Below are 72089 nucleotides of genomic sequence, written 5' to 3'. Positions count from 1 at the left end.
ATGATTTCAACTTCACCATTTAAAATTCTTGGTTTAATAGCTTCCCTTTAGCAAGACAATCATGATAGAAAAAGCAAGCACGGCTTATCGTATAAACTAGGATATATATATATATCCCGTCTGCAGGTGCTGCTGGGATGTTGCTACTTAGAAATAGAAATTCACAGTTGGAAAGCTGAAGTCATCTTTGTTGTCGTTAAGTTTTGGTTTCAATTGAGCCACATTGTCAATTTCTAGATGTATGTCAAGATATGATGCCGACTTAACTGTATCTGTTTTATCTTTTATCTCTAGTTCGATGAGATGAATGTGTGTAACATAGTTACCAACTTTTGAACTGTTTAGTGAAAAAACATCATCAATGTAGCTGAAAGTCGCGTTAAGGGATATTGCTAACTTCTTATCTTTCTTGTCTTTCTTCCTAAGAAGTTTTTGTATGAAGTCAGCCTCATTATAAAAAAGATAAAAGTTGGCAAGAAGAAGGACACAGTTGGTTTCCATTGAAATGCCGTCAGTCTGCTGAAAAACATGTCCTCCAAACGTAACAAATCTGTTGTCAATCAGGAAAACATGCATCTTGATTATGTCAGCTTCAGGGAATGTTTTGTTTGAATTATAGTGATCCTTTACATAGTTGGATTACTCCCTCCATAAGACATGATACCTGTAACAATTTCATGCCTGGTACCTTTGATAAATGTAAACATGGCTGCACATTTTCGTGAATCTTGTCCTAACGGAATACACGGAGATTACTGACTCAAAATTTATTTCAAGTCACAGTAACAAACGTTTTTAAACATGTACAAAGTTGGTGATGTGTGCATATATGTATAGGATAGTGTGATATGAGTGACAAATATATGACACCACGTTAACTCCATTAACAAATAGTATTCATATAAATCTATAGTAGGTGTGATGATATATAATGCAGGACGGTGCATGTCTTGTTGCATTTTTGATACAACACTTGCACTAAGACTTTGTTCAGGTAAATATATCTTCACACTAAATTTGAATTCTCTGCATGGCATGACTCATTACAAAATGTACTTAGATAATTTTATAAGAAGGGTAATTATAGCATGGTAATTGATGCCATTCCTAACAATTTACCGTCCTTCGTTATCTTAAATACCGAGATAAATATTCAGCTGGTTTGACTTATTTCTATCTGAAGAATTTAAAATTAAACCCAGTCAATACAAATGCTACGTCTTTAGATTTCTATATTTGGTCATGTGTACTATAACTTGTCTGTTTGTCGTTTTCATTCTTAGCCGTGACATTATAGAATTATTTTAGATCAATGAGTTTGACTGTCCCTTCTGGTATCTTCCAGATATTAGACATGTTTGGCTTTCTAACTGTTTTTATTTGAGCGTCACTGATGAGTTTCATGTTGACGAAACGCACGTCTGATGTATCAATTTATACGACTGGTACCTTTGATAACTATTTCAATCAATATTTGCTGATATGACAACTTTACTGTATGTGCTTTGCTCATTTTTGAAGTCCATGCGATGACCTGTAGTTGTAAATGTCTGAGGCATTTTGGTCACTTGTGGACAGCTGTCTCATTGACAATCATATCACATCTTCTTTTTTATATTTACAGATATAAAATTAAAATATAAATTGAAAAAAAACCAAATACATAAATAAAGGCAACAGTAGTATACCGCTGTTCAAAACTCATAAATCCATGGACAAAAAACAAAATCGGGGTAACAAACCAAAACCGAGCGAAACGCATTAAATATAAGAGGAGAACAACGACACAACACCGAAACGCAACACACACAGAAACAGACCAATCATCAGACAAAACACCACAAGAATAACAAATGTAACATGAAAACCAAATACATGAATTTGAGATAGACAAGTACCGTGCCGAAAAATTGGAAAACTGTTTTAGACAATTATCCAGAGAAAGCTAATGAGTATACAACACTAAATAAAGCTGATTTTGTTTAATTGATAGCATTGTATGTCCAGTGACAGATATGTCATGCATAAATAAGACTAGATGCAAAGTTGAACCACCTGAGGTTAATGATTACAATTTTTGAGGGACAATTTATTAAAATATAGCGTTGGCTAGACGAATGCCCTACTAGAAACTATATCAATTCGCACGTTACACAACATGTATAATGTCCCTTTTATATTTCTACTCTAAACGAATGTCAATACAAAAACGACACTGTTTAACAATCAATAACGTCCACTATAAGTAAATCAGATAATACATGTATGGACCTTTTTTGTAACCAATTTTTCTCGTTTTCGAACATGTTTGTTTTACAACTCACATGACTCATGCCTGCTTGTTGACCAGATATATAAACAAGAGGCTGTCACAACGACAGCAAACCGGATTTATTAACATTTATTTGTGTCCTGGCAATATCACAAGAACCATTACTGATGAATGGTGAAAGTGAAAATCGTCAATATCAAATTTGTCCTCCATTTTGTCATAAGTATCAACATATTAGAATTTAAAAAGCTTAGATTGAATGGTTCATGAGTAAATTCAACAACGTGAATGGAAACGTCATTTTGCGATCTTTCAAGAACCATAACTCCTGAACGGTAAAAGTCAAAATCGTCATTATTGAACTTGACCTCCATTTTGTCATCAGTAACAACATATTATAATTTGGGAAGCTTTGGTTGAACGGTTCATGAGTTAATGCACGGACACCATTTGTTTGGGATGAAAATTTCAGGAACTCAATTTTCGGCTCTCCCTTGACACCATTCGCGAGTATGGTCTTGAGGAAACGATGATAGTCCGTCGGAAGGGGACGATAAAAGGTTGACCCGTGTTAAGAGAGAGTCATATCTCTTGCACGTTAAAGACACCCTTGTAGATTTCGAAAAAGAGTAGGCTAATGCCGCTACAAGGCTGCACTCGCACCTGCAAAGTGGAAAGGAATTTATATAAGTTGCAAAACTTGTTTCCCAATCCACTATAAATAAATATGTTTAAACTAACATTTGATTGCCACTGCCCGTCCGCCGTACATCCCCAAATCAATAACCGTCATTTTTGTCACAAAAATCCGGTTAAAAATCAAAAGCACTGTGGTTTTCTGAAATTGTAACGTATGGTATGTTGCTTGCTGTTATTTCGCCGACCTTATTTCAAACCCCTGGATTCTAAGAGGGCTTATCTAATTAGTCACGATTAACTTTGAGTAGATTAGACCTCAACGGCAAGAATTACACCGGGTTAAAAGATTTCTCGAGGTACACCCTTAACAAAATATATTCTTTTCAAAGTTAGAACGTCCCAGGTATCTTAGATAAATATTTTGACTTGAAAAACAATGCACATGTTACGAACAGGTTTGTAATTTGAAATAACGGAATGATTGACATTACAATATTGTATTGGTCAGTCTGTTACATTCGGTAAATGGAAATGTTTTAGCATGTTAGCTATAATAATATGTTGACCATAAACACATCACACTGAATCTCTATATTGATGATATTATAACGGGGCTTTCTTTTGTGTGTTTGTGTGTTTTTGGAACTACATGTCATCATTTCGGGATCATGTATCAGGGATCGATAACTCCATCTTGCCTGTTATATATAAATATAGGGAACTAGCACTCGCATATTTGTCACCATAAAGTCACTGTTAGAATTGCATGTTTAACGAAGTCTACTTAATGTTCACATGTTAAATTGTATAAAAGTACATGTATATATATAAATAATATATTTTGAAGGTTCACAACGATATCTTCCAATACAAAACGTTACTAAATCCCAGCTCTATAAAACACGTTACTTCAAGCTACTACTCCAATATAACTGACCAATACATAAAGTTTCTCGCAAGATCGTACTACAAACAGCTGTTCTTAAATTACATAAAACATTGCTTAATGGTATCGGATAATTTGGATAAACATTTAAATGCTATTTCAGTTCAACTGTGCAACTAATGTATTGTATAAAGTGTCACATAAATCAAAATGAAAGAGCATTAACCTGATTAGGAACTGACCATCACATCTTAAATGTAATTGGCCACGCCACAATAACCTGCATACATTAGTCATCAATGACACTGTTTAAACTAATGGTATGTGTTTTTGTGGTCTGTCACACAGAAACTGATTCAGTGGATTGGTTTTGCTTGTGTTGAAGATCATAGTTACCTTTATTTTACTAAGACGTATGTTTATAGGAGGATTCAGGGATCGAAACGAACTTAATAACTCCAAATGTTAGAAATATTTCTTAAAGAAATGAGTTCAGTTGTGTTGACATCTGTATTACAAAACAACATTTCCAATCGACGCATTTAATCCCCATCCCTTTTGTTGTTAAGAAAAGATCTGAAATTGATTGTAAAATATGTTCTTCTGTCTAAATGACATAAAGTTTATGTTATCTTTTTTCTGTAGGTTGTTTGTCTTTTTAGCAATCACACAACATCATCTTATTTTTATTTTGATAAAAATATAAAATAAACTAAAAGAAGTAAACACAAACTAACACTGAATAATTTTATTCTGATTATTTTTTAGATATGATTTTTATCAACACATAACATTTTTTATTACAATATCTACAATAAGTTTATCATAACAATCAACAAAAGTAACAATGATATAGGTATTTACTTAAATTTATAATTACATAGCTCCTTATTACGTAAAAGTTTCAGATTCCAGTGCATTTTTATATATATTAATGGAATGATTGCTTGGTAAATTCTTCTTGATTGAGGAAAGTGTACACTTTTGTACGGTTTTGTTTCTAAAGATCAGAACTTTGTGATCATTGACCTGAAGTAATATTTTGTATATCATCGATATAATAGATAAAAGCGGATATATCTCAACAAAAACTGTACTAAAACATTAAAGAATATACACGACTGGATTAGAGCATTACTTTTATAAAAATGAATTGTATTTTAATATGAACACAATTGCTGATTTATGAATAGGATATGTTTTGTCCTTTAGCATCTTTTGGGCATGTAAAGGCACACTGATTTACTTTGGACATTGTTAAAGGTTTGACAGACAAAGAAACCCCTAACATTTAAGGATAGCAATATCAAATGTAAGTTAAAGTTCTCGCCACGTCATTCAATGTCTTTCATTATTGATCAAATCATTAATTTATCTATTTTCTCAGTACATTAATGGAACAAGGTTTTTGACTACCACATGTTCATCTGTTTATTGTCCCAAATGTGTGATGTGTTTACATGTTATTCGTTCTTTTTATTTATGACTTTGTGTACATTGTATATCTGGTCACCTTACATATATATTGACGTTGGTTAATAAAAAAATGTCAATTTTAGTACCCTCAGTTCTCTTTAAACAGATGTTGATTTTTATGTCCACAGAGTTTAGATATTTTGTTACTTCTTTCATCTAACGCACAGTTCGGATACCCTTTGTCATTTTGACTATGGTTACTCATTGGGATCATTCCACAGACATTGAATATGGTTAACTCTTGTTTCCTCACACATATATTGATTGTTGAAAGAACTTTCCACTTTACAAAGATATTGGCGTTGGTTTGTTATGTATACCTGACACATTGTCTTGTATGGATATTTTTAATACTGTTTTTCTCCTTACAAACACATTAAATGTTGTGACCTCTGATCATCTTTCTTACACAAATCATGACTTTGAGAATATTTATGTCGTCTTTTACATATATTGACAATGACTATTCATGTTTACCATAGACATATAATTGACTTGACGGAAATTTACTTTGGGTACCTCTGGTCACCTTCCACCAATATTGTTCTTTGTTACCGCTGGTTTCCATCCAAATAAGTTGACTTTGATTTCGTTGTTAACCACATACGTGTACAAGCTTAGGTTTCGCCTAGAAGCGTTACACATATAAACCTGCTGGTGTGAAGTTACAAGGAGTAACGGATGTTCCTAGATAAGTAATCAAAGTCAATATCTCTTAATGTTTTACCACTGTCCCAGGTTAAGGGGATGGTTGGATTCCCGCTAACATGTTTAACCCCACCACATTATTTATGTATGTGCCTGTCTCAAGTCAAGAGCCTGTAATTCAGTGGTTGTCGTTTGTTTATTTGTTACATATTTGTTTTTCGTTCACATAAGTTCGTTAGTTTTCTCGATTGAATTGTTTTACATTGTCTTATCGGGGCCTTTTTATAGCTGACTATGCGGTATGGGCTTCATTGTTGAAGGCCGTACGGTGACCTATATCTGTTAATGTTTGTGTCATTTTGGTCTTTTGTGGATAGTTGTCTCAATGGCAATCATACCACATCTTATTTTGTATATGTAATCAAATTTTAAAACGTTATACCACTATAACTGAGAAAATGAAAACATGACGTTTTCTTGTTATTCTTCAAAATGTGAAATATTGATTCCTTAAGTCATAATTTGCTCATAAACGCGCGTCTGGCATATAACAGATGGACAGTCAAACTCATTAATCGAAAATAAATTGACCACGCCATGGCTAAAAATGAAAAAGACAAACAGACAAACAATGGTACACATGACACAACATGGAAATATAAAAAAAAAAAGCAACACGAACCCAATCCATGCTAACTAGGGGTGATCGCAGGTGCCCCGGAAGGGTAAACAGATCATGCGCCACATTTACAATCCGTGGCGTAGCTCATGTGACACATAGTCTTATTCGGTAGTTCACATGCATAAAAGGGCAGATAATTGTAGTTATGACGTAAGTAACATATCAGATATCATTTGTGAAACGGTTATTGCATAACGGTCAACCAACTCGTGATGGCGTCCGTAAAATTTACGAAGGGATGATTTCAACTTCACCATTTAAAATTCTTGGTTTAATAGCTTCCCTTTAGCAAGACAATCATGATAGAAAAAGCAAGCACGGCTTATCGTATAAACTAGGATATATATATATATCCCGTCTGCAGGTGCTGCTGGGATGTTGCTACTTAGAAATAGAAATTCACAGTTGGAAAGCTGAAGTCATCTTTGTTGTCGTTAAGTTTTGGTTTCAATTGAGCCACATTGTCAATTTCTAGATGTATGTCAAGATATGATGCCGACTTAACTGTATCTGTTTTATCTTTTATCTCTAGTTCGATGAGATGAATGTGTGTAACATAGTTACCAACTTTTGAACTGTTTAGTGAAAAAACATCATCAATGTAGCTGAAAGTCGCGTTAAGGGATATTGCTAACTTCTTATCTTTCTTGTCTTTCTTCCTAAGAAGTTTTTGTATGAAGTCAGCCTCATTATAAAAAAGATAAAAGTTGGCAAGAAGAAGGACACAGTTGGTTTCCATTGAAATGCCGTCAGTCTGCTGAAAAACATGTCCTCCAAACGTAACAAATCTGTTGTCAATCAGGAAAACATGCATCTTGATTATGTCAGCTTCAGGGAATGTTTTGTTTGAATTATAGTGATCCTTTACATAGTTGGATTACTCCCTCCATAAGACATGATACCTGTAACAATTTCATGCCTGGTACCTTTGATAAATGTAAACATGGCTGCACATTTTCGTGAATCTTGTCCTAACGGAATACACGGAGATTACTGACTCAAAATTTATTTCAAGTCACAGTAACAAACGTTTTTAAACATGTACAAAGTTGGTGATGTGTGCATATATGTATAGGATAGTGTGATATGAGTGACAAATATATGACACCACGTTAACTCCATTAACAAATAGTATTCATATAAATCTATAGTAGGTGTGATGATATATAATGCAGGACGGTGCATGTCTTGTTGCATTTTTGATACAACACTTGCACTAAGACTTTGTTCAGGTAAATATATCTTCACACTAAATTTGAATTCTCTGCATGGCATGACTCATTACAAAATGTACTTAGATAATTTTATAAGAAGGGTAATTATAGCATGGTAATTGATGCCATTCCTAACAATTTACCGTCCTTCGTTATCTTAAATACCGAGATAAATATTCAGCTGGTTTGACTTATTTCTATCTGAAGAATTTAAAATTAAACCCAGTCAATACAAATGCTACGTCTTTAGATTTCTATATTTGGTCATGTGTACTATAACTTGTCTGTTTGTCGTTTTCATTCTTAGCCGTGACATTATAGAATTATTTTAGATCAATGAGTTTGACTGTCCCTTCTGGTATCTTCCAGATATTAGACATGTTTGGCTTTCTAACTGTTTTTATTTGAGCGTCACTGATGAGTTTCATGTTGACGAAACGCACGTCTGATGTATCAATTTATACGACTGGTACCTTTGATAACTATTTCAATCAATATTTGCTGATATGACAACTTTACTGTATGTGCTTTGCTCATTTTTGAAGTCCATGCGATGACCTGTAGTTGTAAATGTCTGAGGCATTTTGGTCACTTGTGGACAGCTGTCTCATTGACAATCATATCACATCTTCTTTTTTATATTTACAGATATAAAATTAAAATATAAATTGAAAAAAAACCAAATACATAAATAAAGGCAACAGTAGTATACCGCTGTTCAAAACTCATAAATCCATGGACAAAAAACAAAATCGGGGTAACAAACCAAAACCGAGCGAAACGCATTAAATATAAGAGGAGAACAACGACACAACACCGAAACGCAACACACACAGAAACAGACCAATCATCAGACAAAACACCACAAGAATAACAAATGTAACATGAAAACCAAATACATGAATTTGAGATAGACAAGTACCGTGCCGAAAAATTGGAAAACTGTTTTAGACAATTATCCAGAGAAAGCTAATGAGTATACAACACTAAATAAAGCTGATTTTGTTTAATTGATAGCATTGTATGTCCAGTGACAGATATGTCATGCATAAATAAGACTAGATGCAAAGTTGAACCACCTGAGGTTAATGATTACAATTTTTGAGGGACAATTTATTAAAATATAGCGTTGGCTAGACGAATGCCCTACTAGAAACTATATCAATTCGCACGTTACACAACATGTATAATGTCCCTTTTATATTTCTACTCTAAACGAATGTCAATACAAAAACGACACTGTTTAACAATCAATAACGTCCACTATAAGTAAATCAGATAATACATGTATGGACCTTTTTTGTAACCAATTTTTCTCGTTTTCGAACATGTTTGTTTTACAACTCACATGACTCATGCCTGCTTGTTGACCAGATATATAAACAAGAGGCTGTCACAACGACAGCAAACCGGATTTATTAACATTTATTTGTGTCCTGGCAATATCACAAGAACCATTACTGATGAATGGTGAAAGTGAAAATCGTCAATATCAAATTTGTCCTCCATTTTGTCATAAGTATCAACATATTAGAATTTAAAAAGCTTAGATTGAATGGTTCATGAGTAAATTCAACAACGTGAATGGAAACGTCATTTTGCGATCTTTCAAGAACCATAACTCCTGAACGGTAAAAGTCAAAATCGTCATTATTGAACTTGACCTCCATTTTGTCATCAGTAACAACATATTATAATTTGGGAAGCTTTGGTTGAACGGTTCATGAGTTAATGCACGGACACCATTTGTTTGGGATGAAAATTTCAGGAACTCAATTTTCGGCTCTCCCTTGACACCATTCGCGAGTATGGTCTTGAGGAAACGATGATAGTCCGTCGGAAGGGGACGATAAAAGGTTGACCCGTGTTAAGAGAGAGTCATATCTCTTGCACGTTAAAGACACCCTTGTAGATTTCGAAAAAGAGTAGGCTAATGCCGCTACAAGGCTGCACTCGCACCTGCAAAGTGGAAAGGAATTTATATAAGTTGCAAAACTTGTTTCCCAATCCACTATAAATAAATATGTTTAAACTAACATTTGATTGCCACTGCCCGTCCGCCGTACATCCCCAAATCAATAACCGTCATTTTTGTCACAAAAATCCGGTTAAAAATCAAAAGCACTGTGGTTTTCTGAAATTGTAACGTATGGTATGTTGCTTGCTGTTATTTCGCCGACCTTATTTCAAACCCCTGGATTCTAAGAGGGCTTATCTAATTAGTCACGATTAACTTTGAGTAGATTAGACCTCAACGGCAAGAATTACACCGGGTTAAAAGATTTCTCGAGGTACACCCTTAACAAAATATATTCTTTTCAAAGTTAGAACGTCCCAGGTATCTTAGATAAATATTTTGACTTGAAAAACAATGCACATGTTACGAACAGGTTTGTAATTTGAAATAACGGAATGATTGACATTACAATATTGTATTGGTCAGTCTGTTACATTCGGTAAATGGAAATGTTTTAGCATGTTAGCTATAATAATATGTTGACCATAAACACATCACACTGAATCTCTATATTGATGATATTATAACGGGGCTTTCTTTTGTGTGTTTGTGTGTTTTTGGAACTACATGTCATCATTTCGGGATCATGTATCAGGGATCGATAACTCCATCTTGCCTGTTATATATAAATATAGGGAACTAGCACTCGCATATTTGTCACCATAAAGTCACTGTTAGAATTGCATGTTTAACGAAGTCTACTTAATGTTCACATGTTAAATTGTATAAAAGTACATGTATATATATAAATAATATATTTTGAAGGTTCACAACGATATCTTCCAATACAAAACGTTACTAAATCCCAGCTCTATAAAACACGTTACTTCAAGCTACTACTCCAATATAACTGACCAATACATAAAGTTTCTCGCAAGATCGTACTACAAACAGCTGTTCTTAAATTACATAAAACATTGCTTAATGGTATCGGATAATTTGGATAAACATTTAAATGCTATTTCAGTTCAACTGTGCAACTAATGTATTGTATAAAGTGTCACATAAATCAAAATGAAAGAGCATTAACCTGATTAGGAACTGACCATCACATCTTAAATGTAATTGGCCACGCCACAATAACCTGCATACATTAGTCATCAATGACACTGTTTAAACTAATGGTATGTGTTTTTGTGGTCTGTCACACAGAAACTGATTCAGTGGATTGGTTTTGCTTGTGTTGAAGATCATAGTTACCTTTATTTTACTAAGACGTATGTTTATAGGAGGATTCAGGGATCGAAACGAACTTAATAACTCCAAATGTTAGAAATATTTCTTAAAGAAATGAGTTCAGTTGTGTTGACATCTGTATTACAAAACAACATTTCCAATCGACGCATTTAATCCCCATCCCTTTTGTTGTTAAGAAAAGATCTGAAATTGATTGTAAAATATGTTCTTCTGTCTAAATGACATAAAGTTTATGTTATCTTTTTTCTGTAGGTTGTTTGTCTTTTTAGCAATCACACAACATCATCTTATTTTTATTTTGATAAAAATATAAAATAAACTAAAAGAAGTAAACACAAACTAACACTGAATAATTTTATTCTGATTATTTTTTAGATATGATTTTTATCAACACATAACATTTTTTATTACAATATCTACAATAAGTTTATCATAACAATCAACAAAAGTAACAATGATATAGGTATTTACTTAAATTTATAATTACATAGCTCCTTATTACGTAAAAGTTTCAGATTCCAGTGCATTTTTATATATATTAATGGAATGATTGCTTGGTAAATTCTTCCAAATTTAATTATAGGTCCAAAAGTCTAAACCAATTTCGCAACTCTGTATACTAATTAGAACACATGTTACATGAATACGGGGGGAAATGTATCAATGAAAAGGAATGACACTTCTTGAAAATTGTCTCAATATGTTTAAAAATTACCTTACAGAAGAATATGAGGGTATTTCTTTGGAAAAATTATAATGTCTTATGAATTGCGTAATATTTTAGATCCAGTTATAAAAAGAAGCATAGGTTTGAATAGAAGTCAGAACTTTTTAAATGAATATTATGTATTAATGTGTAAATACATATTTTGCACACCTTTTTAGATCTCTTATGTTAGTATGTGGTTGTCACACAGGTGTTTGGTTGCGTGTAAACATTGATCCACTCGCTATATAATTTGAGATACATTAAGTTAAACTAGTTTACTTTCTTTCCAACATCTTTACTGTAATATAAAGTCTAAAAAATCATTTATTATAAAACAAACCACACACATATGATAAACAGTAATCAACCTACAAAACAATTAAAATAGCATAACAATAAACGTAAACTAGTTGCTGTTCCTTGTTTACAGTGTAATCACGTCTACATAAATTCAGTAAAACATGGAATAAACAGGATGAAAATCATAATAAGAAAAAAAAATCAGTTGTTTGACAGTCGTATCAAATTCAACTATATTGTAATAACGTTAGAGTAAAACTACAGATAAACGAACTCAATTGTCAAAAATAGGAGAACAGCAGTCAACATCGTGTTTTAATCGTAATCACTACAAAAACAAACAGACATGTCAACAAGAAAAACAGAATTGCATTTAGACAAAGCGCATTTATAAGTTTAAGCGAAACACAAGAATATATAAAAAGAATATTTAACATAAAAATAATAACTGTATGGAAGAATTTACATGATAATCATAAAAACACAAAAGTTGTTAAATACGGAAGGTACAGTATTAATACAGAGTACAATACAAACTGGAAAATATGAATGATACAGCATGACAATCATGATAAGACAAAACATGAACAACATGGAAAATATACTATACAAATCATGATAAGACAAAATTAAAAAACAATACGGACGATACAGCATTTAAAACATGATAAGACGATTGAGACAATAGATAGAAGCAATGTGATGAATAACAGTAGATATCTAACACAGCAATAAGTAATCAAATGAATAACAGTAGATATCTAACACAGCCATAAGTAATCAAATGAATAACAGTAGATATCTAATACAGCCATAAGTAATCAAATGAATAACAGTAGATATCTAATACAGCCATAAGTAATCAAATGAATAACAGTAGATATCTAACACAGCCATAAGTAATCAAATGAATAACAGTAGATATCTAACACAGCAATAAGTAATCAAATGAATAACAGTAGATATCTAACACAGCCATAAGTAATCAAATGAATAACAGTAGATATCTAACACAGCCATAAGTAATCAAATGAATAACATTAGATATATAATACAGCCATAAGTAATCAAATGAATAACATTAGATATCTAACACAGCCATAAGTAATCAAATGAATAACAGTAGATATCTAACACAGCAATAAGTAATCAAATGAATAACAGTAGATATCTAACACAGCAATAAGTAATCAAATGAATAACATTAGATATCTAATACAGCCATAAGTAATCAAATGAATAACAGTAGATATCTAACAGAGCCATAAGTAATCAAATGCATAACAGTAGATATCTAACAGAGCCATAAGTAATCAAATGCATAACAGTAGATATCTAACAGAGCCATAAGTAATCAAATGCATAACAGTAGATATCTAACAGAGATAGAAGTAATATGCATTAAAGAAGTGTACATAAATCAAAAACAAAAGAAATGGAGTTAATAAATATCAACAACACAAAAATCAAGAAACAATAAAGAAGACAGTGGTTTTCAAATCTTTTTGCCGTTTTGTTAATGTCACGAGAAACCACTATCAAAGAGCAATACTACTTAAAGAAGTGGTTTTGTCTTATGCATGTGTTCTTTTACAATCACTACTACACATTTATGTTTATTTTCTGTTGCAATGCCTAAAGGTGTTATATCATCTATTCTACATATTTGTGTGTCTGCTCCTTTATCTAACAATAAAAGTACAATATCCTTATGTCCTACTTCACATGCATAAAATAATGGTGTTGTTCCATCTTCTTTATTCATATTTATGTTAGATTTATAGTCTACAAGGGAACGGACTATATCTGTCCTACCCATAAAACAGGCTATGTGTAATGGAGAGGAACCAGCTACTACATCAAATGCATAATCTACTGACTTCTTACTGACGTATTCTGTTACACGTGGTGATGTACTCTTTACAAGGGTATCGAATAAGTTTTGTTCTAATTTTTCTAAAGTTCCAGTTGGATGATTTTTCATCATTTCTGCTATATACTGTTTACTATAGATACAGATATTAGAGTCAGCATTCTTCTCTAAGAGTAACTGTGTTATCTCAATGTGTTCAAACAGTGCACTGAAATATAAAGCATTACCTCCAACATATGTCTGGGCATTAATGTCTGGTTTATGTTTCATTATTGGCTGGACAAGACTAGGACTGTTACTGATACTGATGTTATTATAAACATATGACGTACTCAGTGGTGTATTGTCACATGGAACATGATTCCTCTCTAGTAGTAATCTAACTATGTCAGTATGTCCACATATACTTGCCTTTATCAGAGGACTGAAGCCATCCTTGTTACATAGATTAACATCAGGATTCCTCTCTAACAGTAACTTTACTATAACGGTATGTCCGTTTTGACTAGCCTGTACCAGAGGACTCGTGCCATCCTTGTTACATAGATTAACATTAGGATTCATCTCTAACAGTAACTTTACTATATCAGTATGTCCTCCATCACTTGCATGTAACAGAGGACTCCAGCCATCCTTGTTACATAGATTAACATCAGCATTTCTTTCTAACAGTAACTTTACTATATCAGTATGTCCTCCATCACTTGCATGTATCAGAGGACTAAAGCTATTCTTGTTACATAGATTAACATCAGCATTCCTCTCTAGTAGTAACTTTACTATGTCAGTATGTCCACACGCACTTGCCGTTATCAGAGGACTCAATCCATCCTTGTTACATAGATTAACATCAGAATTCCTCTCTAATAGTAACTTTACTATGTCAGTATGTCCACACGCACTTGCCTGTATCAGTGGATTCCGGCCATCATTGTCACATAGATTAACATCAGGATTTCTCTCTAACAGTAACTGTACTATATCAGTATGTCCTTCATAACTAGCCTGTATCAGAGGACTGTAGCCATCCTTCTTACATAGATTAACATCAGGATTTCTCTCTAACAGTAACTTTACTATATAAGTATATCCTTGCTGACTTGCCATCATCAGTCCACTTACCCCATCATCTCTACACTGATCCACATTCACATCATTACATAACAACCACTGTACCATATCAGTATAACCATCATAACAAATCAATATCAGTGGAGTAGAACCTGAAGCAGGGCTCTTCTTTGGTCTCACTGTATCCTTGGTATTAGCTAATTTAACCTGCTGCTGATCAAGTTGTTGCAAGTACTGTATTAACCGTTGTCTAAATGATGACACTTTCATGTTATTGTTATTGAACACAACTGCAACCTTTCCTGCTGACCAGTCCTTGATAAACCTTTGGAAATACGATTCTAAATAATCATCTGGTATTTCAATTATGAAATCTATGTTACTTGTCTTGTCATCTGGTGATTTCTTCCAACTAAAACGTTCATGTACTAATCTACTATCACCATGGTCTATTAAACATTCTATCATTTTCTGACCAAAGTAATGGACAAGGAAGTCAAACAATTTATCATGTACAGTGCTATAGCTACCGTTAAGTTTACAAATATATGTACCAACTAGACTATCAAGTTCTTTCTTTAATTTTGTCTTGGATGTACTTCTGTTGATTCCACAAGCCTCACAAGCGTCTTCTATGATATGTCGTTGTGTATCTTTCACTTTATTCTGGAACCATATTTCTGGTAGACGATTATTAAAGAGAACACATAAAGCAAGACTACACGTTTTATAGTTCCCGTCATCACCATGCTCACACAATATGTCTAGCTCACTTTTATAGACATCAAAAGGATTTTTGAAGTATTCTTTAACATCTCCGTATTTTTCTTCATTATATAAGGAACATAAGAGTGGAAAGAAATCACAGTTGTAAGAAACATCATCAATATATTTTATATTAGTACCAATATAGGTTTTTGCTATCTTTGTTTTTTCCACAGACGTAAGACCTAACTCATCTGATACTAAATTACATTCACAGGATTTAAAAGGTGATAATATATTAAACTTATCATCTTGATAGACTTGTAACCTACATGATGCAATAATCTTACAACATGTGTCTGTAATTATTGTGTTAATCACAGGTAACAATTGTTTCCAGGTATCAATCTGTTGTTGACTGGCCGTAAAATTTCCACACATATCATCAACAATGAAAACTGTCTGTTTACCGGGTTGATAATAAGTCTTTATGTCTGTTGGTACCTCCACTGGTATAATAGTATATCCTTTCTTCTCTAAATCAAGCGCTATATGTCTACAGATAAAAGATTTCCCAACTCCGGATGGGGCAGTTAATGTTACACAACTGTTTTTCTGTAAACATTCTATGACATAATCACTTGCTTTTGTATCAACAAACATCTTATCTTTTCTGCGCCAGTCTTTAATTGTATTTTGTGTCTGTTCTAAAAATGAAGTGAAGTGAAACATTATGTTTCTTTGATACATATATGATGTGACAACGTACTCATACTCATAATACATTGTGTTATTGTACAATAGTAAAATTTTGTATTCCTGTCTTTATTTTTTGCTTAAACGCATGGTCTAAATACAATGTTCTGCTTCTTTGTTAAGCATTGGATTGTTTCAATTGTGATATAAATTCTTAAACAATAATAACCACTGTACCCCTATGTTTGATATTTTTACATATTGTGTCTCTGTTTGTTTTGTTCACACACCATTGTTAATATATAATTGATTTTTTTCATACAAGTGAGACGTTAAGCTAGCTTTAAAAACAGTTTTTATTTATCATTTTCTACATAAAAAATAATATTGCCATGTCAAGAATACTTGTTTTTAGGGGCCAGCTGAAGGACACCTACGGGTGCGAGAATTCTCACTACATTGAAGACCAATTGGTTGCCTTCGGCTGTTGTCTGCTCTATGGTCGGGTGGTTGTCGCTTTGACATATTCACCATTTCCTTTCTCAATTTTATGATATATTTGCGATTGTAATTTTGCCATTTGATTAGGGACTTTCCTTTTTGAATTTTTTCGGTGTTCAGGTTTTGTTTGTGTGATTTTATGTATTACTATAACAATGTTATCATTCAAATGATATAGTGGGAAATAACGTTAGATTACTAAATAGAAGATATAAAATTGTAAAAAAATAAAATATGCACGAGCGGTGTCTAGAAAAGACACGTTGTCCTTTGTTATCTGATAAATTTACCTCAACATTTAAAACAAAAGATGTGGTATGATTGCAAATGATACAACTTTCCACAAGAGACCAACATGACACAGACTTTAACAACTACATGTATATGCCAGATTGTTAAAAATCACAGAAATGATGATGTACTACTGTCACAATTGGTTCCTCCTGTTTCTTCCTCAATTCAATTGATGCAATCATTATTTGTTTTGTTTGGTCTTGTCCAAATCGTTACACAATAATGCCACTACAGGAGGAGAAAATGAGTAGGAGGCCAGTCTTGATACTCAAAGATTGACTTTTAAAATAATTTGAGTTCGTTTTTTTGTTTCTTTAATAAGATCAAACATTCCTTAAGGCGTATGGTACGCGAAAAGTAATAACAGTTACAGTTTTCAACAACAAGAAAAATATATATAATGTATGCATGATATAGAAGTATCAAGGAATTCAGAAAAATGGTTTTGTACCTAGATGGTCTGATAATTTCTAAAATTAACCGGCCATCCAGTTGATGAGTGAAGTCCAATTTGTAGCATCAGTTTTCAATGTTAGTATATAGATAGTCTCATCATAAAAGCTATAATGAAATTGATAATATTTGTGGAAGGCCAGTTAATTTTTGAGAAATTGTTAGTTTAACGGTAAATGGATTGTTATGGCGATAATCGTGTGCGCATTTCTAACTGATTCAAGTCATAACTGTTTCGTGTTTGTACGATGTATGGCTATCTTGGGAATGTGATATTTCTGTAGATCTCTTTTTTGTTTTATAAAGGAGATTACCTCGGCTGTCCAATATGTTTGAATATTCCTATTATATACCATAGAAAGTTTTTAAAAACATGATAGCTTACCTCTTATGTTCATTGGGATAATTTCTTGCTGCGCATCTTGTACAAGTGTTTCCAGTAACTGTTGTGTACAATCTAAATTAGTAGCTCTTTCTGAAAAAAAGTACATAAATGTGTTCATACCGTAAGAGACAATTGTTAACAATTTGTTTCACAACATATATCTGATACTGGTTGCATTTAAAATTATATATCCAAAACAAATTACATTGACATGAACTATCTGATATTGAGAACACGTAGAAACTTTTTTTCAAATTTCCATATCTGATGGCAATTATATTGTACATCAGTTATCTAAATTTATATTATACTTCACATCAGATATCAATAACTATTTCAACAACGAAAATAAGAAAAGGGCACATAGATAAAACAAAACATCAGCAAAAATGAAAGACAAGAATTCCAAATTAACCATATCACACCAACACAATAGCAGAATGTACAAGTACAGAATTACGACATGAGTTCAATCAACGATAGACTAAACAGTTGAGGGTAATACATATATACAAGGACAAAAAAGAGGACTTTAGCGTTTAGTTAAGATGACCAAAAAACGAGCTGCAAACTCTTGACTATCAAATGGTTTAAGCAATGTATATTCCATATGCAGTAACGTTGGTATATTGATAATAAATAGGGGAATTTACCTTGTCTTTTGTTTCTTTTTTTCCAGCAGTAAATAGAAACTGCAACAACCATCATCACTATAGTAGTTCCAGTTATAATAGAAGCTCTGAAATTTATTTACATAAACATATACGACATTATATTATTTAAGTTATTTTTTCAAATGTTCACATAACCTGTATTAATAACATAATCTAACCAGATGCTCCGCAGGGCGTAGCTTTATACGACCGCAGAGGTTGAACCCTGAACGGTTGGGGCAAGTATGGACACAACATTCAAGCTGGATTCCGCTCTAAATTTGGATTGTGATTAAATAGTTGACACAGCATAGGTGTCTGACACAGAATGAATGTATTCAAATGAACTTAAAATTTTTGTTTTCTCTTAGAGCAATTCACTATGCTGCTGAATATTAATCCTCTCAAAAAAATGTTTGAAGAAATTTTCTTTTTATTTATGAAATTTCAAATGAGAAAAATTTAACCCAATTTTTTATTCACATCCCCCTTTCCCTTATTCCAAAACTAATTTCAATTAAAATATTCTAATGGAGTTTGCAACAATTACTACTCATTTAAATACATGATGTAAAAAAACTGCTTGTTATCACTGAATGGTAAAGATTATTTAAATTTATCAGTTGGTAGTAAAAAGTGAATATACATTGTATATTGTATATAACAAAGATTTAAGTTGATTCTGGACAAAGAAAGATAACTCCAATTAAAAAAAATTCTTGCAGATATTTCTTGCTTACTATACTGGACAAAGAAAGATAACTCTTAATTAAAAAAAAAATTTGCTATTTCACAATATTGTGAAATTAGATATTTCTTGCCATTGCACAATACTGTGCAATTGAAAAGACTTGCTATTGCACAATACTTAATCTAATAATTTTAGATCCTGATTAGGACCAACTTGAAAACTGGGCCCATAATCAAAAATCTAAGTACATGTTTAGATTCAGCATATCAAAGAGGCCCAAGAATTGAATTTTTGTTAAAATCAAACTTAGTTTAATTTTGGACCCTTTGCACTTTAATTTAGACCAATTTTAAAACTGGACCAAAAATTAAGAATCTACTTACACAGTTAGATTTGGCATATCAAAGAACCCCAATTATTCAATTTTTGATGAAATCAAACAATGTTTAATTTTGGACCCCAATTTGGGCCAACTTGAAAACTGGGCCAATAATCAAAAATCTAAGTACATTTTTAGATTCAGCATATCAAAGAACCCCAAGGTTTCAATTTTTGTTAAAATCAAACTAAGTTTAATTTTGGACCCTTTGGACCTTAATGTAGACCAATTTGAAAACGGGACCAAAAATTAAGAATCTACATACACAGTTAGATTCGGCATATTAAAGAACCCCAATTATTCAATTTTGATGAAATCAAACAAAGTTTAATTTTGGACCCTTTGGGCCCCTTTTTCCTTAACTGTTGGGACCAAAACTTCCAAAATCAATACCAACCTTCCTTTTATAGTCATAAACCTTGTGTTTAAATTTCATAGATTTCTATTTACTTATACTAACGCTATGGTGCGAAAACCAAGAAAAATGCTTATTTGGGTCCCTTTTTGGCCCCTAATTCCTAAACTGTTTGGACCGAAACTCCCAAAATCAATACCAACCTTCCTTTTGTGGTCATAAACATTGTGTTTAAATTTTATTGATTTCTATTTACTTTAACTAAAGTTATTGTGCGAAAACCAAGAATAATGCTTATTTGGGCCCTTTTTTGGCCCCTTATTCCTAAACTGTTGAAAATAAAAATCCCAAAATCAATCCCAACCTTTATTTTGTGGTTATAAACCTTGTGTCAAAATTTCATAGATTTCTATTAACTTAAACTAAAGTTATAGTGCGAAAACCAAGAAAATGCTTATTTGGGCCCTTTTTGGCCCCTAATTCCTAAAATGTTGGGACCAAAACTCCCAAAATCAATACCAGCCTTCCTTTTATGGTCATAAACCTTGTGTTAAAATTTCATAGATTTCTATTCACTTTTACTAAAGTTAGAGTGCGAAAACTAAAAGTATTCGGACGACGACGACGACGACGACGACGCCAACGTGATAGCAATATACGACGAAATTTTTTTCAAAATTTGCGGTCGTATAAAAAATGAAACAGAAATGTGGAATGATTGCCATTAAAACAAGTTACCATCTGCGAAGTAATGTCATCGAAGTCAATAAATGTAGGTCACTGTACAGCCTTCAACAATATTGAAATCTCACACATCAAATTATTTTTGTTACTGAATAGCTAGCCATATATTTCTGCACTAACCTTAGACAAGCACATTTATTCAAAAGCTACATTGTTTTCTCATAAAAGATTTGTTTATCTTTCATTCGGTTCATTTCAGTAACAAATATGATACATCCTATCCCTGCTTTTGTGTTGCAGGTACTTGAATAGGAATGTGCTGTTTACCTTTTTAAACATTTTATCCATTTAATGTGTTTCACACTTATTCACAGGGTTGAACAGGGTATAGGGTACAACAGGACACTTATTAAAGTGTTGACAATCATTTAGTAGAAATAAAATATAATGAAAATCATCTCGAAATGTATTCGATAAATTTTGTAAAAAAGATACCTAATGATAACATTTAAATTTGATGTTTTTCTTGTGTAACAAAATAAACTTAAGCTGAGTAAACAAACTGAGTTGTGATCTCATAGACATGTTTAACCCCACCGCATTTTTCCGCATGTCCTAAGTCAGGAGCCTATGGCCTTTGTTAGTCTTGTATTTTTGAATTTTCGTTTCTTGTGTACAATTTGGAAATTAGTATGGCGTTTATTATCACTGAACTAGTATATATTTGTTTAGGAGCCATCTGAATAACGCCTTCGGGTGCGGGAATTTCTCAATTCATTGAAGACCTGTTGGTGACCTTCTGCTGTTGTTTTTTTTCTATGGTCGGGTTGTTGTCTTTTTGAAACATTTCCCATTTCCGTTCTCAATTTTATTTTTTATTGTTTGTAGAATAATTAAGTGAAATGTTTATGGTGATCTGTTATCAACACCAATTAACACCTTTGTTGTTCGTTGAAGGAAAACATTAGTATATTGAAAATATTTTCAACTGACATAAAAATGAAAAGAATTTGAAATAACCAAGCCGAGATTAAATGAATCGTTTGAGTTAAATTCAATGATTAAATGAACAATACATGAAAGCCAATTTCGATAAATACATAAACACTTAATGTAAAAGAGTGACAAAATATACCAAAGGGACAGTCAAACTCACAAACTGACAACACCATGGCTAAAAATGAAGAAAAAAAAACAGACAAAAGATCGTACACATGACACAACATAGCAAAGTAAAGAATAAACAACACGAACTCCACCAAAAACTAGGGGTGATCTCATGTGGTCCGGAAGGGAACGCATGTGACACCCGTGATGTGATAATGTGATAATAAAATCCGGAAAACAGTCTAATTCGGTAGGTGACATTCATGAAAGGGAAGGGGATAGTAGTTACGACTTAAGGATCATATCCGATATCATTTCTAAAAATGTTATTTCAATACGGTCAACCAACTCATGATGGCGTCCGTAAAATTTACGAAGGGATGATCTCAACTTCACCATTTGGAACTCTTGATTGAATAGTTTCCTTGCTAGCATTAACCCTCTATCAAAAAATTCATAATATAATAATTATGCAAACACTGGAATATCGTATCAATTGAGAGATATATACCCCGTATGCAAGTGCTGCTTGAATGTTAATACTCAAAAATGAAAAAGGAGACTTAAACTCGAGACTTAAACTCAAAACAGAATCATATAGTAAACAAATATATCCTGTGTTATTTAAGCGTAGACCCATCTTTAGCTTCCTCTCTTTTCCTCATTTAAAGTTTAGTTTGGAAAACAATTATATCTTTATATAAAACATGTTTTTCAAAGGTCAAATAAAGGCAACAGTAGTATACCGCTGTTCAAAACTCATAAATCTATGGACAAAAAACAAAATCGGGGTAACAAACTAAAACCGAGGGAAACGCATTAAATATAAGAGGAGAACAACGACACAACACTGAAATGTAACACACACAGAAACGGACCAAGCATCAGACAACGTATAGGACTATGCGGCATATTTGTAACCTTTTTGCCCCGAACTTTTAACACTTACACTAACATTAAATTTCTTAACTACCCCTACCTTTAATTTAGAATTATCACATACTTTAATATGACCAATATGAATATGTAAAGTTACTGGTAACCTTCCTAAGTTATGTATCTATGAAATAAAACATAGATATCATAACTTGGAACCAGTATGTACAAAAAAATATTCATCTATGAATACTATATTCTCTTAAAAAAGGCATGGTTTGAAAAAACAGCAGTATTTATAAAGTGTAACTTATACAAACATTTATTCATATATAAAACTCTCGAAAACACCTTTTCTCAAATTAATACTTATTTATCAGAATTTTAGCCTTGAACAAATCTGCAAATACTTATAGTTTTTATTTACTGTATATTTACAAAAGAGATGATTTTAGCTTCTTAATTGAGGATTTTCTATTTCTATGTAGCAACATTTCTGCAACTCATACGATATTGCAGGGCTTGTGTTTACTATCATGATTTAGTTAATGGAGGTTTGCTGCTAACAAGGAAGCTTTTAAACCAAGAGTTTCAAATGGTGTAGTAGAAATCATTCCTTCGAAATTTTACGGGCGCCATAACAACTAGATTAACCGTTATGGAATAACCGTTTTACAGATTTTATCGGATATGTTCCTATGTCTATATAAAGCCACTTCCTTTTTTCAAAAATGTGACCTACAGAAATATACTATTTACCGGATTTGTTATAACTTGAGCAACTCGACGGGTGTCAACTTTTTAGCACGATCTGTTTACCCTTCTGTAGCACCTTCGATCACCCCGAATTTTTGTTGGGCTTTGTGTTGCTTAGTTTATTTTGTTTTTTTTGTACTGTTATTTTGTCTGTTTGTCTTCTTTTTTTTGGGGGGGGGGGGGCATCGAGTTGTCAGTTTAATTTCTATTTATAAGCTTGACCGTCCGATTTGTATCAATCGTCCCTATTTTAATTCTCTTCCCTGCTACAGTTGTTTGAAAAATTTGAGAACAAGATTTAAGATATAGTCAGCATACTGTATGTGAAAACAAAACTGTACGACAAAAGTGATGATTGCAGTTTTCCAATTGTGAAGTTTCCATTTCTAAGTAGCAACCTTGCAGTAGCACCTGCATACGAGGTATATATCTCCCCACTGATACGATATTCCCGTGCTTGCATATTCCTATCATGATTTTCTTGATAGAGGGTTGCTGCTCACAAGGAAGCTATTATTAAACCAAGAGTTCCAAATGGTGAAGTTGAAATCATCCCTTCGTAAATTTTACGGACGCCATCACGAGTTGGTTGACCGTTATGGAATAACCGTTTCACGAATGATATCCCTTCCCTTTCATGAATGTGACCTACCGAATTAGAATATTAACCGGATTTATAATCACATAACCAACACGACGGGTGCCACATGTGGAGCAGGATATGCTTACCCTTCCGGAGCACATGATATCACCTCTAGTTTGTGATGGGGTTCGTGTTGTTTATTCCTTATTTTTCTATGTTGTGTCATGTGTACTATTGTTTTTCTGTTTGTCTTATTAATTTTTAGCCATGGCGTTATCAGTTTGTTTAAGATTTATGAGTTTGACTGTCCCTTTGGTATCTTTCGTCCCTCTTTTTAGATATGAAATGTCCAGAACCAGTTTAAAACGATACACAACCATTACTTTAATAAATAAACGAAACAATAAAAGAAAATATTCTCGGTTAAGTTTTTGTTCTTTGTTTTCTTCTGCAATTCTGGCACCTTTTACAACTAACTCAATACATTTGGTTTTGCTCGTCGTTGAAGATTACATTTAAATGTACCTATTATTTTAAACATGCATTATATTGCATGGGAGACATAGGAATCGATAATAAACAGGTTGAACAAATGAACTCCAAATATTATAAATATTGCTTAGCAAAGGGTGGATATTTGTATTGACGACGGTATGAGAAAAACAACATTTCTCCATCGAAGCACGAACGCACCCTCCCTTCAGTTTTTTCATGAAAGATTTGAAATTGATTGGCTTACAGAATTTCCATTGTCAATGACCATGCATTTATGTTATTATGATTCAGTAGGTTATTTGTCTCTTTAGCGAGGTTTGTGTATCCACAACATGAGGTTAAACCTACCATGTGTTCTTTGAATGTCCTGTACCAAGTCAAAAAATGGAAATTGTTATCTTCTTAATCGTTTTTTTGTGTGAGGTTTATTCTTTGGTTGCACTTTAGTCTTACTGTTGTTTCGTTGTGTTCCTCTTTTTTAGTTGGTTACCCGGATTTACTAAAGTAGTTTATTACTTTCGAACAGTGGTATATACTAGTATACTGTTACCTGTATTTTGCAATCACACGACATCGTCTTTATTTTAAAGTAATAAAACCATGCATGAATTAAAAGAAATCAACAAAACTTAACACCAAATAATGTTATAAGGTCCTTCCACTTTTCTGTTGAAAGACCTATTGTTTTTCTTCTGATTATTTTTTTTTTTTTCTTCCGCCTAATTTTGTTCTTGCGATAAACATTTGTTTCGCAATAAGTCGCTTAGATATTTGGTATATGATATCGAACAGTTTATGCGCTTTTGAAATTTACCCTGCGTAAACGAATACTTTTCTTTGTAGGAGTTATCTCCCCAAACACTGTTTTCCTTGTTAGCGCAACTCCTTCGCAACCGTAAAATATTATGACAAATTTATTTTACAAAATTGCTCGTTGTATCCTTCGCATGATTTGTCCTATTTTGACCGAAGTGATATGAACGCTCCATATGAGAGTTATTTCCCCTTATGCATTTGATATAAGTGAATTGCATTTCTAACTGGTAATCCATGATTAATAGAGACCTAGGATCTTTTGATTTGAGGTCCTTGGTCCAAAAAATGAAAATTAGGTCAAGGTCAAAGGTCAAGGTTATATTCTAATTTTTGAATTTGGCTCATTTCCACTCGTTTCCAGAAACCGTATAAGATATCGACAAATTATTTTTTCTAAATTGTTTGTTGCCACATGTCTTAACACGTACATTTTGATTGCAAGGGTACGTTGAATGTAAAAGGGAGTTTTCTCCCCTTTGGTATTTAAAAATACGCGTATGGTAATATAACTCACTAACTAAACATAATTAAGACCTATGGTCTTTTGATTTGAGGTTCTTGGTTAATGACCTTGAAATTGATCTCAAGGTCATAGTTTAATTTGACGTTATAGATCTTGACCTTTGCTTTTACCTCATGTGTATACATGATAAAGCCATGAGACTTTTGGCAAACGGTATCAAACAATTTAACCTTGAAAAAACAACCGGAATGACCTTGTGTAAACCGGAAGTAGCTATTTATTGTACTTTATTAATATAAAAGTATATAGAACAAGATATTTTTGGAATCAGTGTCAAGTTAATAGTCAAATATGATCGGAAATAGCGTTTTTCAAACCGGAAGTAAGAAATGATCTCCCTTATCTAAATAAATATTGTTTAGAAACCATATATTTTTGGAATCAGCGTACAATTAGCTATCGTTTGAGGATTGAAATAACATTTTAAACCTATTTTTACACTTTCATAATTTAAAAAACATTGTTTTGGTGGAAAGACCTTCAATTGTTCTCTGAACAATTGGTTTTTAATTCTGATTATATTGCTTACATAAATTAGTATCACAAAACTATTCTTTGAATTACAATATATATTATATGTTAGCGGCAATAAGTGAAATTAGGCATTAAGCTTAAATCCTACACAACAAGGTTATGCCTAGGTATGAAGTTGTTGCCTGAAATTTTGCCTATAGTCAACATTTCATTCCTGTTTAGCAACAGCCCAGCGGCACCAGTATATTGATTATATGTGTCTCAATTGATACGTTACTCTAGAGCTGGCTCAAAATTCGTTGATTTAGTTGAACGAGAAATACTACTTTCTCAAAAAATGCTAAGACAGGGCAATGAATCAATCAAATTAAGATCATCACTCAAGAAATTTTACGGTTGCCATCATTAGCTAATTGGCCATTGTTTAAACATTGTTATTTGGATGGAGAGTAGTCTTATTGGCACTCACACCACATCTTCCTATATCTATTATGACAAAAATGTGTCAGAAATCATATCTGATTTTCTGCCTCAGTCATTATTATCTTCCATCATTACCGAACTGAACAAAGAAAAAACACGTCGGGTGCCGTATACGGTGCAAGAAATGCTTACTCTTTCGGAGCACCTGATTTTACTACCGGTTTTTAGTTGAGTTCGTGTTGTGTCTTATTATTATGTATAACTCCGCATAAATATCAATTCTACAAACTCAACATCAATATATCGATCCAAAAGTCAAGCATATGTATGTTCCAGCCAATTTAAACGCACCCCTTGATTCCCTGCAATCCATGTACACTCCCTAAGGATTAATGGAGATGTGTCCTTTACAATATTATCCCACCACCAGAACAATCCCCACCCTGCACCATCCAAGGGAGCGTGAATGACACCGGGAAGTCTGTTATAATGATGAAGGAAGCCGAAGTACTCGGATGGAACCACTGGGCCACTCGGTGGAAACAGACAAACCAGAGAGAGATAAGAAGATTGATCTCCAGGTCAAAGTAGGGGACAACTTTGAGCAACCGAGGCCCCCAAAGTACCCTTTCTAGTTTAAACTCCGGTCTGGGTACCAGAGTTGTGTGTGAGAGGGTGAAAATTACCCTTCAGATGTACTGATATTTTTAACATCCCGAGTGAGAATCGAACTCGGGACCTTCAGTACTGTAGCCATCGGTCTTAACTACTAGACCACGAGCTCACATATTGATAGTATCATTTCCAGTATATATTTTCGGGTAGAACCAGTGTGGTTCTTCTCAATATTTCAATGAATAGCAGATGCCGTCTAATAAATTGTTTTTTTGTTTATATTGCTATATAAGTAGCAGACTTATTTATGATGAGATTCATATTTTTTTTCATAGTATTGACCACAAAATTGTGCACCACCTTATCTTTGCAATTTACTTCAATCAATTATTCTAAGAACAACTGTTTAACTCTAACTATACGGGAATGATCTAAAATACCTTTGTAAATCTCAATATTATTTTACTGTACTTAGATACTAAGGAACTTAGGTATTTGAGAAAAACAATATGGTCCGATTCAATGTCCTGTAGCCGTGGTGTTAAGTGTAATGATGCATATCACTTCGTGTATTGCGTATGCAAACTACTAGTATTCAATAATCCGAACTTGTTACAAGAACAAAAACTAATAATGAAAACGAAAGATTTTTTTTTTTTTCAATATACATAAATTTAACAACAATATCCTGTCTACGCAACACTTAATTAAAGAACAATGCAGATAATGCTATGTTTATCACATTAAAAATATCAACTGCAATAAAAATAGAGTAAAACTCATTACTTTCAAACTCCCTCGGTAGTATCGTGTTCGCTTCGAGTGCGGAAGGACGTAGGGCTGAAAAGTGTATGTGTTGCTTCTTCGCCAAACAAGCGGGATCAGTGGGTAAGAGCAAATAATGATTGACTCGAAATGTTACATGTAAATTCAGAAATTATTGCGTTATAATAATTGATGGCTGCTTAACATCTTTTGTTTCGGGGCAATGTGTCATGTCTTCTTGCGAAATGTTACCTTAAGAGCTAGATCGTTAAAGTCCCGGTTCAGGTTCTCAATATAGTTCAAAGCTAGGTGAATATTCATATTACATAACATGTTATTGTCCTCAATATGCATATTAATTTGCCCCTGGATGATAAGCAGCCATCAATTATTATAACCATCATCCTACTTACATTTCACCTTCAGATAATTTACTGGAACCAGTTGGGACGTTGGATTGTGTAGTACCTATCGCTGAAAGCAAATAATGTATAACATGCTTACAAAAGTCAGTTAATATCGGATTCTACATAGAATTTCACCTGGAATTTTGCTTCACAAATGTCACTATATTTATAATCAAATCAACCTTAAAAGTGGAATTTACATTTTGGGAATGAGCTACCATGGGAATACATTTGGGAAACCTTGAATAAGAATTTAGCTAATAGGAAAACTAAACAACTTTAATGGAAGTTACTACATAATATAATATACACTGGAGACAAATTAAAGAAATGAATCGCTCAAACGATAAGTGTCACTTTTGCAATGAAGAAGAATCACTTTTTCATCTTTTTATTTATTGTAAACTGGTGGAAGACGTCTGGCGGGAAATTTTTGAGAAAATATGGGAATTTTGTTCACAATTAAATATCGAAAAATTACAAAAATCGGAAACAAGTACAATATTTGGGGCCATTATGCATCTTATACCCACATTTTAGATACGGTACTTCTAATCACGAAATGGGTTATCTGGAAAACTAGAAATATCGCAAAATATCAAAATAAAGGGATAAGTAAATCGTTGATTTTCAATATGATGAAACAAAAAATGCAATGTTTGCTCAATATTTTAAACCGAATACAAAAAACGAAGCCTTTTATATTATGTGTGACATTTTTTGTATATAAATATACATTTTGTGTGGTCAGGTCAGTGCAATGACCTCTTTGATACTGATTGAATAATAATATGTATACTGCTCTCAGCTCCCTACGTGTAATTTCTATTGTGTATGTAATTCAGGTTTATCATCTAATTGTAACAAGACATGTTGTATCAACAGGTTAATTTTATAAACAAATATTTACTCACCATATCTTTGAAATAAAAACTTTTTGGAAATAAAAAATCATTAAATAATCCATTTTTTTTATGAATGAACTACTGTAACACATCCCTTTAACAAATCGCACGTGGTAAATGATCACATGACCAGAATTTAAATGTAATTGAAATTAACATAACAAAACACTTGATGTACGGTAACTTTGAAACTGCTTAATAAATACAGGTAGCTTTTGTGAGAAATGAATAAAGATACAAAACATACTTTATTTAAAAAAATTATATATGGTGAGAGGTAAAGATATATAGATCGATAATGATTGCAGGTACATGTACATTTGTACAAGGACAGATAATATTTTTAAAGGTTGATGTTAATAATTTATAGTGGGAGTTTTTTTTCTGGGCAACTGAGGGTTGATGTAACAGGCGATTGTTAATAAAATATGTTTTATATTTAAAAAAAAAAAAAAAAAAAAATCAACCTTAAATAATAATCATTTTAAAATAATCCCTCCACAGTATCTATCCTTTGAAGATCTGAAATAGATATTTGTTTAAGCTCCTCATTCGGCTACATATTTCCACATCCTTTTTTGAGGTTTGAGCCGTACTGATGAAAGTTAATCCTGAAAAGTGCTTTTGATCCAAGACATACATTTTTGCGCCTGTCCCAAGTCAGGAGCCTCTGGCCTTTGTTAGTCTTGTATTATTTTAATTTTAGTTTCTTGTGTACAATTTGGAAATTAGTATGGCGTTCGTTATCACTGAACTAGTATATTTGTTTTGGGGCCAGCTGAAGGACGCCTCCGGATGCAGGAATTTCTCGGTACATTGAAGACCTGTTGGTGACCTTCTGCTGTTGTTTTTTTATTTGGTCGGGTTGTTGTCTCTTTGACACATTCCCCATTTCCATTCTCAATTTTATAAATTCTAATCTTAATTTTGTATATCTTGATACTTTCAGAAAAGATATTGAAACTTGTTAATTTTTTTAAGAATCAAAGCAGCAATGTTTGTTCTGTCAATTGCAACAAAATAGATATCATTTCAGTGTTAAGGTTTCAAATACTTCGGCTGTAACCGTTCCTAATGGAGGTAACTCGATAAAAGTGCATCGGACACATGAAATGCATAACGTTTGGTGTTCATGTTTACAGCACTGGGTCGATACCTCTCTAGTCGACAATTCGACAGTTCCCGAAGGTATCATCAAATCAGTAGTCAGTTTCCTGGTACTAGAATGATTCATAATAAACCTGTCTAAAATAGTCCGTTTACAGATTGGGAAAATGTATGAAACTTATATTTCATTTTCCATTGTTGGTCATTGTTAAGGTTATTATACATCCTTACATCCTTGTCTTTTTGATATTCGTCTCAGAACATTCATGGGGAAGTTAAATTCAGAAAGGGGCGTCGGAAGCTTGGAATTTATAATATGATATCTTTAGTTTTAGTAGAACCTTTTCACGCTTCAATGCAGCCTCTTTTATTTCACAAAGAACTTCATCGTACTCAAAGAACATTTGGTTCCCAATATAATTTTATTTATCAATTATGTTCATTAGGTTGCTCTCATTGTTTTTAATTCAGATTTTTTTCATTTAACTTTAATTGTCTTTTTTATTGTTTTAAGACGTAATTATGTTGCTGTCTCACTGACATACACTCCAAATGTGTTCAAATAAACTTTGGGTGTCTTGTTTTAGACGTCGTTGGGATGTTTCAATGACATTAATTCAACATCAAGTAATTTTGATTGTTTTTATAGGTCATTCGGTTGCTGTCTCATTGACATTATCATATTTGAATTTGATAGATAAATAATTATTTGTTATAGTGATGTTTGTCTATATTTCTTTTTTCATATAGAATTCTTTGTTCTCATAATTGTAAAAACAATATATATTGAGTGTGTGTACTTACAGGTGAAAACGTCCTCTCCAAGAAGAATCTTTCTTTCCCCTATAGTTCCACCATACACACAGGAGTACGAAACATTAAGATCATTTTTAGTCAGATTTTTTATAACTAAAGTGTATCCATCCTTTATAACCTTTCCGTCGTACTTTTTATTATTGGATGTTTTCGTTTTGACATCTATAAACAGTGTCTGTTGTACAGTAGTCCATCTATCCCAACCAGAATATTTGGGACAGCAGTGTGAAACATTGCAAAATAATGTCACATTTTGTCCATATTCTGTAATCTTTTCAACAACAGTCCATTCCAAAACACCTTAAAAAATGTAAAAAGAAAAATCACAAAAATACTGAACTTACAGGAAAATCCAATCGGAAAGTCTATAATCACATGGCAAAATCAAATGACAAAACACATCAAAAACGAATGGACAATAACTGTCATATTCCTGAATTGGTACAGGCATTTTCAAATGTAGAAAATGGTGGATTAAACCTGGTTTTAAAGCGCCAAACCTCTCACTTTGATGACAGTCTCATCAAATTCCATTATATTTACAATGATGCGTCGGAACTAAACACATTTATTCTAAAAACAGTTGTTGGCATGACACGGGTTATGTTCTTCTCATATACGTTATGATGGTATGATACTAAACCCCTAACGGGAAGGATTGTGCCTGATGTTCATATGAGAAATCATAACCTTTCAGTCAGTGTAATTGAAGTCGGGAGCTGGCATGTCAGTTAACTGCAAGTAGTCTGTTGTTATTTATGTATTATTGTCATTTTGTTTATTTTCTTTGGTGACATCTTCTGACATCAGACTCGAACTTCTCTTGAACTGAATTTTAATGTGCGTATTGTTATGCTTTTACTTTTCTACATTGGTTAGAGGTATAGGGGGAGGGTTGAGATCTCACAAACATGTTTAACCCCGCCGCATTTTGCGTTTGTCCCAAGTCAGGAGCCTCTGGCCTTTGTTAGTCTTGTATTATTTAAATTTTAGTTTCTTGTGTACAATTAAGAAATTAGAATGGCGTTCATTATCACTGAACTAGTATATATTTGTTTAGGGGCCAGCTGAAGGACGCCTCCGGGTGGGTGAATTTCTCGCTACATTGAAGACCTGTTGGTGACCTTCTGCTGTTGTTTTTTTTTTATTTGGTCGGGTTGTTGTCTCTTTGACACATTCCCCATTTCCATTCTCAATTTTAGCTATAGCAAATAAAATAGTCAAAATATAGGTACAGCCGTCATCATTGGGTTACAATTTTAAAAGAAACAATTTGAAAGAACACAAAAATATCTATCTACAAACACATTCATTGATTCGCGTGTCTGACTTTAAAAAAATTAATACGTCACACATATTTGTCGTGCAATGTATATACAAACATATTTTAAATTTCACAGAGGCAAAACTAAAATCACAGCAGTTTCGGTACTTATACATCTTTTGATTCCAATACAGACACCTTGCATTCCGTCATGATGTCTAGTTGACGTATATGAATATGTGGAAACTGAATTTCCAAAGAAAGGAATATTTATGGCGTTGTTTTCTTTTTCTCTATCTAGAGTATTTAGTTTATCTCACTTTGAACTAGTCATAATCCAATTTTTATATGTTAATATGCTTTTAAAATCAATTGTTATTTGTTACAAATTAAATAAGTTTTAATTATCAAAGTATTAGCTTTTTCTTTATTTATATCTGCACCGTTGTAGAAAATATAATATGCAATTACCATTTTAAAACTGAAAATAGCACCAATAAGAGTGATAAAAAACTAATATGAGAGCAGTGTCGATATCTTTGGATGTCAAATGTTTGGCTTTGATCGTTCCTGATGAAGGTAAATCCAGAAAAGCGCTTCGGACCCAATAAATTATTAAACGTGTTGTTTTCAATTTTTTGTAGAAAAAAATCGAGTTAATAGATATATTCTACTAACAACGTTTCCAAACAATCTTGAGAACAACGAAATACATATGAAAACATGCAGCCAACACACAATTAGCGTATGCTATAGGAACAGTCAGTAGTTTTTGAATTAATTCCCCATTAAATATACATGGTTTACGTGTACTTTACGTTACACATTAATATTGATACAAACAATAGAAAAAAAAGGAACAAATTATATGGGAACAAGTACTATATTATAATACTGACTATTGTCTTCTTGAAATGCTATTTACAAAATGTGTTTGATATCTATATGGTACAGACATTTTCTAAATTTAAGCATTTTGTAAACTAGCTGAAAACTTTAGGCATTTTCTTAAATGCCTGCAAGATTCAGTCATTATACAAAATGACTATTTTTTTTATGCATTTTACACTTTTGTCATACATCTCAATGATATTATTCTTCTACAAATTACATGAAACTGAACAGGCAATTTGTAGAATTTTATTTCAAAATTTCAGTCATTTCACAAAACGACTAGGTATTTTTAGTCATTTTGTCTGTCACGGTAAGACATTTTATAACTGGCCTGAAAATTCACTCATTTTACAAAATGCCTAAATTTAGAAACAGCCTGTAACATATATATAAACCATTGTGTATATTTGAATATATTAAAGTATAGCACTCAACAATGTCTTTAAGACATGTTAAACACTCAACCATTACAACCATTTTATTTATCAATTGAAATTGATTATCTTAGAAACAGGATTGATCAAACACAGTTTTTTAGCAAATTAAAGTATTGACCCTGTTCTAAAAAAAAACAATTGAAAACAACACGTTGAAAAATGTCTTGCGTCCGAAGCGCTTGTCTGTATTTACCTCCATCAGGAACGCTCATATAACATATTCAGGTCATACCTAACCACAAAAAAAAAACAATAGCCTTTTCTTCCAATCCTCTGTCTATATTATACACTTATATATATATTGTAATGGATTGTAGAAATTTTGGCCAAAACGTGATACAAAAATTATGTTAATTCAAGTCCACACGAAATATTAAAATATGTAATAAACTTTTACTTACCTTGTGTAAAAACACAGTTAATCAGAATCAGCAATGGCAGCAAAAACTTCATATCTCAAAGTGTCTGCACTACAAATATATTTAAGGAATAACAGTACTGTAATTGAAGAGTTGCCCCCGTCAATTGTAGATTTGACGGTGTTAAATGCAGCTTTACTGGCCACACGCGATTCTGATGCAAAGACGTTATGGGTAAACGTGACGTCATACAAATGAAAACTTACAAACTGGAGGTTATTACTTTACCTGAACGTTTCAAATTCGGATAAAATTACATTAAAACGGCAAATTCGAGGTAGGTGTTGTTTTATTTTCGATGATATGGTAGTAATCGAACATTAGTTGATTCAATCATTTCAAAATGGTTGTCCCTCCTTAATTACGCCTGGTCAACTGTGGATTTGACGACAACTTTTAGCCAATGAAAAGAATTGTTACATACAAATTGCATTAGAATTTGTTATTGACAGTAAACAGAATGACCTGTACTCCATGATTAAACAGAAGATCAGCGCACTATCATAATGGCATAAGTATTAAAAAAAATCAAAATGTACAAATAAATTTCAATCAAAATAAATAACATTTGTCTAGCAACTGCAACTAACACACTTAATCTTTGATAAATTGATCATTTTGAAAAAAAATGCCATGATCAGTCGTTGGTAACATTATTTTCATCGGTGGTTATGTGTGGTCAATTTTTAATGCATATTAAATTATAATACTGGTACCTTTTTTTAATCGTTGTAAATATGTACATCGCTGTTTCCTCGAGCTTTCATCACAGTTAACATGAAGGAAAGTTATGGTCCTGTGTTTTGACCTGATACAAAGTATCGCCAGGAAATCACAGGAAAATGCAATAAAAGTTGATAAGGTAATACGAAATGATATAAGACACGTGACTCGATCATTCAAAAAAATACTTCTTTGTTAGATGGACATTTGAATTTGTATTTTTATTTAAGAGAAGAAGTCAGAAGCCATGAAGCAATACATGGAAAGTGAAAAAAATAAATCATTATGGTTTGGGTCTTATTTCATTCATATTGGGTCAAAACAAAAAAAAATGTTTTTTATTTTTTATTTGTACTATTTTCAAGTATGAAAATTCTGTTGTCATGGAAACCATCAATTTGGTAACAAAATTATGAAAATGCTGCCATTTTTAGACCAAAATATTTAAAAAAAACAGACATTTTTAGATAAATCTGTCTCTTTTCATAAATAGTATAAGAAAACACCATTTCAGATTTATCTTACTTATTTCTTTAAAAAGCACCAAATTGGTAACCATGGCAACATGAAAATAGCATATTTTGCGTTTTTTTCTTATATTGCTAAGTTAGCAACTTTTAAAGAGCTCTAAAATCTATCTACAACCACATCCAGTCTACTGAGTTACATGTATCAATTCATATTGGACCCAATTTACCAAAAATAAAATAAAATTGGCTGGCAAATCAAAATTGAATTGAAAAAAAATTTATCAAAAGTTGACATTTTTAAAATTGTGAAAAAAAGTATGAAAAGGTAGGACAAAGCTCTATATTGGTCCGTCTTGATTTTTTTTCAACACAAACCATTTTTTATCATTTTATCCTTCTAACATACTTATTATTTCAGAAATTATAAGTTTTTTCGTGGGCATCTGTCAAAACTATGCCACTGTGATATCAAAAAGTTCGGGAAAAATTAAAAAAATAGTAAAATTTTCAAAAATGAAATTTTAATTTTGTTTTTCAAAAATTAATTAGATCCATGGTATAAAATTGATTTGAATCAAAATTATGTTGCAATAAAATATTTTCAAGGTATATTTCATAAAATCTGGGTGGTCTGTATAAATGCTCATGTAACTGTGTCATAAGGAATTCAAAATTGTTGATTTTGCCCCTTTTAAGGAAATTTTTTCATCAAATGGGTGAACTTAAAAGTTCTTTTAATCCAAACGTGTTTGTGTGTTTTATAGGAGTTTGAATCGATTGCACAAATGAGCACCCCTGTATACAGTTGGGGTATGATATTATACACTTACCTACAAATGTATTTTTTATTGATTCACAACAGCTAGTTCCATTTTTGTCTTGTAAATGTTTTTCATTCAGTGTGTTTGCACTACAATTGATTTACTATACGGTTTTGATAATTCAAATGAGGAATCAAGTTCTTTAAATATGAATCAACCTGTAATTCAGGGGTTGTGGTTTGTTTGTGTTACATATTTGGGTTTTTTTCATGAATAAGGCCTTTAGTTTTCTCGTTTGAATTGTATTACAACAAATGGAAGTTTTTAACGACCTTGACTGGCTATACAGCCCTTGCACGGTCGGCCCTGGCTTGCGCCTTTTTGGGCATTAAATAATTTATATTTTTACCTTGTGGTAATTTAAATAATAATTGTATTACATTGTCTTATCGGAGCCTTTTATAGCTAACTTTGCGGTATGGGCTTTGCTCATTGTTGAAGGCCATACGGTTACCTATAGTTGTTAATGTTTGTGTCATTTTTGATCTTTTGTGGATAGTTGTCTCATTGGCAATAATACCACATCTCCTTTTTTATAGAGTGAATGCTAGAAGAACAAAACAATAAAATAAGCAAAATAGAAATTGAACTTATTCCAGTAACTGCATGGTAAATGTTAGGTGAAATTTTTCCTTTTACAGATTAGAATATAATATGATATGATATGTCTGTATGCATTGGATTAATTTGATCTGGTGTTCTAATCAACAAATTGTTAAAAGATTTACAAGTCTTGAAGTGACTGCAATAATGACAAGATAGCGACCAGTGATGCACTTTCAGATTCTGTCTAATGAAGGAATATCTTGGCAGCTGTATCCATCCTTTTATATCTTCGAAAGTTTGCGAAGTGTACAGCTAACAATAATAGACAAAGTCATAATCAGTTAATAAATATATTTGAACATGAGAAATGAATATAAAATTCAATTACACAAGTTACAAACAAACTACACATTTAAAGAAGACTAAACTGAATTTATCCCTGCAGGCTACTAAAATACTGAGCACTGAACCCAAATCTATACTACCAAAACAGGTCAGCCAGAAAAGAACACACCTGGTATTAACCAATAAATGAAAAAAAAGATGATATCTATATCCTAGTTATGAAACAAAAATAACCTTTAAAACAATATAATTCCTTATTTTTGCTTATATTAAAAAAATATGAATAATGAAACCTTGTAAACACTCATTTGTTAGTCCTTTTTATATACACACTATGATGTGATAGATGTGATTGATAATTATGATTTTATAAAACACATTTGACATTTATTTAAGATAAATTAATATATAAACTTCGTTTTAATATTGTCAGTTTCAATCTTTTAAATCAAAATAGATATCATGCTTTAAAATTGTTTATAAAGTGCATTTTAATCTGTCTTGCAAATCTAATAATTGTAAGTTCAAAAACTTTTTTTCCAATTCTTAAAAATATCTAAATGGATAGAAATTTGATAAAACTCTAAATGGATAGAAATTTGATAAAACTATCAGTAAATTCTGAATATTTGAGAGAACAGTTTAATTGAATAAAGAAGGGAGGTAAACTCTAAAAAATATGTGACTGTTGGTTCTTGTAGGCTTTTTATTTGTAAGTATATTACAATGCAAAACATTGCACATATAAGGAATTGTCTGACTTTGAATTATTTGTAGAAATAATAATCTTAATATTTTTATTTACGAATCAAATGATGCAAACAATTTATATTGATTTTCAATTAAACATAAACAATCAATCAAAATACTCATTAATATAAAAATTTACATCATATGTAGTGTATCTTTGTCAGAAAGATTTAAACCTTCATAAAACTTGTCATTAAGCTGCTACTAAATTCAGTTCTATAAATTCTGCTTCAGCTGTTTCTGCTTGTTCATCATCTGCTGTATACAAAGGATTGTATAATTTGCGTTTATTTAATACAAGACGACTAAAGTAACTAGCTATCTGTGTTGTCGATAGGAACTCTTATTGGGAAAAACGTTTTCGTCCACTTGTTGTTCTTACCATTCTCATATCCTGGGATACTTCATCCGGATCAAACTTCTGTCCAGTTTTTTGACCTCTGTCAAACTTTTCTTGAAGATACTTCTTTTGGTCCTGGGTAAACCTTTTGACTGTTCTCCTTATCTTTAATGCCCATCCCTGTGTAAGATCACTGTTAGAATTACCAGAAGAAAAGTTATTTGAATAAACAGTTACAGTATTGACCTTTTCCATATGCCTGGAATATTCAATCTTTGATTTGTCAGAAAGTTGAAATTCTGCTTCAGCTGTTTCGGCTTGTTCATCATCTGCTGTATACAAAGGATTGTATAATTTGCGTTTATTTAATACAAGACGACTAAAGTAACTAGCTATCTGTGTTGTCGATAGGAACTCTTATTGGGAAAAACGTTTTCGTCCACTTGTTGTTCTTACCATTCTCATATCCTGGGAAACTTCATCCGGATCAAACTTCTGTCCAGTTTTTTTACCTCTGTCAAACTTTTCTTGAAGATACTTCTTTTGGTCCTGGGTAAACCTTTTGACTGTTCTCCTTATCTTTAATGCCCATCCCTGTGTAAGATCACTGTTAGAATTACCAGAAGAAAAGTTATTTGAATAAACAGTTACAGTATTGACCTTTTCCATATGCCTGGAATATTCAATCTTTGATTTGTCAGAAAGTTTCTTATTTTCCTTTTTTACACTATGCTTTCCAATATCCAGATGACGCAACAGATTACCATATTTGCTAAATGTTTTCTGTCTGTCCGACTTCTGTTTCTGTCTGTCTGACATCTGTTTCTGTCTGTTGATTTAGATAAGTTTCAATAATGGTTAGTTCTGGTAGATCCCTAGTAACTGCCATATCAACAGCAGGAATATGACAGCCTTGTCCTATTCCATACTGCCTCCAAACTTGCACTCCACCATTTTTGTACGAAAAGTTATTTACAGTTGTGATCTTTGGCAGTTTAAAAACAGTAGGTTCTTTCTTCTTAGTGTCAGATTTAGGAGGTTGAAGTGCAACAACCACAGACACTTTCTTTATGTTTGATTTCATTAATGCATTTTTAAAATCCATTGCTGTACATCATTGCCCTCATTGACGTATTGTCTGATGTATGATTTGACATGGGCAGCTTTTCTGTCACAGATGGACTTTCCACCTTGAGGGTCTGCAAAATCCATTCTTTTACATTGAACAATGGATGAAAGAAATGGCATGGCACATACAGATGCTGCTCCATGAAAACATCCAGCATTATCAGATCGAATGTAGGCATTTGTCAGGCAAGGATTAATTTGATGAAAAATCTCTAAACTGTTCCCAAGAACAGCATTTGATGTCTCAGCATCTTGGGGTGCACTGTCAAAGATGTGAATAACAGTATGCATTGTCAAGGCCTGCCTGTATTTGAAAGTTGCAACACTAACATGCCAATTGAGTCCCCGTTTACCGAACCAATTAGATTGAGATTCTCTGTATTGCATTGGAATAAACTTCATGGCCCAATCACGTTCAACTAACATTTCGTCTTCTTTCAGATTTTCTAGGACAGATTTACGAGCAATATCCTGATTTACAGAGCGAAGAATATGTTTTTTCCATTCATGAACAGCTCTGACACTCTAAAAAACAGTAATAACAATGTATTAGCATAAAAAAGAAGTGCATTGTTTACTGACAAATAGTGCGGTCATAAATTTTTCTGTAGCAGTCAATAAAACAACAATTCCCTAATTTTACAACATCAATTGTACAATTTAAATTATTCAAACCTTTTGTTTGTCATCTTGTGTGTGCTCAGACAGACACGGACAGGAAGAACAGGATCTATATGATAATTCAGGAAAAACAGGTTTTATATGACAAGTCAGGAGCAACCGGATTTATAAGGACAAGTCAGGAGGGACAGGATTTACATGACAAGTCAGGAGGGACAGGATTTATATGACAAGTCAGGAGGGACTGAATTTACATGACAAATCAGGAAGGACAGAATTTACATGACAAATCAGGAGGGACAGGATTTACATGACAAATCAGGAAGGACAGGATTTATATAACAAGTCAGGAAGGACAGGATTTATATGACAAGTCAGGAGGGACAGGATTTACATGACAATTCAGGAAGGACAGAATTTACATGACAAGTCAGGAAGGACAAGTTTTACATGACAAGTCAGGAGAGACAGAATTTACATGACAAGTCAGGAAGGACAAGTTTTACATGACAAGTCAGGAGAGACAGAATTTACATGACAAATCAGGGAGGATAGAATTTACATGACAAGTCAGGAGGAACAGGATTTGCATGACAAATCAGGAAGGACAGGATTTATATGATAAGTCAGGAGGGACAGAATTTAGATGAAATGTCAGGAGTGACAAGATTTATATGACATGTCAGGAGGGACAGGATTTACATGACAAGTCAGGAAGGACAGGATTTATATTACAAGTTAGGAGGAACAGGATCTATATGATAAGTTAGGGGTCTGTTGTTCAGTATTTATTGTTTGTTTTTGAAGGTGTTTTTTGTTTCTCATTTTCATATAAATTAAACCATTTGTGTTCATTTCTGTATTATTTTAGACTTGTCAACTCTTGCTGTTCTGTTTGAGCCAAGGCTTCATGTTAAAATCCATTATGTAATCTATATCTGCTTACTATAAATACATTGTGACTAGGATGACTAGATGTTTCATAGGCATTCAAACCACATCTTCTCATTTATAAATAAAATTCTTTTATACATAAAGCGATCATTTACCTCTGAAATAGTATACATTGTATCATCTCTTTGATCATCATTGTCATAAGTTATGGTCTTTGAGACACCCATTAAGCATTCAAGAACAGTGTCCAGTTCTTCACATTGGTTACAAGAATTTTGATGTAAATGGCTGCAACTGGAAGTGTAGTCTTTGGTCCCATCAGATAGTGCAAATGTGCAGCAATGATCAGCTACCTCTGATTCCTTTACAACATGAGTCTGAAATTCAAAGAGTATTTCCTATAAATAGGCACACTGAAAACTTTCAACAAACAGGAATATGTGTCATATGATTATTATTTAACATACAAACAGTAGACCTCAGTGTATCATATATAAAATAAACAACGACAGACTTAGTTACATCAACATTGAGATATACTGTCACTTATATCATGTATATAAAGCTTGGTTCCAAGTTTCCAAAAAATAATTTATAATAGAAGTTTATTAGAAAAATTTGACGAAAATTGTTAATGAAATTTCTTATGCATGCTGTTGTTTGGGTAAAAAAAAAGCAAGTCTTATAATTCTAAACTATACAAGTGTTTGGTTTTTACATCCTTCTAAGTTTTAATGTCTATGAATTCCTATTAGTACTGGTAGCCAGTGGTAGGTACAAAGATAACTGTTGCATTGTCAATACGATCTGTTTAGGACATTTTTACAGACAATATAGGCACCCAAACTAGTGATATGGCCCTAATTATAGTTTTTAGAATGATTGACAATAACTTACCTTGTACTCCAATTTAAGATACTGCTTAGACGATGTTAGCAGCTTGCACATTTTATCCTGCCATTCCTTCCCTTTATCCAATCTTCCAAACAAGTCAGCTATTTTCTGCAGACTCTCTATTGCTTTGGCGCCATCTGCAGCATAGTTGTCTAATCCTTTCATACATTTTCTTACGTTAGGTCCTATGGCATGAAGAATTCTCATGTAAGAACTTAAACTTCCTTTTTCCTCAAAATTAATTTCTTCACAGTAGCTAAAATACTGCTGAACCACACGGGTTCTTACGCTGTTAAGGATGATTTTAGGCACACTGATGATTTCTCCATTAGAAAGCTTAAGATTAGATTCGCCAAAGGGTATGTCTGTAATAATAGCTGGACTCATAATAAAGTATAAGAAATGATTTATCTGTTCAGTTGTGATGCCTTCATGTGTTATTTCAGTTGCTGGAACTTTTTGACCAGATCCTACAGATAAGGCATGTTTCCTTGCTGCACCATATTTGTAACGTGATAAATCTGGTATCAAAGCATGCAATTCGCTGTAAGACACCTGGTGAGCTACTATGGATAGGATTTGACGCTGTGAACCCCAGTCTTCACATCCAATATAGGCAGCAGAAATTATATTCAACAACCTTTCTTCTTTCTGTTTATTACATTTCATTATTGCCTGCAATACATCAGTTTCTTGTCCTGGCACCAACACATTTAAAACTTCATTCAAAATCTTAGTGGTTTTAATGATGTAATCTGATTTTGTCCTTTCAGAACAGCCTCTCCATTCAGCTGTTAATGTCTTCTTAACAGGACTAGCACCACAAGTTAGCAGAAATGAATCCAATGCCTTTCTCTTTCTGGAATTAACATCTTCTTGACTTGCTGATGGTGTCCATACACTTCCTTGACTTGCTGATGGTGTCCGTACACTTCCTTGACTTGCTGATGGTGTCCATACACTTCCTTGACTTGCTGATGGTGTCCATACACTTCCTTGACTTGCTGATGGTGTCCATACACTTCCTTGACTTGCTGATGGTGTCCATACACTTCCTTGACTTGCTGATGGTGTCCATACACTTCCTTGACTTGTTTGAGAAAGAGTGTATTCTGTGTTCTGGAAAAGAATAAAACAAAAAATGTTTCAGTTTTACATTTAGCTGAATATCAAAAATATATTAATTTTAAATAAAGCATTAAAATGATAAAGACAAACTTTTAACACTATAATTAATTTTAGTCATGTCAGCAAGAGTCATCAGACACATTTTTAAACAAGATACTCCAATGATGATTGTGGCCAAGTTTATTTAATTTTGGCAGAGTAGTTTCAGAGAAAATTTTTATAATAGTGTCTTGCCATGGATTTGTTTTCAGACTTTTTTGTTTGCTTTTTGCCTTGAATGTTTGTCCCTAACATTTCATTAACTATGTTTTTGCATTCAGGTATTGCAATCAAATTTTTTGGTTCATAGTGTGTAAATTTACATTTTTTGATTGAGTTAAACCTTCCGATTGATATCTTATCGTGTGTTTTTCTATGTTGTGATGTTAAACTATTATTTCAGGAAAAGGGAGAAGGTTTGGTACCATGAAAATGTTTAATCTTCCTGCAAATACTTGCACCTGTCCTAAGTCAGAAATCTATTGTACAGTAGTTGTCGTTTGTTTACGTAATTTATATGTGTTTCTTGTTATTTGTTTTTTATATAGACCATTGGTTTTCCTATTTGAATGGTTTTACACTAGTAATTTTGAAGGCCTTTATATTTCTTGTTCTTCGGTGTCAGCCAATGCTCTGTGTTGAAGGCCGTACATTTACCTATTATGGTTTACTTTTTTAAATTGCAAATTTGGATGGATAGTTGTCTCATTGGCACTCATACCCCATCTTCCTATATGTAATTATTTTTGTAGTTGAAAAAAATGCATATATATATATTTAATGCATTTTTAAAGTATTCAGCTGAGGCCGTATGTGAAGTTTAAACTTTAGATATGAAATAAAAGAAAAAATATCCTAATTTACTATATATTTAAACAATAATATTTATATATTTATAAATTAATAAATAATTCTTTCATGTCATGCTCTATGCTCATTTTAACATGGGTAGGCATTATACTTGTTGATATTTTACACTGTGCATTAGTGAGGTGTAAAATATAGTCAAATATAATGCATAACAAAAAAAAATATATGTTAAACAGTTTGAAAAAATGTAAATGATTATGAAATAACGAGAATATAAAAAGTAAGCCTGTGAGCATGCATGTGTTATTAGAACATGGCTTTGTTTACAATACGAAATAAAAATGTCATATTAGAATATAAAATATTCACTTATAGAATATCTCAATCATTGCATTACGAAACAATGATTTTTGCTAGAAATTTAAGGAAATGGTCATTTTGACCATTTTAAAGATAAAATGTTAATTTAAAGTTTTAAAAAAGTTAGCATATATATATTACCTCATATAATTCAAATCCAGTTTCTGAAGGAGGTTCCTGAAACTGTTCTCCACTTGAAGCTGTCAAGCTGGCAGATCTCATATTTTCAGATTTTTCAGACTGTAAAATAAAATAAAAAAGAAACTTATAATGATGTGGTTCAAGCTTAGTAAAATTTTGTTCAGTGATTTTTGGGGAGAAATATTTTCACATAAAAAAAAACCTTCAAAACTTCAAAACTCTGTAACTATTTATCTACAAAAAAAGTTTCTTGAAAGTATGTTGGGTGGATTCAGAGGAGTTGCCACGATAAACTGTTGCAATACATGTAGCATATTTAGGTCAACTTTTTGCATTCAAAGGGGCATAATTAAAAAAAAAAAAATTAGAGTGCTTACAGAAATCCATCAGGTTACACACACATGCAAAGCTCTGATTCCTTTCACGAATTTGGCTATACCTTTTGGATCTTTTTTTATTACAGCTCTTCATCTTTTATATAAGCTTTGGATTTTCAAATATTTTGACCACGAGCATCACTGAAGAGACATGTATTGTCGAAATGCGCATCTGGTGCAAGAAAATTGGTACCGTTAATTTAATTACTACCACTGGGTCGATGCCTCTGCTGGTGGAATATTAGTCCCCGAGGGTATCACCAGCCTAGTAGCCAGTACTTCGGTACTGGCATGAAAATACGGATTTTTTGTGTTATTAAAATTTGCTGTTACAAAATATTATAAATTATTTTAAATTAAGGAATGTATCTCCCTCATGCAAAGCTCTGATTCCTTTCACGAATTTGGCTATACCTTTTGGATCTTTTTTTATTACAGCTCTTCATCTTTTATATAAGCTTTGGATTTTCAAATATTTTGACCACGAGCATCACTGAAGAGACATGTATTGTCGAAATGCGCATCTGGTGCAAGACAATTGGTACCGTTAATTTAATTACACAAATTTAATTTATTGTTCTACAGATTTTTTAGCTCCAACAATTTGCGCGAGCAAGCAACATGAAAAGTTATATAAAAAAATATTTAATTTGCAAATGTTTAAGGCGAAGTATAAAAAGTGAAGTTGAGCGATTACAATTTTTTGTTGTTAACATAAATAATAGGTTTTGACAATAATAAAACTTGATTTTTCACTTGTAATTTGACATTTCTTTAATATATAAAGTGTTTTTTTCCCTGGTCACCAAGAAGAAATATTTAGACGTGGTACATGTATGTGTGCCTATTAGGCAATTGTCCATCCAAGTCAAATCAGGTTTGGAACAAACCCCTCAATGCTATTTATAAATATCCCTTTTTTAGAGGGGTCAATTAAAGTTGTATTATGTTTTAGAAAAAAACTCTTTTAGTACAAAAGGGCTCATATTTTCTCAAAGAACTATATATCTTTCAGGTATTAAATGGTCAAAACATGTCAAGTATTTTGTGAAATTGCTGGACTTAAAACATAATCATTTTCTTTAATATTATTCAAAATTAGTGGACCCCCTCTTTTGGAAAAGTTGTTTAAAATATGATGTCTTCCCCCTCCCCTGTTAAGTTTTTCTGTTTTATTTTTTACAACAGTAAAATGGCATCTTGCCTGAGGAAGGGTTGTTCCAAACCTGATAATAACAAATACAAGTCAAAGACATAGTACAGTCTTTTACACAGGGCTTTGTTCCAGATCAAACAGCAAGCTATAAGGAACCTGACAATTACTAGTGTAAACAATTCAAAGATTAACCAACGATTTAATCTATATATACAAATGGTGAAATACCTATGAACCACATAAACAAACAGATACTACCTAGCTACAGGCTACGAAAATCAGCATGATTTTGATGGGGAATGTAAGTAAGGGGGAAGAAAACCAATGTTTTGTTCTGTACAGGTATTCTTCTCTGTTATATATATATATATATATATATTGGAGCACTCCCACTTAGACTGTGAATTTAAAAAGTGTTCATATATTTTTATATGTACACAAAAAAAGTGCAGTAAATGGACACGAATTTATTTGAAATGTGGGAGGCAGGAATATTTTTAAAATAATTAAAACAAATAAAGAGGGTGTGGACGGGTTTGTTGGATGAAGAATTGACCTAATGAGCAGCGATTAATTATTATTTCTTAACTCTACTTCAAAGGTTTTAAAACAATCTTTATTCTACAAACCTTTTGCAATGTCTCATGTGTATCATCAGATGGAACTACCTGGTCTTTTAAACTGTTACACAATGCAACTCTACATTGGCGACAAAACCCTTGAAAAAAAAAGGAAAAAGGTAAATACGAATTCAAAGATGTTGATTCCGAAATACAACAGAGAACTCAATAATTTAATAAAAATAAAATGCATGAAAACAATATATAATTTAATATCATTATATTGCTTTACAAAAATTCTGGATGGTCTGAATAAAATATAGCCCCCCCCTCCCTGACAAAAGTCAAGAGTTTTTCAGAATAAAATATTGACTACATGATACACACTGTATCGTTACATCAGTTCTGTACAATATACATAATACTATTTTTCAAAATCTATATAATGGTCTCAGAGAAGAAGGTGATTGAATACGTTCAAGATGACATACATGTTTGTCATTATATAACAGTATATATCATAGCCAATTATGTGAGGCAAGTTGTTTCCAGGTTATTGTGCTCCTGTTTTTGTATTGATTTGTTCTGAATTGCAGCTTTGATCATATTCCTGATATTGTTATCAACATATAAAAAAAAAAAAAAAAATCAATTATCGGTATCACTTACTGACTTATTCAAAATTGAATCTGAAACTGTAAATTTCAACTTTTCAAATGTAAAGCCTACATCTAAGTTATGTTAGTTAAATTATAATACCTGAACCAAATGGAATCAAAATTCCATACTGTTTGTATATCTGTTGACTCTGGATGAGTGAGACGGTGGTATCAGAAGCCTGGTGTTTGTTGCAGCAGTTTGAAAGTGGTTCTTTAGACATGCAGACTTTTCTTCTCCTAAATCCTTTTCCAAGATGAAATCTGTGATTGGGACATATGATATGGTCATCAATGGCTTCAGTCTCTTCAAAATATCCTGATCTTGCCTTTATTAGATCATACTCAAATCTAAAGGTTGAGACACCTATATGTGTAGCTCTTAAATGTGAAAGGATACTTCCAACACAGGATCTTATTGGCAACCATTTGGATTCAGGTGAACTGTTGCCATTTGGACCACAAGGGGTCTCAGATATAAAAGAAAAAGAGCAGGTTTCCATAACTATAACAAAAAATTATTTATTAAAACATTTTGTAATCAGTGCAACACAAATTCATTCATTTACTATTTTAATTTAAAAAAAATGATGAATAATTAGTTTAAATATTTGAAAAACTTTGAAGAATGTTATGCAGTTTTTAGGACGGTTTTGATGCATTGAATAAAACTTACATTTTCTAACTAGCATGACTAGGGGCTCAACCTAAATATGAAAATTATATAAGTACTATAGGTATTTTTTTAAACGTGCCTTTGCTAACATGATAAAGGAAAACAGTCTGCACCGTTAGCACTAGGCTGATGCCTCCTAGTAAATATTGATTCTGACTTTTGAAAATTTTGAAATAGTCATATAGGGATTTTGATATTAAGTTTTCCAGACTAGTAGATTAAAAAGGTTTTGGCACACTGGATAATGTTCAGTAAGAAAAAAAATATAGAGCTTAGCATTTCTTGTAAGTAGTCCAATTATATAGTTAAAATCAGAATTTAATATCAATTATATGATGTTTTTTATTTGATATTTCTTTTTACTAAATTAATATGTTCTGGTTTGAACATTGATATTAAAAAAAAATCTGATGAAAAATATTGAATGTAGATGATATCAAACTCATAAGTGATCTATTCTTTTATGCCACCCTTTGTGTACAATGTCTGGTACATGTTACTGAGAAATTGACCTTCACTCAAAAACTTAACCTAGTAGCTAAAAGTTAAAGTCACTTTATCAATAGTGTACTACCCAAGGTCTACATGTACAGGTCAAGTTTTTATATATATTAGCTAGTAGCTGAGAAAGTTGCTGTGTTACACATTAATTGTTCATTCATTATTTTGTACATTAATTCAGCTGTTAGATTTCTTGTTTGAATTGTTCTACATTTAAGATTTCGGGACCATTTATTGCCGTCTATGAGATTATATTACGGATTAAAAATGTGGCGAGGTTTGTGATTGGATAATAACACAGAGATGTCAGTATATATTCAGGAAACTGCTGGGGTATATACAACGTTTTATCCCCAATTTGAACCTAAAAAAGTCATCATAACACCGGTTACTACACGATAAAATTATGTTCACAGCAAATTAGAAAATCCTTCATGTATGCTGAACATATCAGGTTGGGTTTTTCAACTTATATATGTGTTGTCAACAAATACCTGCACTGGAAAATAACATTAAGTCAGGGGTTACTGTAAAATATGTGTAATTTGGGTCTCAGACAGGGTATATACTGTGACATTCCCGGCTTAGGGCTTATATCCCCTGAGCCGAAGGCAAAGGGGATATAAACTCTAAGCCAGGAATGTCACAGTATATACCCTGCCAGAGACCTGAATAATATACAATGTGCTTTTCTCATTGTTAAAGGCTGTACAGTGACCAATAACAGTTAGTTTCTGTGCCATTTGTTCCATTATGGAAAGTTGTCTTATTTGCAATAATACCACATTTTCTTTTCCATGCAGCCTTTATCATGTAAACTTGAGTCACGAAGCCAGTAGCTGTGAAAATGTAGTTCTTAAGGTCCTGTTGATGATTATTTTTATATATATGGCCAAAAAACAAAACAAGGTCAATAGAGCTACGTTTTCACAGCTACTAAGCTAGAGGCTCAATTTTTAGAAAATTTTAGTCCAGCATCTTGGTTTGCATTCATGTGTCAGAGTTGCCAAATAATAAGTAGATATATTTGTAAAAATTTGATACTAAGGAAGTACACAAAAGTTTACCAAAAAAAATGAGCCGGGGTTCCCCCCATTTTAAAGTTTTTCCCCACCAACCTCTAAACCAAGGACTATCTGTTGCAACAAACTAAAGCAAAGAGAAGATGGGAGAAGGTTCCCCTTATCCTAAAGGAACCAGTCCTCTCTTTGAGAAATGATTTTGTTTCAATAACCAACATATGTGAAATTTGCCACTGGCACTGTATGTTGTATCATCAAGTCTAGGATTTTTCTAGCATTATATTATTCTTACATCTGGCAGCTGTTTTGCCAGAGCTTGTCTGGAAAAACAGCCGTCTGACGTCAGGGTAATACCCTCTTTGTCTCATGGTCTCTGTTTGAAATTATAACCAAAAAAAAGGAAAAGTTACAGTATGGCCTTTACCAGGCTATACAGGCCTTACTTAATGTTTACATATGGATAGAAACAAGTGCAACGCTGCCAACAGTGCCATTGGTTGGGATATTAGCAGTATAATAGCAGTATAACTGTATATATGAAAGTGTATATGCAGGGTATATGTCTAAGTTTCTTTAAGTTTTAGGTTTGTTTGTTTGTTTGGTTTGATTTAAATTTCTTATTGCATGATTCGAATATTGTCCTTTTTTGTCTAAGTCTCAAGTTTAAATATAATGTTGTGATCCCGAGTAAATGTGAAACTTACCCAAGAAGCTTGATTGGCTTTGTGGTCTCTTCTAGGATGAAGATTGTCTCTTTTGGTTATTCTGTTCTTGTCTATATTTTGGTTGCCGGAAAGAGAGAGAGAGAGGCATCATGGGATCGTGCACTTCCGGCAGGGTCTGGCTTAATACCAACGAATACTACACTCCCCCCAGTTTTATATGTTTGTTGTAAGTATAGAATTTTCTTTTTTTTTAATTTATTTATTGCCAAATTGTCCAAAATGATAATAGTGAATTTTCCAGGTGGGCCCCCTCAGATGAGAGGGGCCCAGATTAGACAAGGGTACTAATTATTCGTTTCCTTTTCGAGATTGCTAAATTAAATTAACCCTGTTGGAACGTACAGCCAGTCCCTTACCCCTTTCAGCAACGATCCCAGTCCCCTCATATCCTTGGTGATGCCCCCTTGACTACAAATGTAGGTGGGGCTAGTATAATAAACTTAACAAAACGAACTTAAAATTAACTGTCCTCTCTGGACAGGTTTACAGATATTTACACCAAAAATAACTGTCCTCTCTGGACAAGTTTACAGATATCTACACCTATTTACACGAAACTGCTCCCCCTACCTACACCCTATACAGAACTCGTGCATTGCTGGTGGTGGCCTCCAGCAATGCCCAAAGGGTGTCCCCCGACCTAAAGGCCAAAAGTCCCATTGCCACCTCGGCAATATACTGGGGATGCCCATAGCTGTGATTGGGCACCCATGATGGCCTGAAATAGGGGGCATCACTCTCCAGTAGTATCCTGTCTAGGGGGAGGGACGACACCACTTGCCCTTGTTCCTGGTCGAACCGGGATACCTCCCCCGTATACCCAAAATAGACATTAGGGAAGGCATCCCTCCAACGCCTCGCTTCCTGCCTGCCCCCATCAAAGCAGTGGAGATGGATCCTCTGCTGAGGGTCCACCCTCTCCCGGACTATGGTGAGGGCTTTCAGGTGCGCCTCCGCACTATGGCGATCCTCGGGAGCCCCTCTAATATGGAGAATGAGGGGAACCTCTGGCCTTCCCTTGCACAAATTTAGGACCCACCTTAGGGTGCTAACCTGCCTTTGAAGAGGTGGGTCCCGCTGGCTCTGGTCCAACCCAACTTCTCCAATGGCCCTTACCCCAGGCAACCCCAGCAGCCGTTCCATCTTGTCGAACGAACTATCGTCCAGCTGCTGGGCCTTTTTGGGGTGGACTCCTATCGCTGTGACCCAGGGTGATCCTCCAGGGTGTTCCTGCAATGCCAATGCAGATGGCCATGTCCCTGGGTCACAATACACCATAACCCCTCCTACTAGGTCCACTGGGTTTCTTGGGGGGGTGGGAAGGCGCATCTCGATGAACCGTTGCCGGTCCATCCTCCCGTTCATCCTCCATTGCCTCCACCCCCGGTCTAAATGGAAATGGGAGTCAAATGCGGGAGGTGTTGGACTCCTGATTGCACTGTCCACAAATAGTTTTTTTCCTGGAGGGGAGTCGGAGGGGGACCTCAACGGATCTATTCCCCCTTCTGCCTGTCCTATCTGGCCTGCTGAGGACCCTATGGCTGCCCGGGGACCTTGCAGCCTAAACATTCCCCTAAACGCATCCGCCCTGTCTCCCAACTCCCCCATTATGGCTGCCTGGACCCTCCAGTCAATGAGGGCTCCAGGAGAGTTGACCGGTGCTGTTGAGAAGTATGGGGGAACTGGTCGTCCCCCTTCCCGGCATACCTCCTCCATCTGCCCCTGGACTGCCTGCCCAATGATGTGGGGTCGTGTTATCTCCAGTCTATTCACATGGGTGACCAAATCCTCTAGGTCCCCACCCACTAGCATCCAGGCCTGTGCCTGTAGTGCTGCTACCCTGATTGGAGCGAGGGAAGCCCTTGGCTGGTCTCGTTGTTCTCCGAATACTTCAGCCACATGTTCCAGCATCACATGTGGCTGAATATCCAATGCCCTTATGGGGCAACCCTGGATGGGGCACTGCTGTAGGGTGGGGATGTCCATCAACTTTGGCAGTGCAAGTCCTTGGGGTGTCCTCTGGCCTGACACACCAGTCTCCCTCAGCTTGTAGTCAGGTTGGGGTGTCCTTAGACTTGACACCCCAGTCTCCTTCGGCTTGTAGTCTGGTTGGGGTGCCCTTTGACTTGACACCCCAGCCCCCCTGGCTTGTTGGTCTCCTTGGGGTGTCCCTTGGCCCAACACCCCAGTCTCCCTCGGCTGGCAGTCCCGTTGGGGTGTCCCTTGACTCGACATCCCAGTCCTCCTCGTCTGACAGCCTCCCTGGGGTGTCATATAACCCGACACCCCAGTCTCTCTCGGTGTGTTATACCTCTGGGGTGTCCTCTGTCCTGACACCCCTGTCCCAGTGGGCGTGTAGTTATGTTGGGGTGTCCTTTGCCACGACACCCCTGTGTCCCTTCTTCCTCCTCCCTGGAACGAGTTTGGTGTCCGCATCTGTTGGGCCTCCCTTAGTGCCCTCTGCAGCCTGGCTGTCTCTTCAGCTTGGCGCTCTTTCTGTCGATTCCTTCTTCTCTTCCTTTCTTGGGTGGTCTCCTTTCGCCCCTGAAAACCCCTACCCAGTGGAGGCGCGCTGTGAGCATCCCGGTCGGTTGGAATGCCCACAGGGGTGTCCCTAGCCATCGGGACAGCGGCCCCTGGAGTGCTCCTGGAAACGGAACAGCGGCTCCTTCCTCCACTGGGGTCCCTAACTCTGTCCTCCCTGCTACCTGACCGGGCCCTGGAATCATGGCTCCCATCCCTGGTGCCCCTAACTAGCCCAGAACCCGTATCCCTAGCCTTTGGGGAGGAGTCCCTGTGGTCCCCAGAGATGTCTTTTCCTGGGACCTTAGCTTCGAACTCCCCCTCCTGACCCTTTGCATCTCCCTGGCTTGGGACAACCCTTTCAACTGAGGGGACCCTATCGTGGTGTCGTCCCCTGGGGCTTACCTCTCTCTGCTCTTTCTCCTCTATAAGCTTTTCCTCGGCAGCCCAACTTCTTTTTGGGCTGCCTCCCGAACTCCCCTCATCACTGGACATCTGTACTGTCTTTTCTGCAAATACAAAAAATACAACATCTTGAAGGCCCAACTTAATTACATCTGGCCTCGTCGTTCAATATAGCAGCTATCTAACTAGATACCAATGTAGTTAAATAGTTGCCTCCATATGTACAATATCTGAAACTATTTACAATGACTTAAAGACTCCTTATGTACAACAACAGCATCATAACAGCACCCTATTCTGAACCCTTCCTACGGGCTGACCTGCGCAGTCCAGTAGGGTTCAGACTAACGTGCGGTGGATCTGGTTTTATCTTACAACCAGAGCATATGTAGTCTTGGTTCTCCCATTCCTCCGCCTCCTGTGGAGAGATTCCCACGCACCTGCCATGGTACCACTCACTGCACCTGTCACAGGAGATCATAAACTCTCCCGTATAAGGTCCTCGGCAAGTGCAGTACAGTGCCCCAGTACTTCCTGAGGCATTTGTTTTTCTACCCTCAGTTGATTGTAGGGTGGGGGGCACCTGGTCCACCCTGACAGGATCTTGAACATTACCTTGTGAAGGGGTTACTGGGTTGTTAGGTTGCATTGCTTGGGCCACACCCCCATTTTGGAGCTCTTCTATTGCCCGATTGACCCATACCGGTAGCTCCCTATCCCTACACAGCTTCAAACGGTCATGGTTCACCGTGGTGAGGGCTTTCTTCATTTTTACCTTATACAGGTAGGGCGAGATTCTTGCTAGGATGACCCCTGGCCCCCTCCACATAGGGTTTAGCTTTTTGCACTTCCCTGGCAGTGAAGCTGTGTCCAGCTTATAGACAACATCCCCTACCTTGTACTGACGAGCAACTACCCTAAGATCGTATGCTTGCTTAGCTCTAAGCTGGGAGGTCTTGAGGTTTGCCCTCGCAATTTCATGGGCAGACCTTAGAGCCTCTTCTAAGTCACCCACATACCCGGCCAGGTCTGGAGGTTGCCCCGTTTTTGGTGGCCTGAACATTAACTCAGCAGGGAGGTTTACCTCTCTGCCCAACATGAGGCGATTGGGGGTAAACCCGGTGGATCGATTCACTGATGCCCTAATTGCCCCCGCTAATTGGGGAATGTGTACGTCCCAAGTCTTCTGATTGGTACCCACAAAACACCTGATGGAGGCCAGGAGGGTTCGATTAAATCTCTCTACCTGGCCATTAGCAGAAGGGCGATATGGGGTGGTCCGAGCCTTGTGGATGTGGAGCAGTTCACAAACTGATTGGAAGAGTAAACTCTCGAAATTACGGCCTTGGTCTGTAAATATTTCATATGGATACCCAAACCTACAGAAAAAATCGTTAACAGCCGCCCTTGCCGTGACTTCAGCCGTCTGAGAGGGGAGGGGGATACACTCCACCCACTTGCTGAATTGATCTACAATCATGAGCAGGTGTTCATTTGCTCTGTCTGACTTTGGTAGGGGCCCTACAAAATCGAGATGCACTCTCTCCATAGGAGCCCCAGCGTGAAACATTGTCATTGGACACCTTGCAGTCTTATTCGGTTTCTTGCTCTGGTTACATGCCGTACAACTTGCCACATAGCCCTCCAAGTCCCTTTTAAGCCCATGCCAGTAGTAAAACTGTTTTACTCTTTCTTGGGTTCTAGTCATGCCCTGGTGCCCAGCTGAGGGGATGTCATGGCATAATTCCATAATGTCCCTCCTCCATTCTCGGGGCACCAGCAACCTATTTCCCTCTCCGTCTTTTGCATGATACATTATCATTCCCCGTTCATCCCTACTGAACCTCTCCTTGATTGTCCAGTAAAATTTTGCCGGTTGGCTACTTCGAAACAGGTCCCCCTGAGCAGGTTGACAACTGTTATCGTCAAGCCACTCAGTGAGCCACTTAAATTCCGGGTCTTTGCTCTGTGCGTCACAAATTTGTTCAACAGAATATTTCCCTAAAACCACCCCAAGCCCATCTTGGACAACCCGGATGGAACATTCTGGGTCATCTGGGACTATCACCACATCTCTACCCACCGTGGCCACTGTCACTCGTGATATGCAAATACCCTCATCGGCTGGTTTTGGATCAGCAACCGGTATTTCATCTAAAAACCCAACCTCATCAGAATTTTGGCCAGTGACCAGTATTTCGTTTACAGACCGTTTCTCCACACCTGTTCCTTTGGATGCCAATGGGACCACGTCATCCACATCAGTCATAAATTTAGACCACTGTGCTTGAGCCCTTGCACAGTATGGACAACCCCCACAGGGCAGGGTTGCCAAGTTGACCTCGGTTTTAAAGTCCTGACATGGAGAGTCAACAGGCATTCTGGACAGGGCATCCGCGTTTATGTGTTTGGAGCCCGCCCTATGTCGCACCTCCATGTGATATTGGCTCAACTCCTCGAGCCACCTGGCCAGCTGCCCTTGGGGCTGCTTAAAGCGAAGCAGCCAGGTGAGGCTACTGTGGTCTGTGCGGACTACAAAGTTCCTTCCCAGCAAGTAGTGCCGGAACTGTCTGGTGAAGCGTACTACGGCCAGGAGCTCCTTCCGGGTGGTGCAATACCGCCGTTGCTCTGGAGTTAAAGTACAACTGGCATAGCAAACTACCCTTTCCTCCCCATTTTGTACTTGGGACAAGACTGCCCCGATTGCATAGTCTGAGGCATCTGTATCTAGGATAAATGGATCAGAGGTATTGGGCAGGGTCAGTAGGGGTGCAGAGGTGAGAGCCTCCCGCAGTTTATCAAATGCCTCCTGCTGTTTTTCCCCCCATGTGAACGACCTTTTGCCTGTAACATCTTGAAGGGGAACTGCGATTTTAGAATACCCCTCAATGAAAGCCCGGTGATAATTGGCGAACCCCAGAAAACGCTCTACCGTTTTAGTATTGTGAGGGGCTGGCCATTTCTTCACATCCTCTATATAGCCTGGGCCAATATTCATACCCTGCCTGCTTACTAGTCTGCCAAGGAATTCTACCTGTTCTTGAAACAGTTCACATTTCTTTGGCTTAAGCTTGAGGCCGTATTCCCTAAAGCGCTGTAAGACCGCCCTCAGGTTGGCCAAATGAGAAGCTATATCCTTTCCCAGAACCAAAATGTCGTCCAGAAAGGCCAACACTATATCCCAGGTTAACCCCCTTAGAACCAAGCTTATGACCCTGGCATAAGTAGCTGGGGCATTACAGAGCCCGAATGCCATCCTGGCAAACTCAAAAAGGCCGTATTTTGAAATAAATGCGGTTTTTGACCTATCCTCCTCCTTGATTTTCACTTGCCAATACGCTGAGTTAGCGTCCAGCTTAGAGTACCACCGATTCCCTGCAAGGGTATCCAGGCACTCTTCTACTAAAGCTAGAGGAAATACGTCTTTTACACAGGTAGAATTTAAAGCCCTATAATCAATGCACCACCTGACCCCCCCGTCCCTCTTTCTTACCAGTACCGGGGCAGAGCACCATTCAGAAACTGAAGGCTGAATGACCCCTGCCTCCAACATTTTCTTTAAGTGGGTCTCCTCCTCTTGAGCAAACCCAATAGGGGTTCTTCTCATTCGTTGCTTTATTGGGGGGTGTCCTGCAGTGTCAATTTGGTGTTCAATGGCCGAAAAATTCCCCAAATCAAACTCACTTGCTGCAAAGACATCCCCATACTCCCTTAACAGAGATGCCAGGGCTTCTTGCTCTTGGCTTCCCAGTAGTGTCTTGGAGCGATCAAAGAGATCTCTGAGGTGCTCGGGGACTCCCTGGTCAGATTCTGTTGGGCCAGTACCCCCCCCTGTACCTACTACACGTACCTTTGCCGGGACTTCTATTTTCTCAACTTCTACCGCCTGGGCAATTAATTCCCCCTGACGCACATGTATATGCTTATCTGAAGTATTTATCAGACATACTACTGGTTGGCTCCCCGCCTCATGTAAAGTGCGGGGAACCAAAAGACCAGAGGGGCTGCCTGCCTCGACAATATAACTGGGCATTTCACAGTTAACCTGGCAGCTGAGCTTCATCACTGAATTGGGCGGCACCGTAACTTTATCACGGATTGTCACGTTAGCTACCCTTGGTGCCTGCCCGACCTTACCCATAGTCATGGGTATGACCTCGTCTCCTACCCGCAGCTGTCCATCTGACATTTGCAAGTCGATGCAATGTGCTCTTAATAAGTCGAAACCCAACAGCATGTCATCCTCTATAGGGGCCACATACAGATTTGTTTGTATGAGTTTGGAACCCAGTTCCAAATTCACGGGCCCGACAACATACCCATTCATTTGCATCCCCTTTCCTGCTGTATTCATGATGACTTCCCTGAGGATGGGGGGCACAGACTTTAGGGACCTGTATACCTCCTCTGATATTAGGGTCACTTCTGCTGCAGTGTCCACCACAGCAAACAAACTCTGCCCCTGAACTTTAATGGGTACCCTAAATACTGTCCCGGAACGGAGCTGACAGACAGTGACAATTTCACAATCATTTTCCTCATCAACCAATGTGGTGTCTGCTTCCCCCTCTGAAGAGGAGGCCCCACTGTTATGGGCTTCCTCCTTATTTTCCAGGTCAGTATCAATGGTTCTTGCCGCCCTGGGAGGGCTATGGTCTTCAGTGGAGTCCCAGCTACCCTGGGGTTCTCCATAACTGGCCATAGCTACTGCTGCCAGGCTTGTATCTTCGCGTTCAAACCATAAGCTCCCTGGTATTTCTCCCCTCTCCTCACCCCCAGGGTCCCCCTGATCTTGGGTAAGCACTGACTGAACAATAAGGGGTCCAAATTTGATTTGTTCTCCAGAGTCTAGATGAACAACCTCCCTAAAGAACTTGACGGGTAAGACTCCTGCCTGGTTACCCGAGCATAATATAGCCCTACTGGGTGCCCAATAGAACTCGTAACCCTCGGCCTGAGCCCTTGGTACGTCTATCTTTATCTGTACTTCCCAATGAGGTTTGAAGGTAGGGGGTACCTCACTCAATAGATGAATGTGCTGCCTATTCATCCGTCTCAACCCTTCCTCTTCTATATCCCCCCAGGCAAGCATGGTTGTGTAGTGGTAGGCATGGGCAACAGTATTTTCCTCTACTGAGGGCATACCAAAAGATCCCACTTCAATGGAATGCCCCTGGTTTGCCTTTATTTTCCACCAACCATGATCTTGGTCCCTATCTAAAGTGAAACGTTTGTCCACGTCTACCTCAACCAGACGGGTGAGCTCCTTGAGAGTGTACCCTGACAATCCTGGGTGCCTCGACAGGAGCTCATCAACATAAACGAATCCCCCAGGGAGAACCTTGAGTCCCCATTTACTGGCACCATGCCGCAACACATATATCAGTGTTTTTGACAAGTGACGGTCAACTCCATGGTCTTGGATTACTTCCTCCTCTGAATCGGAGGAAGCATTCTCCTTATCCTCTAATGGGCACTCAGGGGCTGGGTTATTTACAGACTCTATGTCCTGGCTGCCCTCCCCTTCAGACTCTACCGATAACAACCCCTCTGCCTCTTGTATTTGTATGGGCATTACCTCATTCCCCTGACAAACTGATTTTGGACCCTGATATTCCAAGGTTACTTCCCCTACATTTTGATCCCTAAACTGCACATCTGTTGACAGGCCAAACTCTATTTTTGGGGGCTTGCTCTGACCTGTGGAGCTGCCCCGTTGGAGTTTAACGAACTTGGTGCCATACGAGATTGGTCAGCAAAAGTTACCGTTTTCTCTTTTGACCGCAGATCTGGGCACTCATTTCGCATATGCCCAGGTTTATAGCAGTTATAGCATACACTTTCCCGCCCAGACCCTCGATATGGGGATGGGCTTCTTGATGGTGACCTTCCCCTAAATTTTGGGCAGTCCCGTTTGAAATGTCCTCTCTCCCCACAGTGGAAACATCCCCCGGCAGCTGGCCGTCCGCCCGGTGAGGGGCTTCTTGCCGGAGTGCGAGTGAGGAGTTTCCTAAATTGGTCCATCATGTCATCCAATTTCTCGTGCACTTGACCGAACTTATTATCAAATTTTGTATTGGTCTTTTCCAATTCACTTTTCCAAGTACTCCCTGGGGCCCTCTCTGGGGCCATAGTGGCTCTTACCTGCGGTACCTGGTACTCTTGGAACACCTCTTGGTGGTCGTCATACCGGCCACCCATTACCTGCCTAACCTCACGCCTGGTTGACCTCCCATATATTGCCTGGGTATTGTGCTGGAATAGCCGTATTTTATCTACGGCCTCCTCTATGCTTTGGGGCTGAAGATTAGAAACTTGCACCCCCAACTCTTTATTTTCAATACCCTGACACAGCCGCATCACGGCCTGCTCATACATATAGTCATCAGGGAGGGTTCTAAAGGCTCTAGTGGCTAAGGACAACACCCGGTCAGCCCAGTCCTCCAGAGACTCCTCAGGGGCTTGCCGAGCATTGTTAAACTGAACCCGGGCGGTCTCGGGGAGTGCCTTGAAACCAAAGCGCTTGTGAAGCTTTTCCACAAGCTCCCTATAACTTACCTCCCTGTCCCTTTCCGTTATGAGGGCATAATATTCGCTGGCCTTCCCCTCAAGGCACCAGCAAAGTTGGTCTTTACATTCCTGGGGACCCCATTCACAAACCTCTGCGTATCTAGCAAATTTTGTGAAAAAGGCCTGCCAGTTGCCCTTCCCGTCATACTTGATATTTTTTGGGGCATTGCTAACTTTAGAGACTGCACCTGAAGTTGCTCGTGCCCCACCTCTGCTGTCAGGTCCCCTTATGTTTTCCCTGGGCCTATCCTCATTGTGTGGCATTGGGTAAGCATGTTGCTCGTAGCTCCTCCCAGTGGTGACCCCTTGTGGGGGCACCGGTGTATACCCTTGGTTGTACTGAGTTTGGGATTGTCTATCCCCATAGGCACGGGCAGGGGTCCGCCTTGGGTCCTCACCCCTGTTGTTTGGTCTATCTTCATACGTCGGGGCAGGTCCTTGCCTGGAGTCCTCGCCCCTATTGTCTTGCCACTTGCCATACCTACTGCGGGGTGTTTCATACTGTCCCCCACCAGTGTGAGCTGGTTGGGTACAGGGTGCTGACCCTTGACCTGCATAGTTGCTTGTGTGACCCATGGGGTATGAAGGTGCGCCCCTTTTAGTTGGAACGGTTTTGTCCCATGCACTGGCTTCCCCTGGCCAGTGCTGTTTGGCATTGATACTACTCCCTTGATGTTGGGGGTTACTTTGGTTTGGGTCACCCATCATGGGTTGACTCCACTCATTTTTTGTAATTTGTTCCCTGTATCCCCCATCCCAATTGCCTGGGGTCTTAGGTCTAGCTCCAGCATCCCCGGAATATGGGCTACACTCAAGAAAGGCAGAGTCCATCTGACTAGGACCATTCCAGGGTCCAGGACTTTGTCCCTGATGCCATGCCTCTTGCTTAAATTCTGATTGGGCATGTACCCGTGCTGGGGTGCCTTGTGAGGCAGCGTGTCCCCCATCTATTAATGTGTTAACCCTGCTTAACATTTCATTGTGCCTGCCTTGGGCTTCAGGTGGTGGTCCATTATTTTGGCCACCCCCATTTTGATTGAAGTCTAGCCTAGACAGGAGGGCCATTGTGACTCGAAGATGGGATATTGTGGCTAGATCTGACTCAGTCACAAAACCCTTACCCTCCCTTATGTCCATAATTTGCTCCCCAGTTTTTATTCCTATACCTGGGAGCTGAAGTAACTCTTGAAAGCTACAAGTGTTTATGTTTATGATGGACATTGTAACTGTAAACAATCAACACTGTTTTTGTACCAAGTTTATTTATTTATCAATAAACAACAACAACCAACTCTTTTAATAATACAGATGTTTTTATTTTATTTTTATTAAATAACAAAACTTCCGCTTTATAGGGTAACCCGTCCTTCTGGTCTGCGGTTATTAGCGGAAGCAAACAGAACAGAACAATAACACTACTGGTAACCCGTCCTTCCGGTCTGCAGTTATCAGAGGTAAACAGAACAATTAACAACACGACTGGTTCCCCGTTCCTCCCAGGTCACGTGATCCAAGTCGTCTTGAAAATACGAAAAAACAACGAATACTTAATGCCACACAATAAACAGGGGTTCTACCGCGCTGCAAAACCCCTGTAATGTTATGTAATATTCTCTACCAGAGTATTACACAACAAAAAACGATCGGTAAAGGTTTCCCCCGAATCCTTTTCCGCGGGAAACACTGTTGAAGCGAACGTCGCCTCAAATCACAATATAAGCAATTACTTGCAATGCTCCACGCAAATAAGTGCTCGCAGCGCCAATGTTGTGATCCCGAGTAAATGTGAAACTTACCCAAGAAGCTTGATTGGCTTTGTGGTCTCTTCTAGGATGAAGATTGTCTCTTTTGGTTATTCTGTTCTTGTCTATATTTTGGTTGCCGGAAAGAGAGAGAGAGAGGCATCATGGGATCGTGCACTTCCGGCAGGGTCTGGCTTAATACCAACGAATACTACAATAATATATATAATCAGATTTTGTGGTACATTAAACAAGTAAAATGAATGTGTTGTCTTCTAATTACCATTTGTAGTTTATATTCTGCTATTCATGCTTGTCTGCCTGTCGTCTGCTATCCCAGGTGAAATTCCCTCCATCCACATTCAGTACAGGAAGTAGTGTTCTTGTCTCTCAAAGAGAAAACTCCGTCAGGGGAGATAATTACTGAGGCTCCAAATGGGATAATTTGCCAAATTGAATAATGTTTTTTTTACATCGTCCATTATTTGCCAGTCAATTTTATTTTTTATTTATATACATTGAATTCCCCTTAAAATGTGTGAATCATTTTCTAGACTTGAAGTTGTTGTAGATTGGCATGTCAGATAATTTTATATTTATACAATTTGACTTATTATATACCCAATAAAGATCAATAAAAGCTTATTATAAAAAAAATTGGCTAAAATCAGCATTATAAATATCAACCAATTCTATTCAAAGACTGAGATTACTTATGGGACTGATTTTCGACATAAAACTATACATTTTTATTGAAATCTGAGAATTGGTGTTGATAACACTGTGTAGGTTTAAGTCTTCACCGGTTTCCATAGCAACACAATAAATTGGGGTCTCTGAACTACCAATTCATTAAAAACACTCAATACAAACCGTTTAATGTGGTTTTCCACCTAATTAGTGATTTTGACACTTTCCATATTTTTGACAAAATGCTTGGTACCTGCATGGTGACATTCTCTAAATAAAAATGTTTTACCTTTAAAAGTTATTTTTAGCCATGCATTCGTATTTAAATCATATAAACAACGACGACTGCCAAACCTGTCAGACGAGTTTCTAAAATTAGATCTGTTTTGAAGAACTATGATATTATCTTACAAACAAATCAAAGTACGAGTTACCATTTCTCCTGTTTTGTTTTCTTTGAATTCAGTTAAGATATATTACTAACTAAAACAATGACATGATGAGTTGATATATTGCAAATGAGCAGTGACAGTATTCTGCAATATTACTCGTTCGATTATTTTTATATCAAAGGAAACGATGTAAATTACAGGAAGTACGACCAATGGGGAATCTAGATTTCAAAAGGGGAAATAAAGGCTACCGAAAGTCTTTTCTTTTACACTTAAGACATAATCCTTACCTTCAAGAGTTCTTCTTCATTGAAAACAAAATTTAGATTCATAACTATTTATATTTTTACTGACTAATGGCAAGTCGAGGCATTTAAACATACGGGTATTTAATTTGTTCGAGTGTATTTATATCAACAAGTAATAGCTTTTCTAAAAAGCTTGCCGTATTTTAGCTGATTATACTGAGATCAGTGGTTTGTGAGTAGTTTATTTTTTTTTTGAATATTGCACTTCAAGCAATATGAAAACAAAGAGCTTTTTTTCGACTAATTTGTCATTTTTGTTGTATTATTGGTGGACCCGTGTTATAATGGAAGTAGACTTAAAAAAATTGAGAATGGATATGGGGAATGATATTATAATAAAATGTATTCTGTGTCTATAATCAACTTGATAAAAATAGCATATAACCTACACATACTTTTGAGGATTACTACTTGACAAAATGGACAACAACAGAAGGCAGTGTCAGGTCCAGAGGGGGACATAGAGGGCGTAAGCCCCATCCCCTCCTCCTTTTTGCTTTTTTTTTTTTAAATGATTAATCAAACTAGACTATGTGAACTTTGCCATTTCCTGTGTACTCTATTATTGAATTTTATGAGACAATTCTTTACTTATAAAGATATTTTTCGCTGGAATTTACTGATTGTCAAAGTCATGTGATTCGCTAAGATGGAGTTGACCAGTGCTTTGAAAAACGTTGCTCAGTCATTTTGAAATTCAAATTACAGTAACACATTGCTGAAACTAAGGATGACAATCATGACACCTTCAATGCGACATAGGATTGAGCAAGAACGTATTGACTTCTATTTCACTATTCCACCAAACAGGAAGTAATACTCTATAGACTATAACACTCTCATGAAAAAAGTTCCATGGCAATATTATTTACCTACAAAAACATGTCTAACCCCAAACGCCATTGTCATGATTGATATGGACTATATCAAATTGCTGTTTGGTGTGAACCAAGCTTTGCGTTGAAGACCGAACTACAACCTTAAGCTTAAGGTAGTATGGGAGTCTAAAAAAAAATAAAATAATTTGTTCTTACTTTGCCAAAATGTAGTATCTATTGATACATGTTAAAAAATATTATAAAAATGATAGGTCACCGTGCATTTTTTCAAGCTACGGGTTGTGACAAAATGACACATTTTGTATGGATTATACAGGAAAAAACACCATTTTGTGAATAGAAACTAAACGAAATGATAGAATTGTAAAATAAATTAGGAAAATTATTTCAAACATTGCTTTGATAATATCAAAAGAAAAGATAGGGTCACCGTACGTTTTTTCCGGCTAAAATACAAAATAGGAAAATTCCATGAACAATCCAACAGAAAATGCACTGTTTTAGAGTTACCTCCCCTTAAAATGACAATTTCAAAATATTTAAAAACAACCAAAAATATCTACACTTGTACATATATTTATATTTATAAGTTATATTCTTATAAATTGGATCTATTAAATGTAAAAACACATGAAATATCTGCATTCTTGCATCAAATTTTGCTAATTTGATAGAAAATATGGACCTTAGATTCTCTTTTTTTTACAATCCAAGATGGCGAAAGACACCCATACCACCTTAAATAGTTTACTTTCATAAAATGTGACTTGTATAGACAGTTGTCTTTGATACTTACATGTATATGAGATCCAGTTATATCTATCTACAAGACTAAGAACACATTTTTTTGTAATAAATTTAAACATATTTAATTCTGTAATATCTGATACATGTAATATGTATCAGTTATTTGTGATTTTTCGTTCGAAGTGCACTCTCGGATAATTTCAGTATCAGCATGATCAGTTGATTGGTTGTGATAAATAAAATGGGGCAGTTTGCAATTGTCATGTGCAGGTACACCACATGTGGATCTGTTTTCTCATCTCATTTATAAAATTGTGCATGATATTATCACAGAAACGCACCAGTATTTTGGTGAATGAAACACTTGTCATATCAAATTAAAGTCAGAGGTGGAGTTTCCGGGGGCCTGGACCACCCAACCCTTTTGTAGGAAAAAAATTGTTGTTTTTATAGGGAATCACTGAAGCATGACTGGAGTTGGCCACATCTTATGCAGTCAGTGGTCTCCGGCTTACGAAAATTTCTGGATCCACCACTGAAAATTTGAGTATAGTTAGATAAGAATTTATGACAAATTATGTTGAAATTTGCAAAGATAATGAATGAAAAATCTAGTAAATTAAAAAATAGGCACTATCATTGAAAGCTATCCTTGCTTATTCACAAGGACATATAATATCCTCCATGCTATTCCGATCTGAGTTTTTATTCATACATACATGTCGTCTGGTACTGTTCCAAGTAGTCTTCTTTTTTCTGTTTCTTTAGGAGTATTTGTTTTACCTGTTCAGTCACTGTAAAGTGTTACAATTCATATTTAAACGCAACACATAAATAGTGACCAAAAAGGTACGGCTATCACATGAGAGAAGCTAGAAAAAAGTAAAATGTATACATTTTAAACATTTTTGTGGGACCATGAAAATGTGGTATAAAGATAGATATGCATAGATAGACCATAGAACAAATAAGTAAACAGATTCAAAGGAGATGTAAATGTACATGCACGATGAATTATGAAGAAAAAAAAAAACATGGCCAGGGGCCCCAAACTTGACAGCATTTGGTGTTGATCAAGGTAAAATGTTTGCAATGACATTAAATATACATGTAGCCTTCGTGAGAGGTGACCTAGGTCGCCTTTCTCTAAATCAGCTATATTAAAGGTTACCACTATTTCTGGGATGGGTTGAAAAATAAATGAAAATGACTTTAACAAAAGCTAATAGAAATACACCAAATTTGGGAGACATCTATTAAAATATTTGAAATAATAAAAAAGTTGACAAGAACTAAGCTTTTTCAGATAATATACAGACTATTGCAGTCAGCCTATAAAAGACTCTTTGCCTCCTGAAATGTTTGCTTCTGCACTGTGCTTTCCTATTTATGATTTAAAATCAGTGTAATAGTTTTCATTAAGAACATTGAGCGTACAGGTATTATGACAAGATACATGTTGTGTTACATGTATCTACCCATATATAAAGTAAAATATAAAAATTCTTGACTTCTAAAACCAGTGATTGATCTCCTGATTTATATCTCATCACTCTATGCAGATGCTGTGAAAAAAAATTGATTTACCAGTATAGAGGGGGAGGACAGGGGTAAGGGAGACAGGGAGAAAGGAGAAAGGAGAGGAAGGCTGGGAGAAAGGAGAAAAAGTTGGAGAAAAAATAAAATATGAAAAAATAAAATATCTCTTTTTTTTCGGTAAATTAAAAAAAAAAATGAGGAGAAGAGGGGTAAGAGAAAGGAGAAGAGGGTTGGTAAAGGAGAAGAGGGGTTGGAGAAGGGAGAAGGAAACCCCCTGTCCTCCCCCTCAGTATGCTTCTATCCATTGAGTTGATTTATTATTAATTGTTTTGCTTTGAATACACCTTATTGCTAGACTACATTGTATTATATGTCCGCAATTACAAACTGTACAAATGAACATGTACATCACAAATATTCCATGTAAAATTTTAATGTTTTAATACAAAATATATGATGCCACAATGGAAAAGTAATTGTTGTATGACGGTAATGGTTAAAGAGGGAAAGATTCTCAGGTCAGCTGGGAGAGGGTGGGAGGGGGCTACTTCTCCAGTCAAACTTCAGTGATTCCCTACATAAGCAACCAAATAGTAATGTTCATCACGAAAAAATATACTAAGTGTAAGACCTGATGACGTGAATAAATTGAAATCAGACATATCAAATGAAGTTTTCCGTGCTTTTTGACTGATTTTTATAGTTCGTTCTTATGTTGTACTGTTATACATGTACCACTGTCCAAGGTAAGGGGGAGGATCGGATTCACGCCAACATGTTATAAACCGCCACATTATTAATGCATGTGTCTGTCCCAAGTCAGGAGCCTGTAATTCAGTGGTTGTCGTTTGTTTATGTGTTACATATATATTTGTTTTTCGTCCATTTTCTTACATAAAGAAGGCCGTTTGTTTTCTGATTTGAATTGTTTTACATGTCATATCAGGGCTTTTTATAGATGACTATGTTGTATAGGCTTTGATCATTGTTGAAGGCTGTACGGTGACCTATTGTTGTTAATGTCTGTGTCATTTTGGTCTCTTGTAGACAGTTGTCTCATTGGCAATCATACGTACCACATCTTATTTTTTATAATGACTTCTGATCACCACTGTCCATACTTGGACTATAATGCTCCAACAACCAGTGGCGGATCCAGAAATTTGCATATGTGCAGGCCCACCAAATTTCCCAGAAAAGGATGGCATGCCCCCTGGCCCCTTCTAAATCAGCCAAAAGAATAAATCATTATGTACGAGTACATATAAGTCATAAGATCATCAAACTGTATACCCCATATGCAAACATCTTTTTGGGAGTTCACTGTGTTGCAAGTTTTTTGGGTTCGAAGGATCCTATAAATGATTGCCTTGGGGGTCATTGTCAAATATAGAGATGTGCATAATTGTAGAAAGCTAAATCACATAATTTGCAACAGCTGACACTATAGTATCCTATAGTGCACTGAAACCCTTGCCACTAACAATACCGTGATGCTTGGTGTAGGGCTTCTTTGGACATAAGAAACCATATGGCTCACCTTGTAATTTTTGTAGTATCGTCGGGATTGTTTATTTACACCGGAAATCAATGAAGCGATGAAAGTTTCAAGTTTTATTAAATCAGGAAAATCAATACAAGTATAATGATGTCTTCCCCCACATTAACATGATATTACATCACATGAATAAATATATATTATGTATGACAAAATATCAAATCAAGGTTAAATGAATAAAATTACAAAGATTCAAAGCATAATTGTATGTAATGGCATATATTTTTTGTATCATCAATATTTTGTGGGTTAAGTAAACTAATAATGGTTTCCATAACTTTTTCAGGGCACAGATCTTGTGAATTAAAATTTAGTGTATTAAATAGTTGTTTTCTATTATTTTCAAATTTTTTGCAATAAATAAGGAAATGTTTTTCATCTTCTATTTGATTGCAGTTAGAGCATATTCTGTTTTCTCTCTTAATTTTTGGTCTGAAATATCTAACCTTCTCAATCAAAAGAGGGTGGGAACTAATTCTTAATTTTGTAAGATTTCTTGTTATATTAGGAGAACATTTATAAGATAGATAATTTTGCAATTTAAATTCTTCTGAATAAATATTGGCATAGAAATGTAATTTATTGTCTTGTTCAATTGAACGTAATTTTTCTAGATTATGCAAAGTGTTATTAGAATGTTGGTTATTAATATTTTCCTTTAAGTTCTTTAAATTGAGATTATTGTCTGTTAAATTATATTTTTCAATAGAGTTAGAGATAAATTTGTGCTAAGATCTGTGTCCATCAGTATATAATGAATGATCTAATTTATATGTTTCACTAAGCAATCTGTCAGATGGAAGCTGTTTAAGTCGATCATAATATTTAAGGGCTAGGGTTAGTATATGATTCAAAGTAGGTTGTCTTCCTAATTCACACTTCACTGCCATATTTGAACTTCTCTTGTGAACTCCTAAAATATGTTTACAAAATGTATTATGAATTTTTTCAAAAGGTAATTTATCAATATTTGAGTCTTTTATATTGTAGTCACTAATCCATATTTCAGATCCATAAGTACTTATGGGTTTTATAAGAGTATCAAAAAGTTTTAATTTTAGTTTATGATCAATAGTATTGAATCCAAATGTCTTAGAATGTGATAGAAACGAAATTACATCTTCGGTAAATTCCGTGATTTTATTATTTTTAAATCAATATGTACAAGCCATGAAAAATAAATGGTTATTATTTTTATACATAGAGCATACGTTTTGTGTATTTACTATTTAAAACCTAAGCTTACGAAGAAAACTAATACAAAATGAAAAGTATCTCAATCATTTAACCGTTTTAATACGCAGTTTAAAGTGTAAATTATACACATTACTGTTCTATTTTTAGAGAATAGCAATAATACATAAATGTACAGTTTCTTACCAAAATAGCAACATAATTTCAAGATTAAATCATCACATTGTCACATGATTATATAATCTGCTCCAAATTGTCAGTTTGTCGTGAGTTATCATCATAACTAATCACTGTAGCAAATGAACACTTTATCATTATAATATGTCCCTATAACCTAGTATAATGATTTTAATTCGACCCCTCTTACGGACGCGTGGAACATATAATGCATGCCACTCATTAATAGCCAATCAGACGTTAAAATGACCTTCATTTCCCCCAGAATCATTCCGGAAACAGTTACGAAGCAGCCATTAAATAGTATTTATAACCAATGAAATAACAGAAATATCGTTAACAGATTTACCCGAACCTGAAGTTTAGCCTCTGACTAATCAGACCGTATCACCATGGTGATACGGTAATTAAGAGGTCTTCAAGTGCATGATTATAAATAATGACATGCAGTATATAGATAATTTGTTATATATTTTTGCATACTTCATTTGTGAGTAATATGTCATTGTTTTATTTACAAAATGATGGATATAAGGTATTTTATTTAAAACAGTTATGTAACCAAAAACAGAAGAGAAAATAGGGCAATTACAGCGGGTATTGTGATAATCGGTGAAAACACGTGCATTCTGTCATCTTTTAGAAACAACAAAAGGTTAAAACAAATAAAAAGCCTTACATATGGTGCGAATGGTGATCCCCTAGTTGGATGTTTAATGTATGTGCTGTAATGCAGTTGCTGTGTTTTTAAGATATCGATGATTTATAATATCTTTTGGATAGTTTGTCTTTGCTTCGTATATTATACAACAGTTTTTGTCGAAATCACTAGCCTTAACAACACAGGACTTGTATAATTAACTACATTTATACAAAGAAACCTATATAAAAAAGAAATGGATTCTTTGTTTGAACCTTTTGCAGCTTATTGTTTTTTTTTTATTAATATTTGTTTTACCTGAAAACTAAGTTGATACAGTTTTGCCTTAAAATGAAACCCATACATGTTTTCTAAAAAACTGATTTCAGTACTACGAGTCAGTTGATTTATGTGGCAATAATCCGTTGGTATGATAAGCATTGGTCTGGTTGATTTGAGTCGTATCAGTTGACGTCTCTGAGTTTATTATATGTTTCTTGACGATAATACATTTATTTTTAGCCATGCATCCTTATATGAAACATATAAACAACGATGACAGACACCTGTCAGACAAGTTTCTAAAATTAGATTTTGTTTAAAGAATAAAAAATACAGTACGAGTTAACCCTTTTTATTTTGAATGCATTAAATTAAGTTGACGTATAAAACTTACTAATCCAATAGCATGATGAGCTGGTATATGGAAAATAAACATTGACATTAGTCTGCAATGGTACTAGTTCGTTCATGTTTATATCAAAGGAAAAGATGTAAAGAACAAGAAATACGACCAATGGTGAATCTATACTGACTGACTTTAAAAACGCAACACTCATTTTGTTGATTTTTTCTTCCAAATCATGCGTTGGCTCTCAATAATGACGACTTCAGTATGTATATTAATGAAAGTTATCCTGCTGAACTTACTTTAAATAAAGCTAATACTAACAATGACCACTGCCTTTTCCTCGATCTTGATATCTATATCACTAACGGAAAGCTAAATACTAAAATTTATGATAAAAGGGATGATTTTTCATTTCCTATCGTTAATTATCCGTTTTTAGATGGTGACGTTCCCTTGTCACCATCTTACGGTGTTTATGTATCTCAACTTGATCGATTCGCTCGTGTATGTAACAATGTTTTAGATTTTAACGAGAAAAATTTATGTATTACTAAAAAATTATTACACCACGGTTTTCGATATCACAAACTAGTCAAAACATTTACTAAATTTTATCATCGGTATAAAGACATCATTCGTTAATATAGCTCAACATGCAGACATTTTATACGTTCAGGTATTTCACATCCAATTTTTTATGGAAATATTCTTTATAAAGCACAAAGGTGTCAGTATTCACCTCAGAAACTTACAAAACCTTTGAATAGACTTATTAAGAAGGGATATAATTACGATACTGTTGTCAAGTCATTAAAGATTGCATATTTTGGCGTTAATATTGTGTCACTGATAAGGTCTTTGCGTCTGAACTAAACACATGTATTCTAAAAACAGTTGTTGGCATGACACGGGTTATGTTCTTCTCATATATGTTATGATGGTATGATACTAAACCCCTAACGGGAAGGATTGTGCCTGATGTTCATATGATGAAATCATAATCTTGAGTCTGGAGCTGATATGTCAGTTAACTGCTAGTACTCTGTTGTTATTTATGTATTATTGTCATCTTGTTTATTTTCTTTGGTTATATCTTCTGACATCAGACTCGGACTTCTCTTGAACTGAATTTTAATGTGCGTATTGTTATGCGTTTACTTTTCTACATTGGTTTGAGGTATAGAGGGAGGATTGAGATCTCACAAACATGTTTAACACTGCCTCATTTTTGCGCCTGTCCCAAGTCAGGAGCCTCTGGCCTTTGTTAGTATTGTATTATTTTAACTTTAGTTTCTTGTGTACAATTTGGAAATTAGTATGGCGTTCATTTTCACTGAACTAGTATATATTTGTTTAGGGGCCAGCTGAAGAACCTTTATCTAGAACAATGTATTACTCTTAAATTTCAGATAGCGAGGCATTTAACAAAATGCATCACTTTCGGTAAAATACAATATGGAGGACATTGTACTAAATTCAGCCTATATATCGAAGGCTGAATTATTTACAAAGTTGTTTTATTATGCAACTATCATTATATTCGGCACACACTTTTGTTATGTGCTACTTTTGGGTATACTTTAAAGAGTTTATGACTTTAAAAACCCCACCTCCAGTTTAATCCAACATGGCAACATGGCGAACATTTTACTTAAACAAGCGTATTTTTTTTAAGGTATTTGAAATGTGTATTAAGGTGTTGCTACTATCAGTATATTGCGCAGGCAGTTTTCTTTGGATCTCCTCATGGATACACAATATAGAACATATCTCTTAAAAAAACCTTCTTGCCTGCATAGAATCGACGTAGAATTTTAAATTGATTAATTAACAAAATAAGGTCACTAAAAGAGGGACGAAAGGGACAGTCACTAAAGTACTCAACTAGTTATCAAATGTTCCAAGATTTTAATTAAGTACACCAAACGCGCGTTTCGTCTGCATAAGACTCATCAGTGACACTCATATCAAAATATTTATAAAGCCAAA

The 72089-nt window shown here is 35.3% G+C and overlaps 3 protein-coding genes across 3 annotated transcripts; all 3 read right to left on the bottom strand.

The window, feature by feature from the left end:
* Positions 1-13595: 13595 nt before the first annotated feature.
* LOC134719313 (uncharacterized) lies at positions 13596-28780 on the bottom strand. Its single transcript, XM_063582321.1, has 4 exons — positions 28627-28780; positions 18672-18757; positions 18019-18108; positions 13596-16396 (listed from the first exon to the last, which is right to left on the bottom strand). The coding sequence occupies exons 2-4, from the start codon at positions 18724-18726 to the stop codon at positions 13596-13598; spliced, it is 2946 nt and encodes a 981-aa protein (XP_063438391.1). The 5' UTR covers positions 18727-18757; positions 28627-28780.
* A 10760-nt stretch (positions 28781-39540) lies between these two features.
* Positions 39541-49788, bottom strand: LOC134719312 (uncharacterized). Its single transcript, XM_063582320.1, has 7 exons — positions 49713-49788; positions 47325-47726; positions 46635-46723; positions 44473-44571; positions 41998-43113; positions 41256-41477; positions 39541-40110 (listed from the first exon to the last, which is right to left on the bottom strand). Exons 1-7 carry the CDS (start codon positions 49786-49788, stop codon positions 39541-39543), a joined length of 2574 nt encoding a protein of 857 aa, XP_063438390.1.
* A 927-nt stretch (positions 49789-50715) lies between these two features.
* On the bottom strand, positions 50716-61594 carry LOC134719311 (uncharacterized). The gene is made up of 2 exons (XM_063582318.1): positions 61440-61594; positions 50716-53177 (listed from the first exon to the last, which is right to left on the bottom strand). The coding sequence occupies exon 2, from the start codon at positions 53161-53163 to the stop codon at positions 50716-50718; it is 2448 nt and encodes an 815-aa protein (XP_063438388.1). The 5' UTR covers positions 53164-53177; positions 61440-61594.
* Between the last annotated feature and the right edge of the window lie 10495 nt (positions 61595-72089).

The sequence above is a fragment of the Mytilus trossulus genome, chromosome 5 (genome assembly GCF_036588685.1).
Source record: "Mytilus trossulus isolate FHL-02 chromosome 5, PNRI_Mtr1.1.1.hap1, whole genome shotgun sequence".
Taxonomy (NCBI): domain Eukaryota; kingdom Metazoa; phylum Mollusca; class Bivalvia; order Mytilida; family Mytilidae; genus Mytilus; species Mytilus trossulus.
This window is presented reverse-complemented; position numbering and strand designations above follow the sequence as displayed.

Bases quoted from the DNA above. Each gene is read 5' to 3' on its own strand.
- LOC134719313 (XM_063582321.1), bottom strand. From the start codon at position 18,726: ATGATGGTTGTTGCAGTTTCTATTTACTGCTGGAAAAAAAGAAACAAA. The intron at 18,109-18,671 runs GTAAATTCCCCT...ACTTTTTTTCAG, and splicing joins AAAAAGAAACAAAAGACAAG to AAAGAGCTACTAATTTAGAT. The intron at 16,397-18,018 runs GTAAGCTATCAT...CTTCATTTTTAG, and splicing joins TATCCCAATGAACATAAGAG to AACAGACACAAAATACAATT.
- LOC134719312 (XM_063582320.1), bottom strand. From the start codon at position 49,788: ATGAGACAAAGAGGGTATTACCCTGACGTCAGACGGCTGTTTTTCCAG. The intron at 44,572-46,634 runs GTTTGTAGAATA...TTTATTTTACAG, and splicing joins CACATGAGACATTGCAAAAG to TCTGAAAAATCTGAAAATAT. The intron at 41,478-41,997 runs GTAAGTTATTGT...TTTGAATTTCAG, and splicing joins ATCTTAAATTGGAGTACAAG to ACTCATGTTGTAAAGGAATC.
- LOC134719311 (XM_063582318.1), bottom strand. From the start codon at position 53,163: ATGTCCAGTGATGAGGGGAGTTCGGGAGGCAGCCCAAAAAGAAGTTGG.